Genomic DNA, 72,089 nt, shown 5'->3' with positions numbered 1-72,089 from the left:
AGCGCGCTGCACTGCTAACACTTCTCCCGGGCGCCCGCCGCTTGGCCCCATTGGATCCCCCCGGGGCGCTCAGTCCGCCAGCCAGTCACAGCTGCCGAGCTCGCTCCTGCTAGCAACGTGCTCCGCGGCGGCGGCCCCCGGTTCGCCCCCTGCACTCAGGGTGCATTGGGGCTGCTGTTGGGCTCCCCTCCTGCAGCCGATGCACCCGAGTGGTACTGCTGCGCTGCTTGGACTCTCAGCGAAGGGCAGGGTGCTGCCAGTGCCCCAGCAACTTCTACCAGTGTCCCCCCCCCCCAGCTGCTCTCAGCGCACCCCTGAACAAGTGCGGGGCCCCCTCCTGCTCTCGCGCCGCGCGCTGCAGCTTGCCTAGCCCTCCTGCCCCAGCGCTGCGCCTGCTGCTGTGGGCAAGTCCCGGAGCTACGGCGGGGCTCCCTCTCCGCTCCGAGAGCTGCCGCTCGAGTGTCCGCTCCTGCCGCTCTCGCCTTCACTCCCCATGCCGGTGGGTACGCTCCGGCGAGCTGAGCATGCTCAGTAACCAGGGGAGCCGCTGTCCTGAACCTCTGCTCCCTGAGCAAGCTGGGGACAAACTTTGGGATGTGGGCGCACGGGAGCGGGGCTTGTGCGCCTCCTCGGACAGGGCAGGTCAGTGCCGCTGCCCACTCGGGGCGGGGGCATTCCAGGCACACACTCGCCCGGTGCTGCTCAGCGACAAGGCTGAAAGCAGCTGTGCACAGGAGACCGTGTGGCTGTTTCCAGCACACGCACACAGCGCAGGTTAAACACATCCAGACGTGGCTGGGGTGGGGGGTTCACCTTATGTCCTGCCCATCTTATCAGGTTCACATGGGTAAAAGGTGGAGAAAGCCTGCGCTGGAAGGCCCTGTTGATGCAGAGCGTAGGTAGAAAACAGAAGGGGGTGAAGTCCCTGACCCTCTATGACCAATATCCCTTCTGCAAGAGTCTGTATTTCATGTCTCCCTAGGGCCAGATTCAAGGAACAGGCAGTTACCCCCGATTAGCCACAATATTTAGGGCTCGATCTGAACGAACAGAGATGTCGGGCGGATCATTTCCTACATGTTTTGGCTAATCTAGAGTGACTCTTTCCATGCATAAGGCTAGAGCCATCACGCGTAACCTGGGGGGGGGGGGGAATACTAAAGGGGTGCTTTTTTTGGAATATGTTTATTTAAAAAAAAAAACAAAAACAAAAACACCAAACTCAGTCACATAACTTCGTAAGGGTGTGGTGCTGGCGAGAAAAGCATTACAAAGGTCACCTGCAGCAGCACCCCCGCCCCCAATACGTTTCACAAGCTAGTGCTAGCACTTAATTTTTTTTTATAATAATAATTACAGAATATAGCAGGAAGGATCATTCGAGAATCAATTAGAGCTTTGTAACATACATTTAGCCAAATCTAATTTGCTTTCAGCTTGTACCAGGGACTCAAGGCACCCTGCATATTTAAAAGTAGCCCACAATAAAAAATTTTTTGCTTCTCCCTGAGGAATAAAAGGCTTGGGGGCGGGGAAGTTATCTTAGCAATTCTAGCCTTCTATACCGGATTTCCCCAAAAACTCAATGGGCAACTGGAGGACAAGTTTATAATATCCAAGCAATATAGAAACAGATTTAATTTGCTATCTGTCTGTAGAATCCATCATTCTGTCTAAGGCTCTAATCCTATCAAAAGTGTAAGCATGAGTTTAACATTCAAATCTCATTGAATTCCCCATTCACGTGTGTAAAGTTAAGCCTATATGTTTTTGCAAGATCAGAAGGCTTGACTCAAAGAGTAAGTGTTTTTTATTCAAATAGTTGTAAAAAATAAATTGGAAGAAAAATATAGTTGTTCAAGATTCAGTGTCTATTTTCAATTGAAAGCTGACAACTCCCAATCAATTTTCCAGTGAGAACAGGAAAGACAAGTCTTAATATACCTGATATTTCTGAAATAAAAGCAGAAATTTGAAGAAAAACCAAGTCATACTCCAGGAAGTCTCAGAAAATCATAAGATATAAAAAGAGGAAGCACCAGTCCATTTCTCTCTTTAGTTCATCTTTAAGAAATTGCAATTATTTTAGTACAGGATACAATTTCCCCATCATTGAAACTGACAGACATTTAATAGTAGATAGAGAAGCTATTTTTTAGCTCAGTGACCAAGGAAAAGATGCTGAGTACTGCTTGCATGAAATTTTCTCCACTTTAGTACCTCTTGCAACCCTTACAAAGATAGTGAGCCTGAAAGTAGTTCTCTGATTTGCATATTTGATTAATACACATTACCTTGTGCCTATGTGTATATTATGCATACATTTATAATATATACAATTTCACTCTCTCACCACAGAACCAGTAGCTCAGCTACAATGGTGGGCACATTAGAAGAGCCAGTAAAAATACTAACATTTTATTAGAAATGTAAGTGCCCTATGTCCCAGTGGAACTGAAGTTAAACACTTGGATTTATGGTTTAAAAATATTCTTCACTGATAATCTCCCATATTGGGAATTCCAGCAGCCACAAGAAGTGGAACCCAGACACTGCAAAAGATGGGGGTAAAAATGAGCTGTCCAGCCAAACCAGGACAGAAAGCTAGCAAAGAAAAAAGCCACACAAATGTTAATGTTAGCAGTCCCCTGCCTGGAGTCACACTCACAGGGGTAGAGAAGGAAGTCCTCATTTGCCATTCATGTGTGGAGTGTCTTTTGGGTTAAGTAAAAGCAGCAAAGAGTCCTGTGCCACCTTATAGACTAACAGACGTATAGGAGCATGAGCTTTCGTGGGTGAATACCCACTTCGTCGGATGTATTCACTCACAAAAGCTCATGCTCCTATACGTCTGTTAGTCTATAAGGTGGCACAGGACTCTTTGCTGCTTTTACAGATCCAGACTAACACAGCTACCCCTTTGATACTTGACACCATTTTGGGTTAAGGTTTGTGGTGGGTGTTTAAAGAGAGTTTTACTCATTCCATCAGTTCTGTATGATCTCCCCCACAGCCGGAGAGCATCTTAACAGGACACTCATCTGAAGCTAGGTGCCCTGCACAATATAAAGGTCATAAGCATGAAAGAGCCCATAGGAACTCTCATAGCAAAAGCTTCTGGAAAGAAGATCCTTGATGATTCTGGCTCCTTTTTCCTTCAGTGGAGATGCTCTTTCCTGTCCAGCAGCCCAACTCCCTGAGAGCTCAAATGATAGAGATCTACAGGGCTTGCTCCTCTTCCCCCCCCCCACCTCCCCCGCCCCGCTTCAGTTGACATTTAAAAGTCCACCACACATACATCTGAACAGAGGCACTATCCCACAACACACCCTGTAGCATCTATGCTCGGAGGTCTTCTGGCAGGAAAGGAGATGAACACACACACACAAGTATCTAATCCCTGACTCCTGGTAAGTTGCCCCATTTCTCTGGGAGATTCAGGCAGGAGGTTAGTACACCTGAAATTGGGAGTTACTCAGCAAAAGAACAGGAGACTTAACACCTCTGCCAAACTCATGATTGTTCCATTAATTTCAGGAAGTTATTAGTTCCTCTCCCCAGGAAGAAAATAAAAATCCCGAAATCAAAACTCAATTACTTCACAGACAAATACAATTTTAAACTGGCTATACCAATACAATTGCCTCTCGAGGCTGGCTATGCCTAGATTCATCCTTTCTAATTTAAACAAACACTCAAGTATGTGAGAACAAAACTAGAGAGGCAAAGGCACAAAATGAGATTAAACTAGCCAAAGACAAAGGATAAAAAACAACAAAAACCATTCTACAAATACATTAGAAGCAAAAGGAAGACCAGGGACAGGGTAGGCCCATTACTCAATGAGGAGGGGAAACAAACAGAAAATTTAGAAATACCAGAAGTGGTAAATGACTTTTGTTTCACCAAAACGGTTAGTAGCAATTGGACATTAGTGAATGACAGGGAAAATGAGGTAGGATCAGAGGCTAAAATAAGGGAAGAACAAGTTAAAAATGACTTAGACAAGTTAAAGGTCTTCAAGTCACCAGCCTGATGAAATACATCCTAGAATACTCAAGGAGCTGACTGAGGAGATACGGAGCCATTAGCTTAAAAAAAAAAAAAAAGTAATGGAAGATGGGAGAGATTCCACAGGACTGGAAATGGGCAAATAGAGCCATTTTATAGAAAGGGAAATAAGGACAAGCCAGAAAACTACAGACCTGTCAGCTTTTTAAACTTCAGATACCAAAATACTATGGAGCAAATAATTAAGCAATTTGCAAGCACATAGAAGATAAAAAGGTGATAAGTAACAGTCAGCATGGATTTGTCAAAAACGAACTTCTAGCAGGTCACAGAGCAGCAAGAGTAGGATGGTCACAGTTGTGGTCTATTATCAGATGCTGGAAGGCTCATGCAACATGCTCTTTGAGATAAAATAAAAATCTTTAACACTGGATAGGTTACCACCCCCACCCCACAGCAGTTTACATATATATCTCATTTCAAGGGTAGTCAGTTAAGGCTGTCACTTGCAAAGAGATTTGTTACTTTTTTTTTTTATGTTCTGTAATCCCCTTCTTAATAGTTTTTGTGCTTCTCCGTTGAAACATTGTGTCCTCTTTTAGGCCTGTTAAAAATTGTGCTCTCATACAGTTGGCAGATTGGAAGCAATGGAATTAGACTGGTTCAGAGAGAAGAGTTTATGCAGCTCTCTATTCAGAAAATAGATCTAGCCCTTTGTACTCTGTAGTGTAGCAAAGCCTACATCCATTTCAAAACAAGCACCCAGAGCACTACAGAAAAATATTTAATTAAAAAAACCCTCCCACAAAGATCAGAAAAGAGGTATAGCCACTCAATGTATACATACTAGCACCTGAGAAATCCCTAACTGTGATAGATGGGAGAATTACTAACTAATACCAATAGGGAGTTAAAAATATAGAGGTAGATACTGTGTCTGGGGTTAAGTTGTAAAAGGATTACATCAAGCAAATTCAAAAGCAAGAAAAACTACAGTAACTCCTCACTTAACATTGTAGTTAAGTGAACTAACATTGCACTGAAAAATGCAACTTTAAGTGAAACGATGTTAAAGGAATTCAATTTTCCCATAAGATTTAATGTAAGTGTGGGGGGTTAGGTTCCAAGGAAATTTTTGGGGGCAGACAAAAGGCATTATGTACTGTACTGTGGTTGGGAAATGCCCCTGGCTTACCTCACACAGGCATAGCCTGCTGCAGGCAAGGATGCTAGGAAGCACCTTCACAGCAGCAGCTTCCCTGGAAAAGAACAGGTGCCGTCTTTGCCGGGGGATGCTCCATGCCTGCCTCTTCCTGTCCCTGCTCCACTCCAGGCCCACCTCTTCCCACCCCCACTCCACCTCCTCTCCGGAGCATGCTGCATCCCCGCTCCTCCCTCTCCCTCCCACAAAGAAAGTCCTAAGGGAGGTGCTGGGAGCGGGGAGGAGGCGAACAAGAGGAACTTGTGCAATTCTCCCTTGTAAAGTTGCTGCTCTTCTACAGAATCTTACAAGCAGTGGACAGAGCAGGCAGCCAAACGACGTTATAAGGGAGCATTGCACAACTTTAAATGAGCATGTTCCCTAATTGAGCACTCACGTAACTTTGAAACATTAAGTGGGAGGACATTAAGTGAGGAGTTACTGTACATGAAAAGCAGTTGGGAGCCATAGTACATTCATCTATGGCCTCAATTCAGCATCTGCTTAAGTTAAACTATGCTTAAAGTCCATCCCCATTCAGCATATCAGTTAAGCACATGCTTAATTTTAAGATATACTTACATTCCATTGATTTCACTGACATGTTTTAGTGCTTTGAAAGGGATGGGGGGGGGAAAGCACATGCTTGAATGTACAAGCAGGAGACGATTGAGTGGTTCATGTGGTATTACCTCTCTATACAGCATGGGATAAAAAAGTACTTTAATACTGCATCCAATTCTGTTGTTCACACTTCAAAAAACAGACATTAAAACAGATAGAAGAATGATTCAAGGAAACCTGCCTTACAGTAAGATTTAAGCAGCTCTGTATTTTCAATTTATCAAAAGAGAAGGCTAAAAGATTAAGACTTGATCATAGTATTGAATTATCTACATAGGGAGGAGATTAGATAGTAGAGTGCTCTTTACCTAGTAGACAAAGAGAACACGATCCAGTAGCTGGAAACTGAGGCTAGATGCATTCAGTCTAGAGATTTAAAAAATTGCAGCTTAACAGTGAGGATAATTAACCATTGGAACAACTTACCTAGAGATGTGGTGGAATCTCCACCATCTGAAGTTTTTAAAATCAAGATTGGATGTCTTTTTAAAAAAAAGGGGGGGGGGCAGCACATTAGCTCAACCACAAGATATGGGCTTGATGCAGGAACTACCGGGTGAAATTCTTTAGCCTGTGTTATATAGAAGGTACACTAGATAATTACAGCAGTCCTCTATTGGCCTTAAAATCTACTAAGTGTTTGCTGACTTGGGCGTGTGATAAGTAGCTTTAATTAACTTTACAATACTAAAAGGAAGGGTCCCCTGGCATCTCCATTTATTCTTAATTCTGTAATGTGGGTCTCTTCCATAAAGTTGAGGATTATGGTGCAGGTGAAATCTTTAGTTTATTGTTGCTATCTGAAGAGATTTCTTTAAGTTTTATTATTCATAAAGAGCCAGATCTTACTCTAATTTAAACCAATGCCAAAACTCACTGACTTCATTGGTAAAGGATTGGGTTTATGACATAGGTGCATATGACTCTTTATAAAGAAGTGAGCCCATATGGCCACTGCTTATAAAAGCGAAGGTACAAATCCTGCAAGTTGCTGATCCTTTGATGAGCTGAGAGTGATTTCAGGATGGGATTTATGGGCATTGTGGATGGTGCCCCTCCTATGAGGTGCTGACAACACCTTACAGGACAGACTCCTACATGAGATGGAAAGCAGAATGGAGAATGACAACAGAACACTGGAAGAAACAGTTGAGACCAAGAGGAAAGGAAACGTGGCTTTTGAAAGCATGGGATTTCCCAGAAAACAGGTTGTTTTTTCTTAGCTTTTGCTTACTATAATTCTATGCAATGTATTGGCTTTTTATAATCAGGCGGTAAAGTGGGTTGTAGACCGCACAAAATGGAGATTAGTGATGAAAAGCTACAGAAAAGTAGTGAGTTGAGGCAGGATGAAGGAAGAGAATGTGTTAAATGAATTGTGTAGGTAACTTTAGTATAATGACTGCAGCTCTTGAAGTGCATACCCACACCCCAGGCTGCGCAGACACACATTTGTCACAAGGTTAGATCCTAGGATGGGGAAGGAGGGGGTAGGGGAATGTTTAGAACCAAGTTTCTCAAATCTTCACATTTTGAGAGTTACCAAATCATTTACCAGTGTACAAATGGAAGACTCCTACAGCTAAATCCCAAAGAACTCCATGAAAGTTTTGCTGCTGGCTCCAGTGCCTTAGGCACTGATTTGAAAATAAATTCTCTTACATTTTCCAATTTGTTTCTCTATCCCACTGTATATAAAATAGCAATGAACTACATAGATTAGCTGTGTAAGTCAGGCTATGTGTTATTTTACCATTTCTCATCGAGCTGAAGGTTTTATGCCACCGCCCATCACCTAGCATCCGAACACCTTCCACATAAAATCCATAGCAATAGCCAGGTCCTTAGTGTGCATGAGACTCCATGAAGTCCAATCTGCTGAGGATTGTACATGATACAAAATGAACAATTCCTGCTCTGAAGATCTTAATGTAATAGAAGTGGAGACAACAGTTAGGGTTGCCAGGTGTCCGGTTTTTGAAAAGGGACCCTGGCAGCTCTGGTCAGCACTGCTGACTGGGCTGTTAAAAGTCCAGTTGGTGGTGCAATGGGGCTGGTGGGCACTCTGCTTGGCTCCCAGGAAGCGGCCGGCATGTCCATCTGGCTCTTAGGCAGAGGGGTGGCCATGGGAGTTCCCTGTACATCCCCATCCCAAGCACCAGGTCCGCAGCTCCCATTGGCCAGGAACCAGGAGCTGGAGGGACATGACACCGCTTCCCAGGAACCACCTGAGATCAGTGCTGCCTGGAGCCTGCACCCCAAACCCCCTCCTGTGCCCCAACCCCAAACCCCAGCTCAGAACCCCCTCATGCACCCAGACTCCCTTCTGGAGCCCCACCCCAGAGCCCACAGCCCCAGCCAGAGCCTTCATCCAGCCCCCGCAACTTCCTGCCCCAGCCCAGTGAAAATGAATGAATGAATGAGTGAGGATAAGGTAGAGTGAGCAACAGACGGAAGGAGATGGAGTGAGCAGGGTGTTTTTTAAAGAGATGGACGCATCATAACATTCTGGACACACACCCCGGCAGAGTTTGATAAAGGAGAACTAATGCATATATGCTTGGTCATCCCCAAAATAGCATTAGCATATTTATTCCGAGTTATGAATAGCCACTTGAGTACTGCACAGATGCTGCCTGGGGCATTTCACTGAACAGTGCGTCTTGATGTACAAGCCCCTTGTGTAGGGAATGCCCCCACATCTCACAGGGGAAAGAGCAGGGAAGAGGTGGGGCCACTGCACAAGCCAGTAGAGCAGATGGCAGAACTAGGTCCTTAGTGGACTCTAAAACTTTTCCAAGATATTTTTAAAAAAAACAAAACCCACCCACACTATTTTAGCCAAGGACATTCAATAGTAATAGATGAAAATTGGTTCATATACAATTAATATTAAACAATATTCATCTGAAAAAAAAATGAGTTGTCTTAGTGATTGGTTAGTTCTCAAACTGAGAGATGAGAAAATGAAAACAGGTAAATAAAACTTGCTGCATATAACTTAGCCAGTCATTATCAATGCAAATATTGTGTAGCTGCATTCAGCTAAGAAGGCAATTGCAGATCAAAACATCTGGCATTTTTGAAGTTCTCCTTTGTTACACAGTTTCTCCTGATTGCAGCAATTATATATAGTAATGCTACCTAGCTCTTAATGTCCTCTTGAGTCAGAAAAACTTACATCTACTTTGTCATACTTATTAGCTGAAAATAACTGCTTGTCAGTTCAAGAATTTTACCTTAGCTTTATGGACAAATATTTATGACTAGAGGACACTATTTCAACACTGATTTTTTAGAAAAACAAAGGTTACTATATTGTGAGAGAATCAGACCAAAGAAAGTTTAATACTCATTTATTACGTGACAGAATAATACAGAAGTAAGGCATACACCCTCCTTGAATCACTTAATCTACTAGAAAGAAACAGGAGTACTTGTGGCACCTTAGAGACTAATAAATTTGTTAGTCTCCAAGGTGCCACAAGTACTCCTGTTCTTTTTGCAGATGCAGACTAACACAGCTGCTACTCTGAAATTAATCTGCTAGCTATATCTGTTCTGTCCCACCAACTTCATTATTTTTGTTAGTGTAATATCCCCATCTAGTGGTTGTCAAACGATCCTGTTTTTAATCAGTTTTAATCTATACTCAGTAATTAGCCCCATGCCACAGTTTAGCAAGGTACTTAAGCCTGTGCCTAATTTTAAGCACAAGTAGTCCCATTGAAGTCATCTGCTTAAGTATTTTGCTGTACTCGGGCCTGGGTATCTGACCTCACTTATACCTGGAAAGGCTTTTGAAATAACAATCAAAGAAACATTTTTTTATTTGAGAATTAAGGATTCTAAGTGAGGGGACAAAATCTAGTGGTTATGAAAGGACATAAATGTGGAGTTCCCAAGAAAAAGAAGAACAGGAGTACTTGTGGCACCTTAGAGACTAACAAATTTATTAGAGCATAAGCTTTCGTGGACTACAGCCCACTTCAGTATCCCCAGATGTTGTCATCCCCCTGTGTTTCCATCTACATCATTGTGGACAATTTGCTCAGCCAGTATGCATCAGAAGGAAGAGATCCTGTTTTCTATTTCATGGGAATGACTCTTTTGGCTAACAGAATGGCATTTTTGACTTCCATTGGATACGTTAGCTTATCCCATAGACTTATGGTGAAATCCTAGCAACATTAAAATCAATAAGATTTTTGCCATTGCTTTCAGTGGGCCCAGGATTTCACTCCTAATACCCAGACTTGGTGATGCTGTATGTCTGTTCAGAACTGAAGGACCTTTGAAGAGATTGCTCCAGGGATTACATATTTTATGGCAAACTTACAAAATGTTTTGTTACCTTCCAAGGGACTGTTAAATGTATTTTATACCAATAGTCTGGACTCCAGTAATGTGTATGGAGTCTTTTATCCTGGAACAAAATAGGGTGCTAAGAAACTAGGGATGTCCTTGATGTACTGAGAGAATCCTAGTCCCTTTCTTTACCTGTGAGGATATGAGCAATTCTTCACTCCATTTTCCTTTAAGGTGGTGATAAAGTTCTTACTGGAGTAAGTTGATCCATCTAGGAGTGTTTCTGTTTAGTTCCACATTTGCTGAAGAGACCGTCTAATAGTGATTCATTGGAAGATGACCAAGTAGTGCCAATTTTTTGTGCTATTTTTGATATGAAGGATTGCATGAAGGCAGTCATTTGTATTTGTTGGGAGTTAAGGACAGGTAGGCCAATTTATTTTCCTGAAATATGTCCCTATTCTTCAGTGCCCCCTTACCTATCACACCCATCTTTATATAATAGTTTATCCTTAGTTCTGAATTATGGGCTATTCTCTGCTCTTGCCAGCAGAGAACTGGAAGATGAGAGATGGGAAAGATTGAGACCTAGTAAGGGGCACTTGATATAAAAATAAAAAAACCTCAGTGTTTTCTTAACAAGCTAGGAAGATGCAGTACAGTGGGCAAGGGAAAGTATGAAGCATTCCAAAGGGAGCTGCAAGATTTGTTTAAATCTTAAACCAAACTAGCATTATTGGGGGAACCAGGGGATCATTTTACAAGAAAATGACATGCCAAATAAAAAAAATAAGGAACCAGTCCAGTCAATGGGAGTTTTGCCATTACTTTCAATCCTATTCAGACTTTGGGTCCAGTGGACTAGACCACTTAAAAAAAAAAAAAAAAGTTTACTTGTGATAGTCACAGCTACTTTAACATACAAACCAAGATTTTGTTTTATTCATGCATTTATAGAATGAGGCCTCGATCCTTAGAGAAGTAATTCCAGCAAGCAAGTGATCCAAGGGCAGATGTTCATTTTGATTATCTCTAGCCTGATTAGCCAAGATAAGAAAACCTGTTGCCATTTGTCTGCACCTTTGTTTAGCTGCTTTATCATATAATATGCTCAAGGTTTATGGAGGGAATGTGTGTTAGTCTTGAGCTTACTATTATTGCCACATAGGTAAATTTAAAATGTGAGATATTTCTAAAAGAAGGGATCTGATGTTTACAGGAGATCCATTAACCTAATCTCTTTCGGTGCCCCAGCCTGTTCCTTATGGTCCTCAATTACCAGAAGTCTTTTTCTCTCCCCCCCCCCCCCAAATCTGGGCCCAGGTACCCTGCAAGTACACCATGATTTTGTAGCTGGGTTGTGACACTCACCAGTGTTGCAAACTTATTATGAGTCTCACTATGGTTAGTATGTGTCTTAAATCCCCAGTTCCTAATGAACCATATGAATGCACTAGAATATCAGCTGCCACTTAAATTTAGATCTCAAAATTGCAGGAGAAAGCTTGAAAATAGTAACTCAGTGCTCAGAAACAAAGTAGCAGATACAATAAAAGACAAACCATAGTTATACTTAAAGAATATCTCATTATGTTTAAGCAAATCTCATGAATTGGGAGAGGGGGTATCTGACTCAGCTCTTCACTTTAGCCTCAGTACAGGATAGTGTACTAAGGACATGCACACAGCATGGTACTAGCAGCACTAAGGCTACACACTTTGAAATGTCCTGCCACACACAGACTTCAGAGAGTGGAGAACTCATTAAACTGGCTACACAGTCATGGTTAGGGGGTATGACCGGGGTGGGGGTTTCCTACTTACCATTTGACAGCACCTCCTCCTGGTGGTTCTGGGTATTAGCTCTATCTGGCTGATTGCAAGTGCAGGATGTGATCTTTGTCATTTCTTGAGTCTCTCACTCACACTGCAGCCCCTCTCTTACTCCAGGAGCTGTAGCACCCTCTTTGTAACTCAGCCCTCCAGCAGGTCACTAAGTGGTTTCCCCTTCCAGGGTAAAATCCTTCAAATTCTCTTCTGTTCAAGTGGCATCAGGCAGTCCTCATAACCACTACCCTAACACTATCACTCTTGCACTGCCCCCAAACAGTACCACCCTACAGTGGTTGGAGGGGGTATCTAAACCCATCCTCTACTCTGGGTTCAATTCAGTCCAGTGCCCTTTACCAAACTATCAAGGTCTACAGTTTCCTTAACCTTACTGTTCTTACCCCTGAACTAATTCCACTCTTCCTAGTCAGACCCTTTTCTCTTAAGTCCCAAGAAGTCCTATCCTCCCTTCCCATAAGGAGAATAACTGCTAGTCTTGGCTTTCTGTAAGCCTCTGCTTGTTCCCTCACAGGTGAGCTTGCTTCCAATTAGTGGTCTCTTCCTAGCCTGAACTCTCTCCCTGTTTGCTGCTTAATTGGCTGATTGGGCCCACCTGGCCTCATTCAACTGGTGTGGGGAGTACACTTTATCATAGGGAGTCACGTCCATAAAGCAGGATAGCAGCCTGTTGAACAAGCTGGAGTAAGACAACCATTGACCGATCTTGGCTACTAGCAAGGGAAAAGCATAGTGAGCTGTTACAGTTACTAACAGAATATTAGCCATGTTTTGTGTGGATACAGACTATGCACAGAGTTATCCATTCTGCTAATTAGTTACAAACTCACTTTGAAGTTATACTGTAAAGTGGACTCTTGCAGATGCTTCCCTCATGTTACCCCCACCATCAGGAATAGCACCTTCATGTCTCTGTGCCTAACAGAATGACTATTTTCAAAGCACATCTCAAACCCCATCTTTTCTCCAGCAACATTTTCTCTAAAATAATAAAGGGGGAGGAGGGGGGGTTAAAAGTACTTGCAGAATTCAGGATCATGAATCCCATTAACAAAAACAAGAAGGAGTCTGGTGCCACCTTAAAGACTAACAGATTTATTTGGGCATAAGCTTTCGTGAGTAAAAACCTCACTTCTTCGGATCCGAAAGCTTATGCCCAAATAAATCTGTTAGTCTTTAAGATGCCACCAGACTCCTCCTTGTTTTTGTAGATACAGACTAACACAGCTACCCCCTGATACTTAATCCCATTAACAGTTCACAATCAAAATCCAAGAAGACTTTACACTCTAAGCCCATGATTCAGGAAAGCAGCCTATTCAGCAGAGCTCTTAAACACATGCTTAAATACTATTCTGAATAGGTGCTTCTGTAAAGTTTAAGAGATTTTTTTTAAAACATTTTACTTTGTAGGGTAAATAATAATGCTTTTAAAGCTAAAGAGTCCGTTTTCTCCCTCTCTCTTTAAGACCTTCCACTGAAAAAAATGTTTTTGAACAAACCTTTGAAAAGAGCTACCAGGCTGGATATTCTATAGTGCCACATATCTCTAAATATTTCTAAACAATGTCTTCTAGGTTCTTCCATCTTGGATCCTCAGACTGAAGAACAAAAAACAAACCAAAAACTGCATCGGTATCATTTTCTAAACTTTTTTATGAAACCCATTAAAAGCTGAAAATGGTTTTCTAATTTTAGTCTTCTAAAATCTATCCAAGAGACTGTGAAGAAATGGGAGAGAATAGACCAAATATTTGATCTGATTTATTGAAGTTCAGCGAGGCCCAGGAAGACTACTTGTAAATTGTTAATAAGTATTCCTCTCTTACCTATATAAACTTGCTCCAGGTGATCCTGACAAAGCTGGACAATATTGTTTGGTTGTGGATTTTGTAAACTATGTTTGCTCGCTCATCCCTGAAATATTAGGTAAAATTTTCAAAAATGTATAAGGATTCCTTGGTTAAGAGTTCAGAGAGAGGCTGCAAAGCTTTTTACTTCAGGACTGCAATATTAGCCTGGGGAAGATAAGCGCTAACGGAGTTGTTCCTTTACCTTGTCAGCACAGCATTTGTTCAAATAGATGCCTAAGGGTATATAGTCTTCTCTAAATGTGCTGCCATCCTCCCATTAAATTAATGGGAGTTATATTTGCTCTGAGAGGGTAATGTATCCCTGGGTTACCATCTTTCTGGTGGTTTCTAACTGTATTTACAACAGTATATAGAGACGAGTGAGTGTGTTTGCACATAAGAATGAAAGTAGGAGAGAAATATGTTGGTGAGTATACTATGTAGTATATCTAAATTGGAATAATTTCAATGAGTTATATAAACTTTTGATGTACTCTACCTGCATGCTTTGAGATTAATAATAGTGTGACACCCAGGAATGCTGGGAAGAAAGTTTATTTGCTGATACAAAAAATACCCATTGACTTCAGTGGAAGCTATTGATATTCTGTGAGAGATAATCCGGGCCTTGTTATTTTAGTTAATAACATTGTTTTGGTTTCAGTGGCATCTAGACAATACAACTGAATAGGATAGATGTCAGCTATTACACCTGATTAAAAATTAAAACAGAAGAATACAAAATAAACAGAAGTCTTTTAAAGGGGAACTTGAACTATACAGGACCTTTTACTTCAAGCCAGATTCTGATACCTTTAGTCATGTTAAATAGTATGTTACTCCAAATAGAGCTCCATAGAACTCAATGTAGCTACTTATGGAGGTTCCATGTGACGTGAGGAAAGGTGATCACAGTCTAGCCCCATATATTTGCCGCAGAATGGAGAAATGCATTGTTATGGTGATTCACTGCAGGACTCTGTGAAGATGTCAGACCCTTTCCAATAGGTGAGTTGTCCCCAGACTTTTGAGGTTAGCACTCCCCTTCCCCCGGTCTGTGTCCCCACCTTGGAGCCAGGGCCAGGAGCGGGGCCGTAGCTCCAGGGGGGTTGGGGATGCAGACAGGAGTAGGGCCAAAGCTGGGGCCGCAGCTGAAGATGGGTCTGGGGCCTGGGACAGAGCTGTGGCCAGGGGTTGAGGCTGGGAGCGGGAGCAGAGCCACAGCCAGGCTGTAGTGGGGGCTGGCAGCTGGGCCAATGGCTGGGTGCGGCTCCACTCCCAGCCTCAGCCCTGGACCAGGAACGAAGCCACAGGCAGGGGCCAAGACTGGAGGTGGGGCCGGGAGTGGAGCTGCAGCTAGGCCATGGTGGGGGCTGGTAGCCAGGCCCCTGGCCAGATACGGATCCATGCTGAGGCTGGGGACGGGGGTCAGGTGCAGGGCCAGGAGCTGGGGCCAGGCTGGAGCAGAGTTGGGGGCAGGGCTGGGTGGTGCTCCTTCCCTGCCCCGATTGGGGGCTGGCCCGGCCCACCGTGCCCTCCCGAACGTTCCTCCTGTCCCCTGAGTTATGCGCATCTATACAAAAACCAAACTTTTCATAGCCTGTCAGGGCATAATCTTGGTAAAAATATACCATTCAAGAGATGTGATCTATTATTTATGTATTTCTAATCTCAAAATGCTATAGGGAACATTTATAAAAGTTGCAGATACTAGAACATCTGTTAACAGATGGGTGGACACTAAACTACCTTAGAACAAAAGTGAACATGAACCTTTTAACTCTGGAAATTAATATGTGGGAGCTTTTTAAGGCAATGTTGCTGTGACTTGTGGAGACCCATAGTTAATTCTGACTAATTAAAGTAATTTCCATAGCCCTGGGGTAAGTAAAGAACATTTTTATTGAGAATGCCAATACAACTTTCTTTAAAGCTGATGATGTAATATTTAGGTATAACTATGAGAAGGATTTAGAAAGGAGCATGCCCTACTCTTTATAATGTATTGCTGAGTCTAAGATAAAGAGACTAGCTATAAAGGGATTTCTCCAAAGATCAAGGAGGGAACTTGACTGGCTTTCTTAAATTTCTTACATTTGTTGTAAGAAGAACAGGAGTACTTGTAGCACCTTAGGGACTAACAAATTTATAAGAGCATAAGCTTTCGTGGGCTATAGTGCACTTCTTCGGATGCATATAGAACAGAACATACATTGAGGAGATATATATATACACATACAGAGAGCATGAACAGGTGGGAGTTGTCTTACCAACTCTGAGAGGCCAATTAAGTAAGAGAAAAAAACTTTTGAAGTGATAATCAAGCTAGCCCAGTACAGACAGTTTGATAAGAAGTATGAGAATACTTACAAGGGGAGATAGATTCAATGTTTGTAATGGCTCAGCCATTTGTTGTGTATCCAGAATTGCCCCTGAAGTTCTGGGAGACTGCAAAGAGAGATTGGGGTCTGCACAGTGAACAGGATCAGGATCCTGATAAATTAACCCATTTTGGTTAAAAAAAAATGAGTTCATGAGGTGTCAGGCAATGCCTTCTCCCCAAGAATTCATGCAGGGCTAGACCCTGCTTTGCCATGACATGGGTTCCAAGTGGGGAGAAAAAGGAGTCACCCACTCTTTTGCAACCTGTATAAGAGCCTGTTGGGATCAGTCCTTGCAGTCAGGGTAGCACAGGGCCTGTTCCCTTGCAACAACCTTTAGTGGGGGCGTGGCACCCTAAAGGAGGTGCAGAAAGAAGGGGAGGGATAGAGAGACAGGCAGAGAAGCATAGGAGCATAGATGGAGTATAGGGTTGGAGGGGCAACACAAAGGTTGACAAGGGAGGATGAGTAGGGAGGGACAGAGTTATGTAGAGTTTCGAAGGTTCCAAAGAGCTCTAATTCGATGCAACCATTGGGGGGGGGGGGGGGGAGCTAGTAGACTGATGCAATCAGGGGGCTGACATCATCAAATGAATGGGCAAGGAAAATGAGTTTTGAGGTTTCCTTTTGAACCACCTGAAGAGGGGCAATGTGTGCCTGTTATGGAGGCGAGTAAAGAGGCTACTCGACACGCTAAGGCAGGCTGTAATGAGAGTCTGATTGAGAGATTTGACTGTCTGGCTGCCAGGAAAGGGACAGATCCTGGGGATGCTGAGGTGGAAGAAGCAGCAGGACTTGGACACGGCCTGGATGTGTGGAGCAAGAGAGAGTGAGAAGATCGTAGGCCTGAGTGATAGGGAGACTACAGGTGTGGGTGCCAGTAATAGAGAAAGAGGGAAATGGAGAAAATTGAAGGGAGTAATTGACAGAAATTGGAGCAACGTCTGCATTATTTTTCTATCTAAACGTTGGCTTTTATTAGATAACAAACAGCAAATATGTATTGACTAGGGAGAAGCAAGACAAAATTGTGGACTCTTCAGCCTCTGTAGAGCTTACTGATGAGACACTGTTTTAAGCCCTGATCCAGCAAACACTTAAGTACATTGTATCTTTACTCACATGAGTACTCTATCAACAGGCTGCTCCTGTGAGTAATGTTATGCACTTGATTGATTTCAAAATCTGACTTTTTGCCTTTACAAAGAATTTTTATATCCCTGATTTTGAACTGACATTATTTTTCTATATCTTTTTTTAAAATTCAGTCTTTTTAACAACTTGAATTTGAAGTCTGTACGTAGTCCCCATTGCTCCTGTAAATTCAGCAGCAATAATGAGGCAAAACTGTGGTCAGTTAAGGGTTTGGCTTGTATGCTTTGGTACATTTTTCTTTATAAATTTTTTTTAAAAATTGCCTAAAATACTATAGAAGATCCCACCGTTCTCTGATCAGATTTGCTTCATAAGGAGACTTTCTGTGGTACCATTTGAAAGATTACATACCTTTCACTGGAACCACTAACAATAACAAATAATTGCTCAGCCAGACAATTTGGGTATGAAACTGGGGACCTCAGACTGACTCTTACGAATCAACTAGAGTCCATCTCTGACACAGTTTTAGGCAGTTTTTTCAGATTGAAATTAAACAGCAACATTTCACAGTTTATGCACCTCTCAGAATTCCTGACTCTTCTCAGACGAAATAATTTTTCTTTGGATTGGCCAAAAAAATCTCATACTTGGTCATGGAACGGGTTCCTGACTTTAAGAGTCTCCTTTTTAATGTTAACACAATATCAAAAATAATCTCCCCGGACCTCAAACCTTGACCAACTGGACAGATGTCCTTTACAGGGCTTTCAAAATTCGACCAATGACTATCACGCCAAGCATCATACAGTTGACAACTCCAGCTGCAGTTTTCTACAGCATAAATAAGATCTTCACTTGTGCTGGCAAACATGCAGCTCTAAGTAATCTGGCTCACTTCAAGAAAACCCCTTGAAAGAGCATGTGCTGTATCAAAATTTCCTTTCTATTCAGTTTTATTTTATTTATTCCAATTTTTTTAAATTGTCATTTATAAAAATTATATTAAAGATAGAGGAGGCCAAAACCAAAGTTCTTTAGGGAAGATCAGATTTAGGTGTGGATCATGTAGATAGAGGTCAGACTCGATGAACAGAGACTTTGTGGGGTAACTCACCTGACTGGAGCACTGTCATGGATGGATATAAACTGTTCAGGAAGGACAGGCGGGGGAGAAACGGTGGAGGAGTTGCACTGTATGTAAGAGAGCAGTATGATTGCTCAGAGCTCCAGTATGAAACTGGTGAAACGTCTGAGAGTCTTTTGGTTACGTTTAGAGGCCAGACCAGGAGGATGAGGTAGCCTCTATTTGGCACTGGTGAGGCCACATCTGGAGTATGAGGTCACATCTGGAGTATTGTGTCCAGTTTTGGGCCCCCCACTACAGAAGGATGTGGACAAATGGGAGAGAGTCCAGCAGAGGGCAAAGAAAATGATCAGGGGGCTTGGGCACGACTTACGAGGAGAGGCTGAGAGAACTGGGCTTGTTTAGTCTGCAGAAGAGAAGAGTGAGGGGGCGATTTGATAGAAGGTGGTGGAATCTCCATCCTTCGCGGTTTTTAAGACCCAGCTTGACAAAGCCCTGGCTGGGATGATTTAGTTGGGGTTGTTCCTGCTTTGAGCAGAGGGTTGGACTAGATGACCTCCTGAGGTCTCTTCCAACCCTAATCGTTTGTGGTTATAACTGAAGGTCACTTCTGGCCATAAAATCTAAAACCTGTGAATGTTCCAGACTTCATGGCTGGTTGCTATTTCTACAAAGGCCCAAATTACAATTCTGCTCTTCACATCTCCAATCCTTGGGATAGTTTGAATCTGTATTAAATAATAATAATACAACAAATCCTGGCACCAGAGACTCTCAGCTCCTTTCAGGCCAAATTCTCTTCTCTGCTTCACCAGAATATCCCCATTTAAGTCATTTACATAACGCCAGTGCAACTGAGACCAGCTTTTTCCCCATTGACTTAAGTGAGAGTTGCACATAATTAATGACACAATGTTGCCCTAATTTTCTTTTCCTGAAGAAACTTTACCTTAGCACCATAAAATTATACTTATGACTGAGGGACCAGTCATCTTATTTCAATGTTGACTGTCAGCAAGTGGAAAAGGCTAAGTCACTGTGTGTGAAATCTAGCTAGATGAAACTATGTTCATGTTGTTGTAGATCATTTTTACAGCATCCAACATGTTACATGTTTAAAGAAAAGAAATAAAAAAGTTTAGTCCCTGCCATGAAAAGCCTACAATTGAAATGTAGATGTGATGGACAGACAAAGGGATAAGGAAAGACAGAGATTACAGCAATGTGATCATGCGCTAACTTATTTTAAGAACATGGACATTTTGGTGGTTCAAGTAAAAGAATTTTGCAGAAACAAAGGACTTGCCAGACCCAATCACACCTGTGGCCCATCTAGACCAGTATCCTGTCTCCAACTGTGGCCAGCACCAGATGCTTCTGAGGAAGGTGCAAAAAACATATAGGGCTAGAGTCACAAAGAAAATTATGTGATGATGATGCTGAGCATCACTACACGTAACTTTTAGGCATCTAGAAATCACTGCAATTCACAATGCCTGTGTTTGGTGCCTAGGCTCCCTATGCAATGAATGGGAAGTGAGAGGCACTTCTGAATGGGACTTACAAAACCAGCATGCTAGGCAGCTCTTCACCTATATTAGCCTGTGGGAGATGCCAAGCCAAAGGGTGTGTGCTAAGTCATTGGAGCAGGGGGACTGGTGGCAGCTTCCCAGTTCAAATAATTTCTCCCCCTCAGGGACTGGAACTGGGGGGTCTCTCACAATTACAGGTGAGTACCCTAACTACTGAGCTAAAAGTTACGAGGCAGGGGCACAAGACCCCAGAGGACCCTGGTGCAAGAATAGGGTAGAGTCCCATGACTGCACCACTTGCCCCATTGTAGCTTTGCCACTGGCTGGTGGCAGCGGCATGTGAGTTTGTCTATAGGGGCCAATCTGGTAGGTGAGCTCCGAGCCAGCTTACCAGAGCAGGCCCCACAGGGGAGTCAGACAGATGAATGTCTATCTTCTCCTGTTAGGGACTTGTTTTGGGCATCCGGACACATGGTGTCGGGCTGCAGCGCACATGCTCAGAGGTAGAAACATAGGCGCCTAGGCAACTTTAGGTGCTGAGCGAGTTTAGTTATCTACAGCGTTTGGGGCAACTAAGCGGAGGTTTTTGTGAATTCCAATGGGGGCTGATTCTGGGATTTAGGCAGTTAGGTGCCTAAGACCTTTCGTGAATCCAGCCCATGAAGTGCAGTAGATAAGCTACATGGAACTCCACCTGCTCACCTAATATTTCACAGAATAAAACCAAAGTAATTGGGGTATGAGGTGCTCCTTAAATCTAATCACTTCAATTATTTACTGCACTATGCCTGCTTTGTCAGGACTTATTTGTATTGGTGTAAGATCACCATCTAGTGGTGTGTAGGCAACATTGTTTTTATGGGTTGAAGTTAAGCAGACAACTGTAATCCTTCCCTGGGTAGCTTTTTCCAATGGTTAATGACCATCACTGTTAAATGTTTGTGCCTAATTTCTAACTGAAATCTCTCTGGCTTCAACTTCCAGCCATTGTTTCTGATTATGCCTTTTTCTGCTAGATTAAAGGGTGCTTTAGTGCTTGCTATTTTCTCCCTGTGATGGTAATTACACACTAATCAAGTCACCTTTTGATCTTCCTTTTCATAAAATAAACAGATTGAGCTCCCTAAGCTCTCACTGTAAGGAACTTTGTCCAGCCCTAGCAGCACTTATACCCCAGCAGTTGGTGTGGTATAAAGGGACTTGAAAAACTGGTACACTTAACAGTAAAAGGCAGGGTGGGAGTAAACAATATTTATCCCTGTTACCCCTTTCCTTGTGGATAGGTTATTCCATAATGGTGTATGGCAAGTTTCTTACTCCTTCCCCTGAAGCATCTGGTACTGGCCACTGTGAGAAACCACTGGACCACTAACCTGGTTCAGTATAGCAGTTCCTATGTTCCTGACACCACATATTCATGATTAAAGCAGCTCATGAAAAATAATAATTGTACTTTTGTCTTTCTCTGTGATCTTCCACCCAAGGATCCTGCCAAGCTTCACGGGCATTATTAGGTAAGACCCACAGCACCAGTGTGAGATAAATAGATATTATTATCCTCATTTTACAAACTGGAGAACTGAGGTACAGAGAAACTAAGAAACGTCTCCAAAGTCATGTGGAAAGTTTGTGGCAGTGCTGGGACTAAACACAGGTCACCTGGAGCTGAACATAAGCTACAAGATTAGCTTTCCCCTCAAACAGTTTCAAAGATCTGGAAACCAACCTGAACAATTAAAAGAAATTAACTTTATTCATTAGTTATTTTATCTAGTAAGTATAAAACAATGGGAGTTCATGAATAAAATCATGTTTAACTCATAAGGAATTATATACAGTACCATATCTAAATCTATACAGTGTCTGTACTTTCATACAGAGTACTCAGGAAGATAACATATTATTTTTCTCAGTCCGAAAATTAAACAGAATTTTCCCGTCTAAATAACAGATTTTGTTTCCAGTTTATATTATAAAACATTTTGCTAAAAATTGAGGGTGAGATTTTCAAAGGTGCCTAAGTAATTTAGGAGCGTAGGTCTGATGGAAAGGCAATGGGATCTTTGCTCCTAATTTTTGAAAAATCCCATCCAGAGGCAACATTCAGAGGAGAACTGCATCAATACCAACAACACAGAAAATATATCTTGTTTCCACATGTTGAGCCTCAGATGATTTAGACAGCAAAAGATTCAGATGCATTTTGGTTAACTTTACTCTACAATAATATTGAAAAGTATGTCTAAAAAAAAGGACAATAAAATGTGGGGGGGAATGAATTATATTGAATATTAAGTTCTATTAACTATAGTTTTATTTATTAAAATAGTTGTAGAACCTGTTAATATCAAACAGCTGCTGGTGTATTCATTCTTTCACCCTTTCATTTATTCAGTCATGCATTCAACCAATTGTTCACTGAGACTCTTTATAGATTATGTTTTGCAATTCACCTCAAAGAGTGAGGCAGCTGAATGCATTCGATAGAAAATAGAAAAAGGCATTGCAAGGTTAACAACAATTATCCAAGGTTCAAAGCCAAAAACTATTTCTTCCAGTCCATTGTCATACTCTGGCCGGCAACCAAATGCTGGTGGAATCCAAAGCTGCATGGAAAGAAAACAACATTGCTATCAGTCATCATCATCTTCATCAAGTGATGCTTACCTGTTGTGACTGTGGTATGACATACTCATTCCTTCTATACTGCAAATGAACCAATATCATTTGGTGTCAAAGATCGCTGAGCCCAATTCTCCATTCACACGGATTTCAGCAGTTACTCCGGGTTCATTCCAGTGTAAGCAAGCAAAGAATCGGGTCCTCTGTCTTGCTTAAAGGTAACAGATTTGGCCTGCGTTCCTATTCCATATAATACATTAAAAGGTGGCTTGTAATGCAAGACTGTGTTGCACTTACAATATAATGTATATTGCTTAATTCCATAGCAAGATTGCTGGAAAATACTTCCAGTTTTTAGGGCCAGATTTTAAAGGTATTAGGGGTTGTTCCAGTCAACATTCTCAGCCTGAGGCTATGGCTACCCTGGTGCTTTACAGCACTGCAACTTTCTCACTCAGGGGTGTGAAAAAACACCCTGAGTGCAGCAAGTTACAGCGCTGTAAACCGCCAGTGTAAACAGTGCCCCAGCGCTGTAAGCTAATCCCCTTGTGGAGGTGGAGTACCTGCAGCACTGGGAGAGCTTTCTCCCAGCGCTGGCTTGCGACCACACTCCCACTTCAAAGCACTGCCGCGGGAGCGCTCCCGCGGCAGCGCTTTGAAGTGTCGAGTGTAGCCGCGGCCTAAGTGAATGAGACAAGTAAGTCTTCTTTTCAAGAGCTATTTAGGCATATAGCAGCCTAAGTCCCGCTGACTTTCAATGCAACTTGAGCTCCTAAGGGCCAGAATTTTAAAGCTGTTTGGGTGTCTAAAATGCAGATAGATGCCTAGTGGGATTTTCCAAAGTGCCCAGGCAGAGTTAGGTGCATAGGGGCTTTTGAAAATCCCACTAGAAGAGACCTGTCTGCATCTTTAAACCTAAATATCTTTAAAAATCTGGCCTCAGGCACCTATCTTCATCTTCAGATCCCTAAATAACTTTACAAATTTTGCTCTTAGGCCTTGCAATGCTGAGCAGAGCAATGCCTAAACACCTTTAAAACTGGGGCCTTAGTGACTTTTATAAAACAATTCCACAGCAAGTAAATGAACCCTTCTCAGCAAGGGATTCTTGCCTCAATGTGTGAACATAATTAATGGTTACTTTAAGGAGACCTACATTTGTTATTGAGTTGACAGATAAATAAACCCCTTAGGCCACATTACACTGGGAAGTTTTACAAAAAAAATTCCCACAGGTGGTATCACAGGGACAACTGAACTGGTCTTAGCACTAGAGTGAGCCCTAGTATAAACAAGGATCCCATGGAAGGGCCCATTTTTACCAGCATATTAAACCTGTAATTTGGGGCTTCACAGAATATGGTCCTATCATGGAAGGTGATGAGTGCTTTCAGTTGAGGAAGTTCAGTCTGTTGCAGAATCAGGCCCATAGTGTTTCTGGTTTGTGGGGAAGGGGGTTTGTTATGAACACCAGAGTTACAAACTGACTGGGCAACCACAGACAGCAACCAGTCAGGCAGCAACAGAGGGTTTTTTTAAAAAGCAAATACAGTGCAGTACCGTGTTAAATATAAGCTATTGGAAAAAAGGGAAAGTTTAAAATAAAAGATTTGACAAGATAATGAAACTGTTTCTGTACTTGTTTCATTCAACTTAAGACAGTTGAAAGCAGCCTTTTTCTTCTCCATAGTAAAGATTCAAAGCTGTATTAAATTAATGTTAAGTTGAAAACATTTGAAAGAACAGCCACAACGATTTGTTCAGTTACAGACATTTCAGAGTTACGAACAACCTCCATTTCTGAGGTGTTTATAACTCTGATGTTCTACTGAATGTACAGTAAAATTTTACGTAACTACATACAAGGGTTAGCCTAAAAATGTATTAATTGCGGCAGCAGCTGCTCATACACAAGCTAAAAAAAAGGGACTTTAATGGGTTTTGTATTGTCAGTGTCCTCAAAGCAAATCTGTTTGGCAGGCTGGGTAGTGGCACTGGCTAGTCACCCACGTACAATCTCATCTGAGACTCAGGCAGCTAGCCCAGGCTGCTGTGAGCACCACTGAGACTACACTGCTATTTTCAGCACACTAGTTCAATCAAAAAGTTAATCCATGTACCCAAGCTGGAAATTACATCTCCAGCTACAGTGCAGATGTACCCTAAAAAGGGAAACTGAGAAGTTATAATGATGTAGATATGTCATCATTCTCAGAATGGGGAGGGGGCTGGCTGGCTGACATGTAATGGCAGACAGCTAAAAAGTGACAATTTTTAAGTGCTTATATACAAATACTAGAAGTCTAAATAATAAGATGGGTAAACTAGAGTGATTCATATTAAATGAGGATCTAGATATAATAGGCATCACAGAAACTTGGTGAAATGAGAATAATCAATGGGACACAGTAATACTAGGGTACAAAATATATCAGAAGGACAGAACAAATCATGCTGGTGGGGGAATGGCACTATATGTGAAAGAAAGCATAGAAGCAAATGAAGTAAAAATCTTAAATGAACCAAATTGTACCATAGAATCTCTATGGATAGTAATTCCATACTTGAATAATAAGAATATAGCAGTAGGGATATACTACCAACCTCCTGACCAGGATGGTGATAGTGATTGTGAAATGTTCAGGGAACTTAGAGAGGCTATAAAAATAAAAAACTCAATATTCGTATTTCAACTATCCCCTATTGATTGGGTACATGTCACCTCAGGTCACAGAGATAAAGTTTCTTGACACCTTAAATGACTGCTGCGTGGAGCAGCTGGAACCCACAAGAGAAGAGGCAATTCTCGACTTAGTCCTAAATGGAGCACAGGATCTGGTTCAAGAGGTGAATATAGCTGGACCACTTAGTAATAGTGATCATAATATAATAAAATTTAGCATCCCTGTGGCAGGGAAAAAGGAAAACACCACAGCAGCCCACCATGGTAGCATTTAATTTCAGAATGGGGTACTACACTAAAATTAGGAAGTTAGTTAAACAGAAATTAAAAGGCACAGTGCCAAAAGTGAAATCCCTGCAAGCTGCATGGAAACTTTTTAAAGACACGATAATAGAGGCTCAACTTAAATGCATACCCCAAATTAAAAAACATAGGAAGAGAACCAAAAAAGTGCCACCGTGGCTAAACAACAAAGTAGAAGAAGCAGTCAGAGGCAAAAAGGCATCCTTTTAAAAATGGAAGTTAAATCCTAGTGAGGAAAATAGAAAGGCGCATAAACTCAGGCAAATGAAGGTAAAAATAGAATTAGGCAGGCCACAAAAAAATTGAAGAACAGCTAGCCAAAGATTCAAAAAGTAATAGCAAAAAAAAAAAAAATTAAGTACAGAAGAAGCAGGAAGCCTGCTAAACAACCAATGGGGCTACTGGACAATCAAGAAGCTAAAGGAGCACTCAAGTACATTACGGAGACACTAAATGAATTCATCAGTCTTCACGGCTCAGGATGTGAGGGAGATTCCCAAATCTGAGCCATTCTTTTTAGGTGACAAATCTAAGGAACTGTCCCAGATTGAGGTGTCATTAGAGGAGGTTTTGGAACAAATGGATAAATTAAACAGTAATATGTCACCAGAACCAGGTGGTATTCACCCAAGAGTTCTAAAGGAACTCAAATGTGAAATTGCAGAACTACTAACTGTGGTTTGTAACCTGTCATTTAAATCAGCTTCTGTACCAAATGACTGGAGGATTGCTAATGTGACGCCAATTTTTTAAAAGTGCTCCAGAAGTGATCCTGGCAATTACAGGCCAGTAAGTTTGATTTCAGTACCGGGCAAACTGGTTGAAACTATAGTAAAGAACAAAATTGTCAGACACATAGATTAACATAATTTGTTGGGGAAGAGTCAACATGGTTTTTGTAAAGGGAAATCATGCCTCACCAATCCAATAGAATTCTTTGAGGGGGTCAACAGGCATGTGGACAAGGGGGATCCAGTAGATATAGTGTACTTAGATTTTCAGAAAGCCTTTTACAAGGTCCCTCACCAAAGGCTCTAAGTTGTCATGGGATAAGAGGGAAGCTCCTCTCATGGATCAATGACTGGTTAAAAGATAGGAAACAAAGGGTAGGAATAAATGGTCAGTTTTCAGAATGGAGAGAGATAAATAGTCGTATCCCTCAGGGGTCTGTATTGGGCCCAGTACTATTCAACAGTGAGGTGGCAAAATTTGCAGATGATACAAAACTACTCAAGATAGTTAAGTCCAAAACAAACTGTGAAGATCTACAAAGGGACCTGTGATGGGGCATCTGCCTCACACTGGCTCATAAAGGGTTAAAAAAGCCCTCGGGTGGCTTTGGAGGAGGCAGCCAATTAGAGAGGGGCTGCGAGGAGCAGCCAATCAGGGCTGGGCTGGCCCATATAAGAAGGGCTGCAGAGCAGAGCCGCTTCAGTTGCTCCCTGGAGATCAAGGAGAAAGAATGCTAGCACCTTAGACAGAGCAGTGCCGGGCAGGATCAGGGGAGTGAGAGTGAGCTTCTGGCTGACTGGCATGCTGAGGCCCTGAGATAAGGGCGGAGATGGGGCTGCGGGGAAGTGGTCCAGGGAAGTAGACTGAGAGGTTGGAGGAGATGCAGCATGTGGCTGCCATTCTACAGGGTCCCTGGGTCAGGACCTGAAGTAGTGGGCGGTCCTGGGTCCTCCCCTCACTCCCCCCTCACCACTGAGGAAGTGGCTGGAGTGAGGGACTGCAATATTGTCCCCCCAGAAGGGGGGAGCACAGAGTGTGGCACAGCTGGAGGGCTGTGTCCTGAAGGGGGCATCACAGTCCTTGGAGGGACATGGGTCTTGGAGCAGAAGTGATGGCAGTGAGACTCCACCAGAAGAGGATACACTGTTAGCAGAGCTGATCCCCTGGCACATCCAGCTGGGGGTGCTGCAGTGGTGAGTCCCACCCCATCACAGAATCTCACAAAACTGAGTAACTGGGCAACAAAATGGCAGGTGAAATGTAAAGCATAAATGCAAAGTAATGCACATCGGAAAACATAATCCTCACTACACATACAAAATTACGGGGTCTAAATTAGCTGTTACCGCTCAAGAAAGAGATCTTGGAGTCACTCTGGATAGTTCTCTGAAAACATCCACTCAATGTGTTGCAGCAGTCAAAAAAGCAAACAAAATGTTGGAAATCATTAAGAAAGGGATAGATAATAAGAGAGAAAATATCATATTGCCTCTATATAAATCCAAGGTCCGCCCACATCTTGAATACTGTGTGCAGATGTGGTCTCAAAAAAGATATATGGGAATTGGGAAAAGTTCAGAAAAGGGCAACAAAAATTATTAGGAACAGCTTCCATATGAGAACAAATTAATAAGATTGGGGCTTTTCAGCTTGGAAAAGAGACAGCTAAGGGGAGGGACGGCTCAGTGATTTGAGCATTGGCCTACTTAACCCAGGGTTGTGAGTTCAATTCTTGAGGGGGCCACAGTCTATGACCTTTCAAGGTCCCTTCCAGTTCTAGAAGATGGGATATCTCCATTAATTTATTTAGTTATTATATGATAGAGGTCTGTAAAAATCATGACTGGTGTGGAGAAAGTAAATAAGGAAGTAGTGTTTACTCCTCATAACACAGAAACTAGGGGTCATCAAATAAAATTAATAGGCAGCAGGTTTAAAACAAACGAAAAGAAGCATTTCTTCACACTATGCATAGTCAACCTGTGGATCTCTTTGCCAGAGGATGTTGTGAAGGCCAAGACCATAACAGGGTTAAAAAAAGAACTAGATAAATTTATGAAGGATAAGTCCGTCAATGGCTATTAGCCAGGATGGGCAGGGATGGTGTCCCTAGCCTCTGTTTGCCGAACCTGGGAATGGGCAACAGGGGATGGATCACTTGATGATTTCCTGTTCTGTTCATTCCCTCTGGGGTACCTGGCATTGGCCACTGTCAGAGGACAGGATACTGTGCTGAATGGACCTTTGGTCTGACCCAGTATGGCCATTCTTATGTTATGTTCATGTCTGTCTGACAAAAACAATAAATTGACTGACAACTATTAAGTGGCCAATATGAAATGGATTGGGAGTCTTCTATTGGACCACTATCCACACTATAACTGTGACTAATTACATCCTGTCTTGTTAGCAGTTGCAACAGAAAGACCAAGGATGGAGACCGAATTATTCTTTTCTCCTCTGTAAGTAGTCCTCCAGATCATTTTGGGGACACATTGACAGAGCAGAGTTTCAGAGATCACTGCCTGTGCCATTCCTGTACTGTGGATAAACAGACTTTAGTCTGCAAGGTTAAATACCTTCTCCCATGCCTATTCCACTTCTAAGTAGACATTATTCCCCAATGGTGCAGTCAATCCACCTCCTTTCACAAGCACTAGAATTCACTTCTTATAAAGAGTAAAACTGAGTAACATTCATATTCTTCCCAGTCTTGGTGGTTTTAGGGAGCTTTTTGGTATTAATTTTGTGAATTACATTCAAAATACCTTACCGAAAGATTACACAGGAATAAAAATGCTGCAATGTTCTTCAGGATTCTCCTCTTATTGTTAACTGAGTTTCGACTGTACAGTGAGAAATTGGAGGTTGAGTGTGTGACTGGACTGCTAGCTTGACTCCTGACTTCATCAAAACCATCACCACCACTTCTTTCTCTCATGTAGATATTCCCATCAAACATGTATGGAAGCTTTCCATTGTCCATATCAGCTGCTCCAGTGTAAATTTCTTTGTATGATGGGGTAAGTGACAGAGTGCTCCCACTGGATACAGTTACTATTCGAAGAGTTTTAATATCATCATTCACCTTTTCCTCTTCACGATGTATGGCCTCAATGATAAAGAGATTCTGAATATATTTCTCAATAATAACCAGGATGGAATAGGGAAGATTGTACCATGTGTATTTCGGATGAGACTGGGCACAAATAATCGCTAGGATAGAACCCCAAGAGAGAGGCCAGGAACCTGAAGCTGTGCCAACTAATAGGTCTGCATCAAGTTTCCTGGCAGGATTTTTTGAATTATCCATTGATCTTTCTTCTAGTCTGTAAATTAGAAGGGCGACAATTCCAGCTACACACATAAGAGTCAGTACGGAGATACCATATAAGTAAAACATAGTAAGTGCTAACTCACTCTTGATTTTCGAACGTCCCATCTGAATTAAGTACACAACAACGACTGCTAGTGTACTAATCAGCACAATTAGTCCAAAAATCGTGCCCACTGTTATGCCATGAAACTTGAACAGTATTTTGTGTTGGTGGTGGTGTTCTACTTTGCGTCCGATATTCTTCCACAGGACATAGAGCATTGTGGATGCTAAAATATGATACTCTATGTTGAAGGGATAAAGGTAATCCATTCCTTGAGAAAATATCGAACAGAGAGTTGTTGTACAATTACATTCGGGTGCCTGGTCATCTAAAACAAAAAACAAAACAAAAAAAAGGAGAAAGAGATTAGAATTTGTTGTGAAATAAATGTTTTTTCTTTTAAATGAGACAACCACAACAGGGAGAATAATGATTTTAGTCAGACAGCTCATGTCGTACATTTAGTCACCTGCAAAAAAAAAAAAAAAAAAAAAAAAAAAAAAAATTAGCTGGGTGTTGGACACTAAAATCACTAGTCTGAGAGCAACTTTTGCACCTCCTCCAAAATTTGAACTATAGCCTTATTACATTTTCTAGGCAAAATCCTTATAAAAAATGAATGTTAAAAATTCACAGACATCTCTTAAAATTCAGCACAGTTTTGAGGGAACAATGTATTTAAAATATTTAAGATCCCAAATGAGTAGGGGCTTGATTCTGCTTCCATTCTGCAGATGAAACTCCTACAGAAGCCAATAGGAGTTCCATATCTGGAACAGATGCAAAATTGAGTCCTAACTGTGTAGGGGCCTAGTTCCCCTTTCAGTTATACACCAATGTAACTGCACTGACTTTATTCCTGATTTACACATGTGTAAGTGATAGGATAATTGGTCTTTATATACTTACACTTAAATATTACCAATATTTTAATTTAAAATAAAATATTTAAATATCAGTTCCCTTCCCATTTCTCTACCAAACTGTGAATTATGGCTTCTACCACCTGTTGTAGGGAAAACACAGGCTCAATCTTGTCAGGATAGTAAAGGAGAAACTAATTATCACTTTTATTTTGCATTGAATTTATCTGTAATATATAAATTTACATATATGGGACAAATTTTCAAACAGGTCACAACTATAGTGTACTTAGACTTTCTGAAAGCCTTTGACAAGATCCCTCACCAAAGGCTGTCTTCCCTGAGTGATCCTTTAGCACCTCAATTATCCAGTGGCCCCGCTGATTGTTTGGCAGTCTTCCTGCTTCTGATGTACTTAAAAAATGTTAGCTGTTAGTTTTGTGTGTTTTGCTAGTTGCTCTTCAAAGTCTCTTTTAGCCTACCTAATTATACTTTTACAATAAATCTGGCATGCAAGAATTTATGCTTCTTTCTATTTTCCTCAGTAGAATTTTATTTCAAATTTTTAAAAGATATCTTTCTATTTCTAACTACATCTTTTACTCTGTTGTTTAGCCATGGTGACATTTTTGGTCTTCTTACTGTTTTTTTTTTTTTTTTTTTTTGGGGGGGGGGGATATACATTTAGTTTGAACCTCTATTGTGGGTTTTTTTTAAATCTTCCATGCAGTTTGCAGGCATTTCACTCTTGTGACTATTCTTTTTAATTTCATCTAACTAGCCTCCTCATTTTTGTGTAGTTCCCGTTTTTGAAGTTAAATGCTACTGTGGTACCCTACAAGGTTGTTAAATTTAACATGTTCATAAATGACCTGGAAAAGGGGGTGAATAGTGAGGTGGCAAAATTTGGAGATGATACAAAATTATTCAATATAGTTAAGTCCATAGCTGTCTGTGAAGAATTACAGAGGGATCTCCTAAACTGGGTGACGGTGACAAAATGGCAGATGAAATTAAGTGCTGATAATTGAAAAATAATGCACTTTGGAAAAAATAATCCCAACTATACATACAAAATGTTGCAGTCTAAATTAGCTGTTACCACTCAAGAAAGAGATCTTGGAGTCATCATGGATAGTTCTCTGAAAACATCCATTCAATGTGCAGCAGCAAACTAACAGAATGTTAGGATCCATTATGAAAGGATAGATAATAAAAATATCAAAAAAGAAAATATCATAATGCCACTATTTAAATCCATGGTATTCCCACACCTGGAATACTGTGTGCAGTTCTGGTTGACCCATCTCAAAAAAGATGTATTAGAATTGGAAAAGGTGTAGAGAAGTGCAACAAAAATGATTAAGGGTATGGAACAGCTTCTATACCTGGAGAGATTAAAAAGCATGGTACTGTTTGTCTTAGAAAAGAGACAACTAAGGGAGGATATGATACTGATCTATTAAATCATGAATGGTATGGAGAAATTGAATAGGGAGGTGTTATTTACCTCTTCACATAACACAAGAAGTAGGAGTCACCCAATGAAATTAATAGGCAGCAGGTTTAAAACAAACCTGAAAAAGCAGTTCTTCACACAACACACAGTCAACCTGTGGAATTCATTGCCAGGAGATGTTGTGAAGGCCAAAAGTATAACTGGGTTAAAAAAAGAATCAAATAAGTTCATGGAGGACAGGTCTATCAATGGCTATTAGCCAAAATGGTCAGAGACGAAACCCCATGCTCCCTAAACCTCAGCCTGCCAGAAGCTGGGACTGGACGAGAGGAATCATTCAAATTACCTTGTTCTGTTCTTTCCCTCTCTCTGAAGCAACTGGCACTGGCCACTGTCAGAAGGCAGGATGCTGGGCTAGAGGGACCATTGGTCTGACCTAGTATGGCTGTTCTTATGTGCTAACTTGGGTCTAAAATTTCACCCACAAATATTTGTGCCTGTGGGGTTTTTGTTTTTAGTGCGAACTACACAGAGGTGCAAACAGAGTTCTCAAATCAGTATTTGATGTGGAACACATGTTAATATAGAGATTGTCTCATCGATCACCTACTTCAGTCATCCACAATTGCATGGACTATGTTTTACGATTTGCAATTGCATCTCTTCTGTGGCAACCACAGCCATTTATCACATAGTAATACAGTAGAACCTCAGACACCTGGACACCTCGGACACCTCGGGAATGGAGGTTGTCCATAACTCTGAAATGTCCGTAACTCCAAACAAGACCTTACGGACTTCAGCCACTGGGGAAGGGGGCATTGGGGCTGCAGCCATGCGGGGAAGCGGGGGCAGAGCTCTGGGTAGGGGGCGGTCCAGGCTTCCGACCATCGGGAGCATTTGAGCTCAGGCCTTTAGATCTGGAAGTAGCGCTGGGGCTCAGGGCTTCAGCCCTGTGGCTCTACTCCTGGTTTCAGCCTCATGGGCAGGGGGAGGTGGGGTGCCAGGGTTCGGGGCTTCAGCCCTGTGGCTCCGTTCCTGGCTTCTGCCATGGGGGGGCCGGGGCTTGGGGCTCCCCATGGCTCCATTCCCAGTTTCAGCAGGGTGGAGGGGACAAGCTACAGGTCGGGGCTTTAGCTATGGGGGGAATGCTGGGGCTGAAATCAGCGCTCCCCTTATAGCTAAAGCCCTGAGTCCTGGCACCCCCCATGGGGCTGAAGCCAGGAAAGGAGCCACAGGGATCAAGCCCCAAGCCCCAGACTGAAACCAGGAACGGAGCCATGGGGCTGAAGCCCCAAGCCCCAATGCTCCCCCCCAGATCTAAAGACCTGAGCCCTGGTGATCCCAAGGGTCAGAAGCCATGACCCCCACCCTTCCCAGAGCCCGGATCCACCCCCACCCTGTGGCTGCAGCCTTAACCCCCATCCTCTGGCTGAGGCCCTGAGCCCCAGGGCTAAAGTCCTAAGGCAGTAAAATATTTGCCTTTTTTTTTTGTGTCTGTGTGCGTCTCCACTGCTGCCTGATTACTTCTGGTTCCAGAGGGTGTCCGGTTGACTGGTAAGTTCAGAACTCTGGTGTTCGTATCTTTGAGGTTCTGAATGTTTTGAATGTAGTTTAGCTGTCTCTAAATGCAATTTAACAGATGGAAACTAGGAGGGAAGCCAATAACCTGCTCTCTACTGATGCTGACATGTTCTCCACAGACCACCAGTGCTCTATGCAGTACAACTGGAGAAAATCTCTGAACTACATATCTAAATACTGGATCTGCAGCAGCAATCAGGTAATGCGGCATCTGGATTCTATTTGTACCTGTACGGGATAAAACTTGTAAATTGTAGGTATAAAACTGTGGGTCCAATTTCAGAGGTAGTTTTTGAAAATGTCAACTATATTATTAATAGGGTGACCAGGTGTCCGGTTTTCAGAACACTTGGTTGAAAAGGGACCCTGGCACTCCGGTCAGCACCGGTTATAGGAGCTGGAGAGGGCAGTGCCTGCAGGCGAGAGCAGCGCACAGAGACCCCTGCGCACCTCTCCCTAGGAGTCGGACCTGCTGCTGGCTGCTTCCAGGGCGCAGCGCCATCCGTGCTGCCAGGACAGGCAGGAAGCCAGCCTTAGCATCCCCACTGCACCGCTGACTGGGAGCCGCCGCAGATAAGCCCGTGCCTCAACCCGGTACCCCAATCCCCTTCCCCAGCTCTGAGCCCCCCCCCCGTAAAACCTGGAACCCCCTCCTGCACCTCAAACCCCTCATCTCCAGCCCCCGCCCAGAGCCTTGATCCCAACCCCCAGCCCTGAGCCCCCCCCAAAACCCGGAGCTCCCTCCTGCACTTCAAACCCTGCATCCCCAGCCCCACCCCAGAGCCTGCACCCCCAGTCAGAGCCCTCACCCCTCTCGCACCCCAACCCCCAGCCCCAGCCCAGTGAAAGTGAGTGAGGGTGAGAGAGAGCTAGCCACCGAGAGAGGAGGAATGTAATGAGTGGGGGTCGGGCCTCGGGTGAAGGGGCGGGGCTTTGAGGAAGGGGCGGGGCTAGGGTGTTCGGTTTTGTGCCAACAGAAAGTTGGCAACCCTAATTATTAAGTATATTTTTTACCAGTTTTGGAATTTACCTTGAACTCTACTGGGAGTAATGGAAAATTGCAAACTATTTTCAGCTAATCTGCAATAGAGAGAGACAAAAATGTGGTTGGTTTGGAAAAACCAAAACAAGGGGTTGTTAAGATCCAGGTGCTATTGGATTCACTCGGGAAAAAATATTTACACCAAAGCTGCAAGCCTATTCACTCCTTGCGTATCTCTGGCTCTCTTCCCCGTCACCTGCAGTGAGGATTAGCATGATCCCAAACAATCCTGCAGAACAATTTTGGGAGCAGAAGAGAAGTACCCTCACCTGCAGAGTGCATTTATCTCCCATTTAAGCTGCTGACTATCCTCAACTTCCCTTGATTTCATTGGGATATGAAGGTGCTCAGCACCTCAGAGGATCATGTTCAGAATTGGTCAAAGTCTGTGACATTATCAGTGGAGAAAATTGTCCATTATGAGAAGAGACTCTTACAATACAGAAGGCAAACCAGCACTGACATACAGAATCTTTATTTCAGTAGCGCTAATTGGAGGGGGCTGGGTAAGCAGAGGAGGAGGGCAAATGCTGCTCCACCCCCTCCCCCAGGGTTTTGCACTCGCTTAAAGTTCCATAGCTGCAGAGCAGGGAGCAAGGTGCACAGCACTTTTAAGCAGTGGTCCAATACTAAATAAGTACAGCTGCTGCCAGAGTGGTCTGGAACATCGCTTCAGCTGTGCGGTCGCAATGCCACTGAAATTTGACCTCCCCCGCTCTCTCCCCACCCTGGTGCACCATAAGTCTGTTCCTGTACGGTGGAGTGCAGAGAAGTCTGCTGAGAATTCAACTCCTGGTGTCACTGGCTCATGTACTGTGTTAGTAAAAGAGAGGAGAGTCTCCCCAGCCAAGGGGGACCCTGCAGGAAGAGGACCAGAGAATGAGTGGGGACCAGAGCAGGGTCCCAGGTTGGGGTGGGACAGGGACTGGAATTTGCTTCCCCTCCTTAAGAAATATCTGCATTCGTGCCACTGGAGCAGTTCCATTGAATTCAGTGGGACTCCTCACCTGACAGGCTTTGCAGGATTGGGCCCATGTCATGAGAGCTGCTTACCACTAGCAATATGGCACCAATTAAAATCTCTTTTAACTACATGCTTTGTTCAATTACTCTCTGTGCTTTCTTACTGGATAGGTGCTTTGGGGATTTTATACAACAAAATAAATGTTTACAACGTGCCTTTTTTTAGAGTCTGTGGATATTATTGTTACTCTGGCCCTGATTCACTAAGGTGCTGAGAACCATCAGTTCCCACTGGAGGAAATAGGAGTTGCAGGTGATCAGGACCATTATTATTACGTATGGACCATTGCAGGTGATCAAGACCTTATTATGTATGGTACGATACTTACCATTGACCTGGTGGGATACCATATTTAGAATGATCATGCATTATAGCAGAACTTCCAAAAACATACCAACCCTTTAGCTTACCTATTGTTATGTTTTCAAAACCAAGTGTGATTAGTCTTTCCTTGTGTTCATTGAGTTGGTGTTTTGATTCTGTTAACACTCCGTTTGTCCACAAGAGTAAATTTGTAAACACGGAATGGATCACCCCAAACCTAGAAAATAGATTAGTTATTGATACAATCTGTACAAAGGATTTCACCCCATCTATCTGAAATGGAATCCATCACTTTTTAGTGGGTACAAAGGTTGACACTACTTTACTCCTCAATGGCAGTAAAACAAATGCTAAACAGTCTCCTTACATTCATGGTGAAACAGGTTAGATAGGTGGGTCTTTCAGGATGTTATAAAAAGGCAGTGGTTTAATCTATTAAATTGCATTGTAAGTAGGATGCTGCTCTTATTTGCCACAATCTCTTGTACAATGGCATTGTTTATATTTATATGATGGCATTATTGCCAGGAATAGCATATGTCATTCTTTGGAAATAGTCATATATTATATAGCGACTTTCTGGATGGGTTTATATGAAAGTTCACTTTCATGACAACGATTTACTAATCTAAACAGGAATAGGTTTATGTTAATAGGCTCTACTGCTCCCACTCCTGCACAGGTATGTCAAAGCATTCTGCACTCCTTCCTCACACCCACTGTAGTCATCCTTTCCTTACAGAGATTCCCCTGCCTTCTCCAGATTCCACGCCATTCATTTCCATCTACAAATCCAACAAGATTTCCTGGTTGAAAGTGTCAAAGCCACATAGGGGAGTTAGCCACACAGTTACAATTAAAATAAATGGGAATTGTGTGGTTAAACACCCTAAAAGGCCTTGAAATCTCAATCTCAGAATGCGATCCAATGTGGGGCAAGAGAAAGATGTCTGGGGTAAGCAGTGAGATAATGGGTCAAAACATAACAGTAATTGCAAACTGTGATGTTTTGACCCATTGTTGTAGAATACTGTGGTTTTTTTCCAAGAATGAGCCAGTCTTGGTCCCTCCACTTCCCACTGCTTACTGCAGACTTCCTTCTCTTGCAGCAAGTTTCAAATCTGTTTGCATTCCTTCTTCTGGCCAGCTTCTCTGATCAATTCTTCATCTTGCCTTTGTACAAAGTCCCCGATTCAGAGGTATCACGCTATAAGCAATCTACTTATAAATAGATCTTATTTCACTATCTCAAACTGCAAGCCTTATTTTGAAAATAAACTAAAAGAATAGTATTTTACATGATTAAACAAACAGAACAATATGTTTTAATGTCACACGGTATAGAGGTACTGCAGAGCATATAACAAAAGCTCTATTGTGCTGCTGCAGTGAAGCTAATAAAGGAAGTAAAGAACTAGTACATCATAATTGTTTTCAAGAGCATTCCCACAGTTGTATGAACTGCCCCCAGATCCAACTAACAGTGTTAGTTAGTGGTATTGTGTGTGGATTTTCACAGTTGTGATACATAAAATATGACTTTTTAATTCAGGACTCAGGAACCTGTCTAAAAATGAAAGCCAGGTCTGGTCAGATATTTATTATTTGTATAACAATAGCACTTGGAAGCCCCAATCAAGATCAGACCTCATTGGCTCTCTATTAAGACACAATGAGAGAAAGTCTCTGGCTCAAAGAACTTACAATTTAAATTGACAAGACAAACAAAGGTGGGAGACAAAACATAGTGAAAGTAACTTGCATAAGGTCACACAGCAGGTCAGTGGCAGAGCCAGGAATAGAAATCAGCTCTCCTGGCTCCCGGGCCATTTCTGTATCTATTGGACCACACTGCCTCCCTAGCTCAAGACAGCACACTAGGTCACCTCATACTGTCTCTCACTCTTTCTATTTCACTCCTCACAGTGACTGTGTAAGGTAGCTGAGTAGTATGCGGAACAGACTTGCTAAGAGCCACAGAGGGGGTTATCACTGCTGGCAAGATTTGGATTTATGAGTTCCTGGCTCCGACTACTGAACTTGGGTCACTGGACCACACCTGTCTCTACTCTATACGTCAGAAAGCCTTAGTAAATATAGTCATAGGACTTGGCTTATTTTCTTTTCTATATGTTTACATAATTCTCATCGGTGTTCATGAGATTTATACACAAACCTAAAGAGAATAGAACCCATAAGCGAGGTTTCTGAGTCATTTTCTTATTTTGTTTTCTATAAATATTTGGCCAGTGCCTGTAATTTGTTTAACAGTCATGTTTCAAGAATCATTATGACATTTCATAGAATCATAGAAGATTAGGGTTGGAAGAGACCTCGGGAAGTCATCTAGTCCAACCCCCTGCTCAAAGCAGGACCAACCCCAACTAAATCATCCCAACCAGGGCTTTGTCAAGCCGGGCCTTAAAAAACCTCTAAAGGATGGAGATTACACCACCTCCCTAGGTAACCCATTCCAGTGCTTCACCACCCTCCTAATGAAATAGTGTTTCCTAATATCCAACCTGGACCTCCCCCACTGCAACTTGAGACCATTGCTCCTTGTTCTGTCATCTGCCACCACTGGGAACAGCCGAGCTCCATCCTCTTTGGAACCCCCCTTCAGGTAGTTGAAGGCTGCTATCAAATCTCTCCTCACTCTGCTCTTCTGCAGACTAAATAAGCCCAGTTTCCTCAGCCTCTCCTCGTAAGTCATGTGCCCCAGCTCCCTAATCATTTTCACTGCCTTCCACTGGACTCTCTCCAATTTGTCCACATCCCTTCTGTAGTGGGAGGACCAAAACTTGGACTCAATACTCCAGGTGTGGCCTCACCAATGCCGAATAGAGGGGAATAATCACTTCCCTCGATCTGCTGGCAATGCTCCTACTAATGCAGCCCAATATGCTGTTGGCAACAAGGACACACTGCTGACTTATATCCAGCTTCTCATCCACTGCAATCCCCAGGTCCTTTTTTGCAGAACTGCTGTTTAGCCAGTCGATCCCCAGCCTGTAGCGGTGCATGGGATTCTTCCATCCTAACTGCAGGACTCTGCACTTGTCCTTGTTGAACCTCATCAGATTTCTTTTGGCCCAGTCCTCCAATTTGTCTAGGTCACTCTGGACCCTATCCCTACCCTCCAGCATACCTATCTTTCCCCCCAACTAAGTGTCATCCATGAACTTGCTGAGGGTGCAATCTATCCCATCGTCCAGATCATTAATAAAGATGTTGAACAAAACTGGCCCCAGGACCAACCCCTGGAGCACTCCGCTTGATACCAGCTGCCAACTAGACATTGAGCTGTTGATCATTACCTGTTGAGCCTGACAATCTAGCTCGCTTTCCATCCACCTTTGTCAGGCATCACCAGATAAACTTGTTGGCTTACATCTGTGGTATTTTATCATTGTACAGTACCATGCATGATGACAGTAGAATGGGCATTCTTTTTTATTCTTGCTGGAGATCTGACCTTTAGGGGTGGAGGGTCCACTGAAGTCAATGATGCCACATGAAGATCTCAGGTAAAATTTTCAAATGTACCTATGTGAGTTAGGAGCTTAAATCCTACTGAAAGTCCATAAGACTTGGTTTCTAAGTCATTTAGGCACTTTTGAACATTTTATCCCTGGCCACAGTAAGTCTTTTTGCTGATTTCTTCCCCTTTCTCACTGGTGTTGCCTATATTTTTTATTACTTTTTCAGTCATGGTTTAATTTTGTCTCTACTGGAATGCTGCCCGCCTGTGCAGCCATAGTTTTAAGAAGTATTTTCATAGATACTACATAGTTTGTGATTCCCATCTATTTAATTAAAAATAAAAAGAGCTATCACTAAGATATAGAGGATGCTGTTCTGTATTCCCACATCAAAGGCCCCGCTGGAGCCTTAAAGAAGACGAAAGCCAAAAAGGATGGGGTGGGGAAAGCAGGAGTCGACACTAAAGGTTCAGTCCTTCCTTCCTACCTGACTGTGTATCTGTAATATTTTCTGAGTGCACATAAGCCTTATGCAGGCAAAACTCCCACTAAAGTTAATAGCAGCTTTTTAGGATTGGACCCTAAAAGAAGAATGGATTTTATAAGGTAATTGTAAGGTAACTGGGCAGCTCAGGAACTTGGGGATGGGGTATAAAAAAATTTGTCTCATGATCATTGGTTCAGTTTGCCTGCAATGTGAAATCAGATGGTGATCTCCATCCTCTGTCTGTAGCACAGTTGACACTTCTGCAGGCAGAGAGGAGACTGCTACCAGCACTATTGGTGTTGTTCCTTCCAAGCCAGAGTTCAGACACACTGAGCCTGATTTACGGAGGTGCTGAGCTCCCATAACTCCATAATTCCTGGAAATTGGGCCAACTTTTAGGGAGCCGGGTAGGAAAGTTTTAATTGGTGCTGTCTGTTCTATATGTATTTTGTGAATAAAGATATGGGTATAGTCTTTGTAATCTATGACTTTACACTATCTACCTTAGGCACTTATCTGGTCTCCATTAGCGTAGTATCTGAGCAACTCTCAGTCTCTAATATATTTATCCTCATAACAGCCCTGTGAGGTAGGGAAGTGCTATTGATTCCATTATACAGATGAGGAACTGAGTTAGAGAGAGATTACATGACTAGCCCAAAGTCACTCAGGAAGTCTATGGTAGAACAGAGAATTGAATCTAGGTCTTCCAAGTTCCGGGCTAGTGAATATAGTCCTCTATTTCAAGATCATCTGAGTGTATTTAGTGTTTCCGATTAATGGGATATGTAAATCACACTGTAGATGCCAAGGTCTGCCGTCAGATGTGTGCACAAATCCCTCTGACTTCAATGGGAGCTATATGGGCATATGTCAGAGCAGAATTTGTGCCACAGTATATTTGCACATTCATATCTGGTCCAAAGAAGGCATTCCCCCATAACAATTTAAGATGTTGTCAAACATGTGTCACTGAATGCAAGCTACTGCACACAGTGACTGATGCCAATAACCCTTCAGACAGCTAAATAAATTAAACATGAGACATACAGGTGATATTTCCTTACTCTGAGAAAGACACGTGTAACTCCAAAGATGAAAAGTTACTATGCTGTAGCAGTCATGTCACATGATTTAATTAGTGGGAAAATTATGCATATTCTTTGACTATTTTTGTTAAAGTATAAACACTGTTTACATTGAAAATATAAATTAAAAAATAATGATTCACCCTCTCACTTACGCCTGTAAATGGAATTGCACCCAATTTACACAAACATAAGTAAAAGTAGAATCAGACTCCAAACATTTTCACTATCTGCATTTTTATATGATAATGCAATACATGTTAAAACAACATACATACAAACTAGAAGTAATGTTCCAGAGCTAAATCATATTCATTTTACCTTTCAAGGGTTTTGAAAGACTGGATAATATCCTTGGCATGACACCAAAGAAAATACACCTAAATGGAAATACAGATAAAATACAATCAGTTCATTTGGGTAAATGTCACTATATTTGTGAGTATTAACAATGAAGATGGTTAGACAGGAAAACACTGATGGCCAGATTCTCTGCTGGTGTAAATTGGTGCAGATCCATTGCCATCAGGCTCCATGGATCTGAAATGACCCTGGGCCCCCTGGGCCATTCACCCAGAACTTGCCTGTCACTCAGAAACCTAACATTGCTCATATACACAAGACAGCGGAACAGATTACAGTAGAAACTTGGTTAAACATGTCTCATCCAAAATAGATCCCATACTTTGAGTTTCTGTAGCTGGAAAGACTTTTATTTTTCATGTAGTGGTGAAAAATGTGAAGGAAAGCACCAGACTGACAGCACAGAAATATAAAGTTCTCTGTCCACAAGACAGGTATTCCAACTGCAACAGTAGCAGTGCTGCTATGTGCGTCTATCCTTCTCTGAGAGGTGCATTTTGATGGGTAAGAGGTTCGTACTGGTTCCCAACCCATTCATCAGTGCTTCTTGGTTGAGGCTGCCAACAAAGTTTCTAATTAATAAAGTGCTTTCATCTTGCAGCACCTGTCAATTAGCAACCATTATTATTAATTTAAAAGGTATAGGCCAGTACATTTACATTGGGCTTTACAGCATGATCAAGGGAGATGAATCCCCTACCCCAAGGAACTTAAAGTCTAAAATAGACAACAATAACACATGAGACAAATTATGAGATAACAGTTCAGATAAGAGATCATTGGTGAGGGGAACAAGGTAGGAAGAATTCCTGGAAGATGTGAGATTTTAGGAGAGCTTTGAAGGAGAGCACAGTGAGGGCTCCAAGTGGACAAGTCATGGTCCATGAATAAAGTGGCTGCATGAGCAAAGGCAAGAAGCCAAAAGAAGGAAATGGAAAGGAGAATGAGAGGAATGTAGGAAGTGAAAGTAAGAAGTGAGATCAGAGATGTAGGCAGCAGTGAGATTTATGTAGGGCCTGGTGAGGCTGAGAATGTTGAGAATGATGAGGTAAGAGACAGGTTAATGAAGGGATTCAAGGTGGAGAGGTTCTGTGAATAGCCTGCAGGGAGGAGAAGTGACTGTAGTAAGAGGAGGCCCTGAGATATAGCATCTGACAACAGTGACATACAGAAAGCAGGAGAGAAGGTTGGTAGTAATCAATCTGAGAGACAACCACAGCAGGTACAAAGATTGTAGCAGCCAAGAGAGCGCAGAAAGGTCAGTTTTGGAGGATATTAAAGAGGCAGAGCAGATCACTGGAGACTGGGTCTGAGAGGTGGGCATCGGGGGGACGAAAGAAGAATCAGATAATACTGAGGTCGTGGAAGGATAATGGAGTGAGACTTCAGGATTTAGTTCCCCATTGATGCAACCTAGTGGATTGAATGAGGAACGCAAGGTGATAGTGGAATGATACACCAGATTCCAAAGGGATGCTGGCATGGAATCTGGAGACATCAATCACAATTAGGTTCCCAGAATGCTGAAGTCTGACAATAGGGGAAGTGCTTGAAAAGGGGTCAGGCATAGAATCAGAGTTTAAGGCCAGAAGGGAACACCAGATCATCTAGTCTGACCATCTGCATATCGCAAGCAACCAACACCCACACCCTCAACCCAACAACCAAAATTAGACCACAGTATTACAGGCCACAAGAGTCCAGACTATTATTTGCCACAGGCAGAGAACAGGAGAGACCGAGGTGCACCAGTGCCCAAGGCCCCCTGCAATGGCAGGGACATGATTAAGTGAGATATACCCAGATAATCTTGGCAAGTGACTAGCATCCACATGCTGCAGAGGAAAGCAAAATACCCCCAAGGTCACTGACAATCTGACCTGGAAGAAAATTCCTTCCTGGGCCCACAAATGTCTGGTGATCATGTGATGTTGGGGACCCTGAGCATGTGAGCTCCCTGAGCTGGTGCCAGCCAGCCAAGAACCTGACTGAGAGAGTGCTCAGTGCCACCTCACAGCTCTGGCCCATTGCATCCAATGTCCCATCTCCAGCTGTGGTAAGCAAGGAGATAAAAAACAAACAAAACAACCCAGAATAATTGAGAGGCTTGAGGTGGGAAGAGGCGAATCCCTTCCTGATCCCTGCAGATGGCTGGCTGAAACCTTGAAGCATGAGATTTTAGGAACATCAGTCTTGAAGTGAGTCCCAAGGCTTGCCCCTACCATCACAAGTAACCCTGTCATACAATCACACTCATAAATTTGTCTAGCCCTCGCTTAAATCTAATTAAATTGTTTGGCCCCAAAAGTCCTACTGGGAGGCTGTTCCAGAACCACATTCCTCTGCTGGGTAAAAACATTCTTCTAATTTCTAGCCTGAATTTGTTCCTCACCAGTACATACCCATTTGTTCTTGCACCAATATTGTCCTTTAGCTTAAATAGCTCTTCACCCTCCCTGGTGTTTACCCACCAATGTATTTATAGAAAGCAGTCATAACCCCTCTCTGCCTTCTTTTTGCAAGGCTAAAAATACCAACATCTTCCAGTCTCCTCTCATAAGATAGGTCTTCCATTCCCCTGATCATCATAAGAACAGAAAAATAGTCATACTGAGTCAGACCAATCGTCCATCTAGACCAGTCATTTGTTTTCCAACAGTGGCCATATCCAGATGCTTCAGAGAGTGAACAGAGCACAGCTATTCATAGTAGTGCTTTTCTACACCTTTTCCAGTTCATATTTATCTTTCTTGAATATGGGTGACCAGAACTGTACACGGTATTTCAAGGAGATCTTACCAGTGCCTTGTACAATGGCATTAATACTTCTCTATCTTGACTAGAAATGCATCACCTGATACATCCCAGGATCATATTTGTCTTTTTTGCTGTCACATCATGTTGATGATTCATAGCCACCTTGTGATAGACCAACACAACCAGGCCTTTATCCTCCTCTGTTTCTTCCAACTGATGAGCCCCTAGCTTATGGCAAAAAAATGTTTTAGACACTAAGTGCATAACGTTGCACTTAGTACTTTGAATTTCATCCCATTTGTATTATTCCGGTCGTCAGTCATCCAGATCTTCCTGTATAATATTCCGATCCTCCTCTGTATTGACGATGCCTCAAAACTTTATATCAGCAGCAAATTTCACTAGCAGATGCCTACTTTTTGTGCCAAAATCACTAATAAAATTATTGAATTAGATTGGTCCCAAGACACATCCTTGAGGAACTCCACTAGTAACCTACCTCTAGTCCAATAATTCACCTTTCAGCACAACCCATTGTTTTCTCACTTTTATCCACCTTATAATTCACCACCTTGTACTGATCCTCATCTTGTCTAATTTCACTAATAAGTTCCCATGTGGCATCAAGTTAAATGCTTTACTGAAGTCCAAGTATATTTGATCTAATGCCCTTCCCTTATCTAAAAATGGTTCTTTCTTCTCCACAGAACCTTTGTAAAGAACATTGCATGTCTGCTCTGTCTGATAATGGTCCCAGTGAAATGGAGTTCTGACATGTCCAAAACACATTAATTAACACTAAATTAAGGCTCAAATGTCCATTCATTCTAGGTACCTCAATTTTTGATGCCAAACTTGAGATATCCAGGGCCTGATTTTCTGCAGCCCCCATTGACTTCAGCTAGAATTGTCCATGTTCAGCACCTTTGATTTAAGGAACTCAAAATTAGTGGACACTTTTGAAAATGTGGGCCTAAGTCTACACAGCATTTCATTGGCAAAACTGAGAATTCTGATCTCCAGCCACCTAACCAGAAGATCACATTCCTACCACATTTGCCCATCTATTCAGTGAAACATTTGCCAAATTTAAAAAGGGACTAAACCAAAACATTGGATCAAAAGGCTTCCAAACTTTATGAAAGTTTTGAATCAAATCCAAATTTTCTGGCACAGTTCTTATACTACGCCATGTTATCTATGCACCTTCTGAAGGTGCATTAAGTGACCCCACTAGCATCAGTTATCGATGTTATTTATTTTTCCTTTCCTCTGTACAGCTCTGCTTTGCACATGGAATTGGAATTGGAATTCTGCTTCCGAGCTGGTTGTGCAAGGGAATGGAAGCTAGTTGCGCCTCCCCCAACCACACACTGCGCCTGGCCCTCATGCAGGTGCATAATCTGGCTCACCATCCGGGATGGAGAAATTGTAAGAGGATCTTGAGTCAGGTATTCAACATTATGGAGGCTATTGTGAAATCTCATCAGTCTCTCCCTTTTGACCTATTACATAATAACAAGGGGGTGGTCTGCAAGTTTAAAATAATAGAAAAGGAAACACTTCTTTATGCAACATATAATCAAGTGTGGAATTCATTGCCACATGATGACATGGAGACAAATGGCTAGACTTAGAATACGACTGGATAATTGTACACTCCTTATTGGCTATGTTTGCTGCTATGCACAAAGTGATGTGCGTAATCAAATAACATGCTTCAGGGTGAAAACCCATCATTTACTTGTTTCAGGAAGGAATTTCCCCAGATAAACAAGCATTGCACAACTACATAAATACATTATTTAGGGGTTTTGCCTTTCTTTGAAGAATCAGTTATTCATTACTGCCAGCTGCAGGAGACCAGACTAGATGGATCGATGGACTGAACCAGTATGGCAAGTTCCTGTGCAGAAGCAACAGTGAAATGTATTTGTCTCATTTCATATAAAAAAAATTATGACGACTATGTGCCTAACTTGAACTACTAAAAGGTATGTCGTGCCAAATGTGGGACCAAATTTTTAGGAGACCTTTTTATCCATGTGAAACATTTATACATACATCTCTATGTGTGAGGAGCCAATTCCTTTTCAGATACAAACAGGCATTTTTGGATACAAATTGGGAAACTTCTTGCTCATCTGCCTGATCTGCATGCTCAAATCCCAGTTTGCATGCAGAAAGGGGTATGCATACACAAAAAATTTAGCCTTTAACAACTTATCTCGTAATGTTTTTAGAAACTATTTTAGGAAAAACAGAGCAAGAGGAACAGACAAAAGTTATGCTTGGTGAGAAAAACAGACATAATAACAAGCTAAAACTGGCTACTTTTACCTGTAAAAGCGTATGCACTGCATGTGTGACAGGAAAAATGCCTTCAGTTGCTGATAAACAGTTTGAAAATCCAATAAAGTATCCAATTTTAAAAGAGTCCAGAATTAAAGTAATCACGGCAAATAATGTAATCCCACCTAAGACAAAACAAATATTAGAAAATGTTAATATACAGTTAACCTGTCTTCAGAGAATCTGTACTAATAAATGAAAATTCATGTTTTGAAAAGGCTATCCCTACTAATCAGTAAAATAAGTAAATGGTCGTAAGATCAGTTTACTCAATGCAATAAAGCGCTGTAATTCATCAAAGCTCTTTCACAGTCTATGACTTACGTGTAACCACAATACATGAATAGCTCATGCAGTATGTAGGGACCAATCTTACAGTTCCCAGGGAGTTGAGGGCATTCAGCATCTTGTAGAAGCTGCTCAGCACCTTGCTGAATCAGAGCCTCAAGTAACTGTAGCACAGAGCCAGTTATACAGTCAAATGAATTAATGTACTATATAGCTACACAGCAAACTATACCGCTCACAGAGCTGAACAATCATGTTACAGTCTCCTGACCCAAGAGTCCTACACTGGGCAGTAATACAATCACTTGGTATGCCATCTCAATTGTTCAGAAGGTTATACTGAACCACTATAAGTCAGAGACCAAAAACTGTATGCTTTTCTTTTTACAAATGCACTCAGATTTCAGACTTCATCCTGAGATCCATTACTTTAACATACATACATACATAAACAAACAAACGTTTGTCTAAATTTTTAGATAATGTTTTTAAAGGGTTTTTTAAATGTTTCCTTTACTGGTTTTTTGTTTGTTTGTTTTGTTTTGTTTTGTTTTGTTTTGTTTTAGTATAACTCCAATCTTTCACTTCAAAGATCTAAATGGGAACTCATTTTGAAAAGCTATATGATAAGATACAGCTATGTTGCTATTGAACCTTATTGTACCAGCATAATTAAGCAACAAGACACAACGGGAGATAAAATTACTGAGCCAGACTCTGAGACCTTTATTCAAGTTTTTTCCTAAGTCCTTACTCAGACAAACTCCCATTGACTTTAACTTAACTTTAGCTGAATAAAAAGCAGGTAAAAACTGGCTAAGGACCCTCAGAACTTAGATCACTGTGTCTTTGTCCCTGTTTCTTATTGCTCAAAGAGAATTGTGATATAAAGATGGTAAATGATATCACAAGAGTTGACTTTATTCAGTATTTATATTATACATAAAGGGCCAAATTCTGCTCACCTTATTAACATGAGATGTTCCACTGAAATTATTGTTTTGGGGCAATATATATTTTGTTCCCTAAAATTAAAGTTAACAAGTCAACCAAGGAGACCCTTCATTCTTATAATAACATGTTAAATACCCTACTAAAGATGAGCTATTTATTTGAATGAAAATTTAAAAAATATAGTGTAATTGTTTCTGTTTGGGAATTATGCATATTTACAGTGTACTCACCAGTTCATTACAAATGAACAAGAAGCTCCAACGTGGGTGAGGTAGTACCTTTTATTGGACCAGAATTTGGTCCAATAAAAAGTATTACCTTACCCACCTTGTTTCTCTAATATCCTGGGACTGACACAGCTACAACAACACTGCATACAAGAAGCTCCAAATCAGGTGCAGTGGAGAAAAAAAATACATTAATCACTTTGCTACAACCATTTTTAAAATAACACGGTTTATTCAATTCATTAGCTCTTTGTCAATATACAAAAACAGATTTGGAAACAGAATGCAACCTGAAGAATTTCATTTCCATTAGTATGTTTAGTTTCATATTTTACAAATACTCACTATATAAAGAAACCAAAGACCAAAATCCCTAGGGATATACCTTACACCAGCAGAGAATTTGGCCTCAACTTTTCACTTTTATAGTTCAAAAACTAAGGGCCCACTCTGCAAACACCTGTGTGTGTGAGTAATTTTACTCAAGTGAGTATTCCCGTTGAGTTCAGTTGGACTAGTTATTATGTGAGTGACGTTACTCACATATGGAAGTGTTTTCAGGATTGGGCCCTAGGTTTAACTAAGGTACTGTATAATTTTTCATTATGTACACAAGTAAATTGTACGGTAAGGTGGTAGATTCTAGACTGCTTTAGCAGTTAGTCACTTAGGTTTCCTTCTACAAGGAATTAATATTGTTCTAAAGGGAATTAGCATTGTTAATTCCATTACAATAACTTGCAGGACTAATTTCTAAAAATACCAAGGAAACTACTACCAAAAAAATGCAATTTTAAAAATCAGTCTATTTGGATATTTTTTCTAATGGTTTCAACATGTCTTGAGGATTTATTTCTTTTTGAATATAATTATCTCATCAACAGGAAACAAGATCCTTCTGCAACAACAGTTTATATTACATTGGAGAAAAACGGATGTGGTTCTTGTTTAATAAATTCTAATATATAGACAGACTTGGTGTGTGATTGGAAATGATTTAAGACCCTAATCCTGATCCCAGTGTGAAATTTTCCATTGAGTTCAGTGGTGTAGGCTCAAACCCTAATATATAATCTTTATATATTATAAATATATGTTTACACCATTTTTTCTCACTTTAGTTAAGTACTAAAATGAGAAAAAAAATGGTAGTGAGAAAAAAATGGTGCATATATATATATTTATAATTTAAAACAGAGTGAAATGGTGAAGCAATGCAGTTGGTGAAAGGGATGCACAGTCCTAGGGTCTGATTCTGCATGCTTTTTTTCATTACTTATGAGAAGAGTTCAACTGAGTTTAAGGCATTAACTAAGGTGAAGAAAGAAAGAAAAAGAAAGAAAGAAAGTCAGGCTTAAACACACAAAAGCATAAATAATCATATCGTAGATTCCTCATTCGACCCCTCCACTACGCACATATCTTGTTTTTGCATGAATCAGCTGTTGTATATTTATTGTAACTCCTTTCCATGTAACTTTGTATTACACATAGTCATGGATTTACTTTAATGAGGGTTCTAGATTTCACATGTTTTAGACAATTATTCTAAATGGTCAGTGGAGAAACACTTACTTTCCCCCCATACAGCGTAATTAGGATTTATGTCATAATGAATATTTCTGCACACATGCTTCCTTTGGTTCTCTCTAAATATGCTGTGGGTTCAAACTTGCTCCCATTGAAGTCAATGAGAGTTGTGTCATTGACTTCAAGGAAGGCTTCTGTGACTCATATAAATTAAAAATATTTTGTATGGGCTGGTTCAAACAACAAGTAGTACAGCTAATGTCTTAGCCCAATACACCAACAACATATACAAAATGCCCAACATTCAAATTTGAGGCTAAGGGTCATAGTCCAAATTAACTAGGCTGGCCATAATTTAGGTATAACTTGTGATGTTGGAGAAAATAATAGGATAAACTTGTTCATGGGAGCAATTTGTTGGTTTCTCCCTTTTTTTCACAAGATGTCCACCTCATTTGACTGATCTTCACTGTTTTCTTGTGTAGTGCCTATGGCTCTTTTTTAACCATGGGATCACGACAGGAAAATGCCATACTGGAGTAAGGGTATGTCTACACTACGGGATTAATCCGAATTTAGATAATTCGGATTTGAGAAACAGGTTGTATAAAGTCGAAATGAGTGCGGCCACACTAGCACAGTAATTCGGTGGTGTGCGTCCAAGTACCGGGGCTAGCGTCGATTTCTGCACTGTTGCACTGTGGGTAGCAATTCCATAGCTATCCCATAGTTCCCGCAGTCTCCCGCGCCCATTGGGATTGTGGGTTAAGATCCCAGTGCCTGATGGGACAAAAAACATCGTCGCAGGTGGTTCTGGGTACAGCCTCACTTCCTCCCTCCCTCCCTCCCTGCATGAAAGCAACGGACGGCAGACAACCATTTTCGCGCCTTTTTTCCTGGGTGGGTGAACACTGCAGACTCCATACCACGGCAAGCATGGAGCCCGCTGAGGTCAAGACAGCACTCATGAATATTGCAAACACCTCGCGCGTTCTCGTGGAGTTTATGCTCAGCCAGGACCAGAAAAACGAGGCGAGGAGGCAGCGGCGGCGGCAGCGCAGCGACAAGCATGATGAGGACATGGACACGGACACGGACACAGAATTCAGTGAAACCACAGGCCCCGGTGCTTTGGAGATCATGTTGTTAATGGGGCAGATTCTATCCATGGAACGCCGATTCTGGGCAAGGGAAACAAGCACAGACTGGTGGGACCGCATAGTGTTGCAGGTCTGGGACGATTCCCAGTGGCTGCGGAACTTTCGCATGCGTAAGGGCACTTTCATGGAACTTTGTGACTTGCTGTCTCCTGCCCTGAAACGCCAGAATACCAAGATGAGAGCAGCCCTCACAGTTGAGAAGCGCGTGGCGATAGCCCTGTGGAAGCTTGCAACGCCAGACAGCTACCTGTCAGTCGGGAATCAATTTGGAGTGGGCAAATCTACGGTGGGGGCTGCTGTGATGCAAGTAGCCAAAGCAATCACTCAGGTGCTGCTACGAAAGTTAGTGACTCTGGGAAATGTGCAGGCTATAGTGGATGGTTTTGCTGCAATGGGATTCCCTAACTGTGGTGGGGCAATAGACGGAACCCATATCCCTATCTTGGCACCGGAGCACCAAGCCACCGAGTACATAAACCGCAAGGGGTACTTTTCAATGGTGCTGCAAGCACTTGTGGATCACAAGGGACGTTTCACCAACATCAACGCGGGCTGGGCGGGAAGGGTTCATGACGCTCGCGTCTTCAGGAACACTACTCTGTTTAAAGGGCTGCAGCAAGGGACTTACTTTCCGGACCAGAAAATAACCGTTGGGGATGTTGAAATGCCCATAGTTATTCTTGGGGACCCAGCCTACCCCTTAATGCCATGGCTTATGAAGCCATACACAGGCAGCCTGGACAGGAGTCAGGAGCTGTTTAACTACAGGCTAAGCAAGTGCAGAATGGTGGTAGAATGTGCATTTGGCCGTTTAAAAGGTCGCTGGCGTTCATTATTGACTCGCTCTGACCTCAGCCAAAGAAATCTCCCCATTGTTATTTCTGCTTGCTGTGTGCTCCACAATCTCTGTGAAAGTAAGGGGGAGACCTTTATGGCGGGGTGGGAGGCTGAGGCAAATCGCCTGGCTGCTGATTACGCGCAGCCAGACACCAGGGCGATTAGAAGATCACACCATGAAGCGCTGTGCATCAGAGAAGCTTTGAAAACCAGTTTCATGGCTGGCCAGGCTACCGTGTGAAATATCTGTTTGTTTCTCCTTCATGAAAACCCTCCCCCTTTACTGACTGATTTTCTGTAAGGAACCCACCCTGCCCCTTCCCCCAGCTTTCTTTCAAACCAAATAAAGTCACTATCATTTAAAAATCATTTATTCTTTATTAATAGATTAGAAAAAGAGGGAGGGAACCCGGGTGGTATTTGGGAGGAGGATTGCTGGGAAGGAAAAAGCCACAAAGAAAAGGTTAAAAAAATGACAGCCTTTTGCTTGGGCTGTCTACTGGGGTGGAATGGGAAGGTGTACGGAGCCTCCCCCCCCGCGTTCTTACACGTCTGGGTGAGGAGGATACGGAACATGGGGAGGGGGGAGGGTGGAACAGGGGCTGAAGCGGCAGTCTGTTTTCCAGCAGCCGTTCCTGAACCTCCACCAGACGCCGGAGCAGCCCCAGCGTTGCATCCTTCATCCTCTGGTCTTCCTGCCGCCATCTCTCATCTCGATCGTCTCTCCTCTCCTCACGTTGGTCCCTCCTCTCCTCACGTTGGTCCCTCCTCTCCTCACGTTCACTGACTTCTTTCCTATACTTTGAAACTGTTTCCTTCCACTCATTCAGATGAGCTCTGTCACTCCTGCTGGATTGCATAATTTCAGAAAACATGTCCTCCCGCGTCTTCTTCTTACGACGCCTTATCTGTGATAACCTTCGGGATGGAGGAGGGAGGCTTGAGGAATTTGCAGCTGCTGTAGGGAGGGGAAAAAAGAGAGAATTGTTTTAAAAGCTACATTTTGCAGAACAATGCTTATACTCTTTCACGGTGACCAACACTGTTCACATTACATAGCACATGTGATTTCTGTGCAAGGTCGCATTTTGCCTCTTAATGCTGAGTGCTTGTGGCTTTGCTGCTAGAGATCACAGGTCTGGGCAACAGAATTCGGCTTGCATGCGGCCATGGTAAGCCATTGTTTTACAGCTTCTGCACCCTCCTTTCCCACATACCAAGCATAGCCTGTAGAGTGCTGCAGAAGCCTGGCCAATCTCAGCCAGTTGGGGGGGGGGCAGTGTGGGGGGGCTTGTCTGGGCCCCTTCAGGCAAGTAGAGTGCTGCGGTTTTTCTGTTAACATTCAGCAGCACCAGAAAACAAACTAACCCCCCCCCCCGCCATGAATTCTCTGGGATGATCACGGTACCCCTCCCCCCACCGCATGGCTGGTATCAGGGAAGATCCCTGCAGGCACCAAACTACCCCCCCCCCGCCGCCGACCCCCCCCCTCGCCATGAATTCTCTGGGATGATCACGGTACCCTCCCCCCACCGCGTGGCTGGTAACAGGGAAGATCCCTGCTAGCCAAACGCGGAAAACTTCAGGGCCAATTTCCCATCTGCGCTTGGCTAACTGCAGGGAAGGATTTATTTTCCGCCACAGGCAAACAGCCCAGTAGGAACGGCCACCTCTGTCCCCTTAATTAAGTTCCCGTATTTCAACCAGGTTACCAGGAGTGATATCACTCTCCTGAGGATTACACAACAAGATAAAGAACGGATGTTGCTTGAATGCCAGCAGACACCGGGACCATACGCTGCCAGGCTTTGTCAGGCAATGATACCAGATTACTTGCTGCAAGCATGGCGTGGTCAAGTGTCCTACCATGGAGGAGGGAATAAGGATGCACTGCCCAGAAACCTTCTGGCAAGGCTTTCGGAGTACCTCCAGGAGAGCTTCATGGAGATGTCCCTGGAGGATTTCCGCTCCATCTCCAGACACGTTAACAGACTTTTCCAGTAGCTACAGACTTTTCCAGTAGCTGAACTGACCGCGAATGCAAAGTCAGGCAAAGTAATCATTAAAAACCGTTTGCTTTTAAAACAAGTTTTATATTTTAAAAGGTAAACTCACCTGAGGTCCCTTCCATGGGGTCAGAGTCTTGGGTACTGGCTTGGGAGGCTTGGGAGGGTACTTCAGTCAGGGTGATAAAAAGATCCTGGCTGTTGGGGAGAATGGAGTGCTGTGTGCTCTCTGCAAGCTCATCCTCCTCCTCCTCCTCCTCCTCTACCCCATCGGCAGAATCCTCAGGCGTCGAGACTATCCCCAACCCAGAATCCACGAACAAAGGTGGGGTAGTGGTGGCAGCCCCCCCTAGAATTGCATGCAGCTCGGCGTAGTAGCGGCATGTCCGCGGCTCTGACCCGGAGCGACCGTTTGCCTCCTTTGTTTTTTGATAGGCTTGTCTGAGCTCCTTGACCTTCACGCGGCACTGCTCAGAGTCCCTATTGTGGCCTCTCTCCATCATGCCCTTGGAAATTTTTTCAAAAGTTTTTGCATTTCGTCTTTTAGAACGAAGTTCTGCAAGCACTGAATCCTCTCCCCATACAGCGATCAGATCCAGTACCTCCCTCACGGTCCATGCTGGTGCTCTTTTTCGATTATCAGCCTGCATGGTTACCTGTGCTGATGAGGTATCTGTGGTCACCTGTGCTCTCCAAGCTGGGCAAACAGGAAATGAAGTTCAAATGTTCGCGGGGCTTTTCCTGTCTACCTGGCCAGTGCATCCGAGTTTAGATTGCTGTCCAGAGCGGTCACAATGATGCACTGTGGGATAGCTCCCGGAGGCCAATACCATCGAATTGCGGCCACACTAACCCTAATTCGAATTGCTAAAATCGATTTTGGCGCTACTCCGCTCGTTGGGGTGGAGTACAGAAATAGATTTAAAGGGCCCTTTACATCGAATTAAATGGCGTCGTTGTGTGGACGGTTACAGGGTTAATTCGAATTAAAGCTGATAAATCCGAATTAAAGTCGTAGTGTAGACCAGGCCTAAGTCAGGAAAAGGACTTCATTTATGCATCTTTCTTCAAAGCTTTGAGGAAATGATTACTTGGGGCATGCTCATATAATCCTAAGGAAGCAAAACAGACACTGAAGTCAATAGAAACATTGTCTACATTAAGACTTCAGGAGATGTGCTTTGTATACCATACAAATTGGGAAAGAACACTTCTCTAAAGTTCAAACAGCCAATTTCTAGTCACAAAAGGATCTGATTAGAAATGGATATAAAAAGACACATAACTATATAAAAAGATGTTTTTGTTCAGTAATTCTCATCCAACATTTATGCTGGTAAAATGCAAGCCATAAGTGGTAACATAGTTACAGCTTTTCACCATGGTATTCACTGACTAAAGAAAATACATAAAATAGGTCATGTATTGGGTATCAAAATGCCGGACAATTAAATCCAACTAAGTAATCTAGATAAATATTAAAATTTTCTAGTCTAACCAGTTAATTCATGCACATTTTCTTTATGCAATGAGAACAAAGAGGCACATTCTAAAAAACTAGCTAATAGAGCTGGCCAAAAAAATGAGGAAAACGTGTGAAAATTATCATGAAAATGGTAAGAGTAATTAATGGGGAGAGTGATTAACCAGTATAACAATTTACCAAAGGCTCTGATGGATTTTCCATCACTGACCGTTTTAAAATCAAGATTGGATATTTTTCTAAAAGATCTGCTCTAGGAATTATTTGGGGGAAGTTCTATGGCCTGTGTTATACAGGAGATCAGACTAGATGGTCACAGTGATCCCTTCTGGTCTTGGAGTCAATAAATCAATGACAAAACATTTCTTTTTTTCAAACTTGTAAACAGTTCTACTAGCTAATCATTTTTATTACACAATGATTGATACTTTTTAAGAGATCAGTATGGAGTTCTAACTCTGGAAAAGGAAGGTAATGTTAGTCTTGCCAGAGTAAGTACTGCAGGATTGGACATTTGTTAATAAATCCAGGCATGTTTTCTTCTAACATTGGTTAAAGGAAATGTCTAGAATTGTCCAAGCCATAACTAAGCATAGGAAAATGTGGTCTGAATATCAGAAAAAAATTTCCAACAGTGAAATTTATTAGACTGTGAAATGGTCATCCAATGGAAATTGTGGAAGACTGTAAAGAGCAATCCTGCATTGGTGGAGGAAATGGATAAGCTCTTTTGCATATTTTATTTCTGAGATTCTATGATTCATTATATCCTCCATGGCAAGTGAAAAAATGTGCCAAAAAGATAAAGGACCAGATTTTGCCACCCTTACTCATGTTGAGTAGTATCTTATTCCTCAAGTAATGGAACTACTGACGGAGTAAAGTGCTACTTAACATGAGTAAAGGTAGCAGAACTTGGCCCAAAATAAAGCCAAATTCAACCCTGGCATAATTCAAATGACACCCAAGAAGAATTTGACCCATCTCTCCTACTAAAGTAAAACTGTTTAACTATCAAGTTATGGCTAAGAATGGCATATTATTATGGGAAATAGTAAATAATAAGCAGTAACTATTCATGTGATGCCATGTTAATAGTATAAATTTTTAGCAAAGTGATTATGCAGAAAACAGATGTATAAATTTCGGTTTTAATAAAACAATACAAATTGCAAGTTCTGTTAATACTGACAATAAGAGACTAAAGAAGGCACAACAGCAGGGCTGAGAAAGAATGAAGTTTAATAGCAACTACTTATTGTTTTGATTGATCACATTTCAGACTTCCTAGTGTTTTTCATCTAAGTGATAGTCACTAGCTGCTGCACAGAGAATTTTCTCTATTTGCGTCAAAGCCATGAGATATTGTTTTTTAAAATTTCTCTGGCCCCAGTGGTTTATGCAACCTCTGTATTGCATTTACCTCACCCGTGTTTCCAGCCTACCATTTACAGTGCTACAGGCAGAAAAAAAGACTGTTGATAAAAACAGCCTTGCCAGCTGGAATTCCAAACTACAGCTCAATGGTTACTGCAAAGGACCTTGCTTTTTTCCTACAACCTGAAACACTACATTCTTTTAAGTTAATGTGACCTTGTCACACTAGTCAATACACAATTAAATAAAACTATTGAGGACCTATATCCATATGCACATGACGGTGCAAATAATTGCTGCTGCAAAAGACTTGCAAAACTTCCCAGAAATTCCCTTTTTTGCCTACAGGTGCTACCTGAATGGTACACATAGTTCATATCCTAAACTGCAAGCTCCTTGGGGAAGGGTCCTTGTCTTCTTGTCTGTCTGAAAAGCACCATAAATGCTTAGGGTGCCTTAAGAACATAAGAATGGCCATGTTGGGTCAGACCAATGGTCCATCTAACCCAGTATCCTCTCTTCCAACAATGCCTGGTGCCAGCTACTTCAGATGAAATGAACAAAACAGGGCAATTATTGAGTGCTCTATCCCCAGCTTCTGGCAGTCAGAGGCTTAGGTACACACAGAGCACGGGGTTGCAACCCTGACCATCTTGGCTAATAGCCCCTGATGACGTATTCTTCATGAACTTATCTAATTCTTTTTTGGACCACAATATAGTTTTGGCCTTCATAACATCCCCTGGCAATGAGTTTCACATGTTGACTGTGTGCTGTGTGAAGTACTTCCTCATGTTTGTTTTAAACCTACTGCCTATTAATTTAATTGGGTGACTCCTGGTTATTGTGTTATGTGAAGGGATAAATAACACTTCCTTATTCACTTTCTCCAAACCATTCATGATTTTATAGAACTCAGACATAACCTCCTCTTAGTCATCTCCTTTTCAAGCTGAACAGTCCCAGTCTTTTTAATATCTCCTCATAAGGAAGGTTTTCCATACCCCCAATCATTTTGTTGCCCTTCTTTGTACTTCTTCCAATTCTAATGTATCTTTTTTGAAATGGGGCAACCAGAACTGCCTGCAGTATTCAAGGTATGGATGTATCGTGGATTTATATAGTGGCATTATAATATTTACTCACTCTCTTACCTATCCCTTTCCTACAGATAATACAGGTAATAAATAATAATAGCTTATTTGTATAGACAGACTTTGACACCTGTGATGCATTCTGCAATAAAATAAATAATATTGCATTGCTTGAAAAGAGTGCACTTCCCAAGTCCCAAATTCCTCTAGACAAATAGACTCTCACCTACATAACTGCCTGATCTAACCTAACTATCCTATTTTCAATGTGCCTGCCCTCCTGGTATCTAGCTTTTAAAAAAGTAGAGTGGGGGGTGGGGGTTTCAATCTTTAGTATGTTCACCTGTATGATTGGTATCCATATAATCTAGATCTAAATCTATTTCTATATGTAGATATAACTATGTAGTGGATTTTTTTTGTTTGGTTGGTTTTTATTGTTTTTGTACAGAAAATAAGAAAATGATCATTATGAAGAACAGAAGAATAACATAACAAAAAGGAACTTCAAATATACTGGTGTCAAGCCTCTCTCTGGCTCTGGTAGAAAAGGTAGAAATTAGGGGATTTCAGAGGAATCCTCTGGGAGTGAAATTTCTCTTTTCACAGTAACCTGACTGACAAGTTGCAGGTTGCATGGAATGAATCCACTAGAAGTTTCCATTCTCCTTGAGTATAGGGACCTTCACTACTATATGGCCAAGGGTAGGGCAAGTACACAGACCATGGATTTGGCCCTATGACGCGCTGAGCCCCCTGGAGGTTGCTGGGTTTTTTGGCTATCCTCGCAGGGGAAACCAAAGCCCGGCCTTGGCTTTGCCAGTAAATGGAAGTGGGACCCGCGACTTACACTTTAACCAGCGGGCTCCTGCGTGGGTGTCTTTCTCTTGGATCAGCCTCCTCTGGGTGTAGCTCCTGCAGATGTACCACAGCATCCAGAGCAGCTGGATGAGCATGATGGTGATGAGATAGGAGAGCAGATCCTGCTTCCTGATGCCCACCGCATGCACGGCCCAGGCGAACATGAGCAGCAGCCCGGCTAGGAACAAGTTGATGCCGTACTGGCTGCTCAGGATCTCGGCGTTTTTCTGCGGGTAGCTGCCTCCCACCAAGCGGCTGCCTCCGGGCTGCCCTGGGGGGCCCTGCACCGACTTCTCCATCTCCCACTCCTCCGGCTGCTGCTGGTCCGGGCATCCCCCGCGGCTCTTCTCCCCAGAGCTGGAGGTGGTGTCTGCGTTATCTTCCACCATCGCGGCCACCCGCCGAGAGCCCTGAGACCTGCTGGGAGTGGCCGAGGTCCCCAGCGGGACTCGGGGGGGGGGAAGAAACGGGGGTGACAGACAAGCCCCCGCAGCAGGGACCCCCCTACTCGCGGTGTAACAGTGAGGAGGCGGAGCGGGACAGCGGGCAGGGTCACTTCGCCGCACCTGTTAGCGCTCCCAGAGAGCGCTCAGCTCCGCGGCCAGCCTGCTGCGCGCTTCCCTTCCTCTCTCCGCCTGCCCCTTCTCCTGCCCGGGTCTCCTCCCTTCTCCCTGGACAGGTCTCAATGGCCTCGGACAAAGTTCCGCTCTCCTTCCCCGCGGGTTTGGGGCGGCTGCCTGCTCAAGCAGCGGCACTCCTCGCTCCCTCGCTCGCCCCGTTTTCGCTCCCCCGCCTTCGCAGCTCAGGGAATCCGAGCCCGAGTTTTATACACCTGCCGGCCGGCGTGGCGGGGGCAGGTCCCGCTGTCACTGCCCGCGGGTTGGCGCGGGAGGGGATTGGATGTCAGCCGCACACCGCTCTGGCGGGGGAGTGACCCCTGGGCAGTTCACACGCGTCAGCCGGCCCCCGGGCCCCGTGCTCTCCTTCTGTCCGGGCCCCCGGTGCGAGAGGAGCGAGCGGAGGGGGGGTGTCTAGGTATCCGGTGCGGGATTGGGGCGGGGCTTGTGGGGTGGGGTGCGCCTGTTGGAGGAGTGTGTGTGAGGAGGTGGGCATGGCGGGTCTGTGTGCATCCCAGCAGGAGTGAGACGTGTGACGGACAGAGACGGGGGAGATTTTGGAGTGCATGCAAGGCAGCTAGAGAAGTCTGCTGCATGTAGAGCAGCTGAAGCTGGGAGTCAGGGTGTGCGGTGCGCCTGTTACGGCGGAGGGGTGAGCAGTGTGTAGGGGCTGGAAGAGAGGGACAGGGTGTTTGGCGGTGGGGAACTGGGTAATGTAGCCGTAGCGGTGGGACGGTAGGGGCGAAGGACGCAAGCGGTGGCTGGAGTGGTTTCCTTTTAGGGGTGTGTAATGGAGAGGTGCAGTGGGATTTGAGTGAGGGCGGGTTGTCAGAGTGTACGGGCTAGGGCTGTGCGATGGAGCTGTAGGAGTATGGTGTATGGAGCGTGCTGGTGGGAGTGGGAGGTGTTGGTCTACTTAACTGTGAGGGGATGGGTAAGAGAGGTGAAGGGGTTCCCCGTGTAAGGGCTTGAAGAAGGGGTGGTTTGTCAATGCTGAAAGCGGGCGAGAGCGGATTGTTTCTTGGTGTTTGGGTGGGAGGTCTGTATGGAGGTGTAGGACTGAGGTGGGTGATTTGTCGGTGCCTAGAGTAGGGGTGCCTGACATGAAGTGAAGAGGTGTGATGTGCTTTGGGAAAAGGAAGAGAGAGAATAATCAGTGCAGAAAAATCCATTAGTTAATTTATCTTTCCCAGGGGAGCTTTGTGGACTCTACAAATAATGACAAAGAGCTAAGCCACGTGGTATTAAGAGAGCGAGATAGAATGTCAGTGTTTCCTAGACAGATTCCTGAAAGGCATATGGAGTCTGGGATCCGGAGGGGAGAACTAATAACAGGTAATTCAGTTCCATCTCACTCAGGTGGAAATGTGGTAATTGCCATGATCTGGGACTTTCATTCCCTCTCATCTTATTTTTGGCAGGTAGTACTTCAGCTGGCTATAAAATGCCTTTCTTTTCAAGCAGCATCTCTGTTACCCAAGGGAGTGCAATCTAGTAGGCATAGCAAAGAGCTAAGAGTCACGACTTCTAGGCATTGCTGTGTGACATAGGCAAGTCACATATAGCCTGATCCTATGATGTGCCGAGCAGCTGGGAAGTGCTGAGACTCCCTCAGTTCCCATTAAAGACAGGACAACCAAGGGCACTCAGCATCCTGCAGAACTGGTCACTGAACCCTCTGTGCCTTAATAACAGGAGTGTTGTGATGCCTGACTAATTAACATTTGTAAAGTACTCTGAGATCCTTCAGTGAAATGGTTACATATGTGGTATTATAATGTTTGCTTAGCAGAGAATGCCAAACTCTAGGTGTCAAAACAGGTTTAGTTATAACCTCCTATTTTTGCTTATACAAGACAAACAAACAAATAAATAAAATATAGATTTTCAAACCCCCTCTATTTGGGCTGAATCCTTGCTAAATAATTTCCTTTTAAAAACAGAAAATTGATGCCGTTTTTTCCAGCTAGGGTGGACTGGAAAAGACAGGGGCGTTTATTCTGAAAAATTAATGGCACACTTCCATCACTCTATACCTACTCTCACCACCACGACCCAGCAGCATACTGTAACTCACCCACACTCTTTGTGACATACAAACACACATTTTATTTGCTTAGCATGGAAGATATAGGGACATAATTTGCATGAGTGAGCCTATAAATGTCTCATTGAATCACATGCTGTAAAATCCTCCAAATCTACCACCTTAACAGCCAGAGCCAGAATGTGGATATCAGATTTTTTTAGTTTCATCAAAATTACTGCTGCATTCTGCAACACCCTTACCTTTTTTCAGGAACTTTAAATATATATATATATTTTAGCTGCCAAAATATAGCCCTCACAGAATCAAATACATTGCTGTCTTGTTAACTCAACCTTGGAGAAAATTGTTTGCAGCTAAGCAATAGCAAGTCAAATCTTCAGGCTTGGTGCCTAACATTTTAAATGCTTAGTTACTGATTTGGGCACTTAAATGCAAGAGAGGTGCTTAATAAAGTTCTAACTTGTCCATGGTATAATTAAGGACAAGGGCTATGTCATTAACTGGCCCAGTCCCCTCTCTGGATGGACATCAGTTCTTGCTTCTAAGCCAACTGGGTCCACCACGCAGACCTTGATCATTGTTCCTAGCTCTGGGTCTGTAAGACATACTCCATGCTCAGACTACTTGATTAAAATCCTTCCATGGGATGTGCAACTCCACTATCCCGCTGCCTGCACACTCTGGAACCAGTGCCTTAGACCTCCTGAGCCCCCATAGTCACTTGCGCACACTCAGAGCTCCACCTAGTCTCTAGTCACTCTGGGGTTAAAGGTTAACCACTTTGAGAACATGGCAAAAGGCAAGGAACAAGCTCAGCCGAGGTTAACACCTGTCACTTTACTCTTTAAAAAGTTACAGATCTTTATAAAATAACAGAAGTTCAGCGATGCCCCCTTCCTTAGTCTGATCTCACCCCTTCTCAGGTCTTGCCATCATTTCAGACCAGGCAGAGGCCCCATGCCTTCTTTCTCCAGCCAGTTCCTTTTCCATGTGGCCGTGGATGACCCCACTCCATTGAGAAGCCATCCTCCTTAAATACAGTATCTATTCTCTTTTGCCATGTACCCATGCTAAGATATTCCAGCCCCTTCCCCAGTCAGGCTTCTGTGCAGAGTTTTCATTATTTCATGGGATTGGGACAGCAGTCAAGAGACAAAATTGATGGCCCTAGATTGCTCCGTGATGGCTTCTCACTCATAGGCATTCAACTAGATGTCAAGTCTTTTTCCTATGCTGGTCACCTATCTGGAATGCAGCATAAGATTGACCTTACCAAGGTCAAACTGGTTTTTCAATACAGAATACAAAATGGTAGTCAACACACAAAATAGAAGACAGTGTACAAAATGGAAGTAATAATTTGTTCAGAGATATTCCACACTGTCACAGTCCCCATTCTGGTATGTGTTACAGAAACCTGCTTAGCCATTTTTGGCCTGTTTGATTCCAACTGGGTATTTGGTCCAGTATGAACCAAAGAGGAATCACCAGAGAGATGAGGTGACTATGCATTTTGCAACCATTCTGAAGTACAGGGAGTCTTCTACCACAAGACTTCCAGAATTCACGGTGTTCATCTAGCATTTGAGTCCCTCTGTGGTGTTAAATCAGGATTAGATTTGGTCTACTGATTCCCACACGGCACTGCAAAGTCCCTGCCTGAGCTGATGAAGTGTCCACACTGCAGTGGCATTGGAAAGAACAAGGCTGATAGTGCTTGGTGACTCCAACATCTGAGTAGATGGTGAATCCTTAGAATCAGCTCCAGATTTCATGGCCACCATAATAACCAGGTGGCTATTGCCTTGATGACTTAGCTAGACCAACCATAATTTCATTTTAAGGCCAGGGTGAACATACACTGATACGGCAAAAGACTTCAGAGATGGTATGTTTCTTCTTATAGGTCACTCTATCCAGAGTTTGCTAGGGTTTTATAATAATCTTCTATCTTCAATTCTTGATAGGAGGCACCCTATGCACTTTCTTAATTAACTTTGCTCTCACAAAGCCTTTTTAGTTTGACAAAGCTGGTGGAAGTAAACACATAGCTGTAGCCTGTCATATCCATCTGTTGTCTGACATAGACAGTAATCTCTTTGGGGTAAGAACTATCTTTCTGTTGTGTTTGCACAGCACCTAGCACGATTCATAGATAGATTCATAGATTATAGGACTGGAAGGGACCTCAAGAGGTCATCGAGTCCAGTCCCCTGCCCGCATGGCAGGACCAAATACTGTCTAGACCATCCCTGATAGACATTTATCTAACCTACTCTTAAATATCTCCAGAGACGGAGATTCCACAACCTCCCTAGGCAATTTGTTCCAGTGTTTAACCACCCTGACAGTTAGGAACTTTTTCCTAATGTCCAACCTAGACCTCCCTTGCTGCAGTTTAAACCCATTGTTTCTGGTTCTATCCTTAGAGGCTAAGGTGAACAAGTTCTCTCCCTCCTCCTTATGACACCCTTTTAGATACCTGAAAACTGCTATCATGTCCTCTCTCAGTCTTCTCTTTTCCAAACTAAACAAACCCAGTTCTTTCAGCCTTCCTTCATAGGTCATGTTCTCAAGACCTTTAATCATTCTTGTTGCTCTTCTTTGGACCCTTTCCAATTTCTCCACATCTTTTTTAAAATGCGGCGCCCAGAACTGGACACAATACTCCAGCTGAGGCCTAACCAGAGCAGAGTAGAGCGGAAGAATGACTTCTTGTGTCTTGCTCACAACACACCTGTTAATGCATCCCAGAATCATGTTTGCTTTTTTTGCAACAGCATCACACTGTTGACTCATATTTAGCTTGTGGTCCACTATAACCCCTAGATCCCTTTCTGCCATACTCCTTCCTAGACAGTCTTTTCCCATTCTGTATGTGTGAAATTGATTTTTCCTTCCTAAGTGGAGCACTTTGCATTTGTCTTTGTTAAACTTCATCCTGTTTAACTCAGACCATTTCTCCAATTTGTCCAGATCATTTTGAATTATGACCCTGTCCTCCAAAGTAGTTGCAATCCCTCCCAGTTTGGTATCATCCGCAAACTTAATAAGCGTACTTTCTATGCCAATATCTAAGTCGTTGATGAAGATATTGAACAGAGCCGGTCCCAAAACAGACCCCTGCGGTACCCCACTCGTTACGCCTTTCTAGCAGGATTGGGAACCATTAATAACAACTCTCTGAGTACGATTATCCAGCCAGTTATGCACCCACCTTATAGTAGCCCCATCTAAATTGTATTTGCCTAGTTTATCGATAAGAATATCATGCGAGACCGTATCAAATGCCTTACTAAAGTCTAGGTATACCACATCCACCACTTCACCCTTATCCACAAGGCTCGTTATCCTATCAAAGAAAGCTATCAGATTGGTTTGACATGATTTGTTCTTTACAAATCCATGCTGGCTGTTCCCTATCACCTTACCACCTTCCAAGTGTTTGCAGATGATTTCCTTAATTACTTGCTCCATTATCTTCCCTGGCACAGAAGTTAAACTAACTGGTCTGTAGTTACCTGGATTGTTTTTATTTCCCTTTTTATAGATGGGCACTATATTTGCCCTTTTCCAGTCTTCTGGAATCTCTCCCGTCTCCCATGACTTTCCAAAGATAATAGCTAGAGGCTCAGATACCTCCTCTATTAGCTCCTTGAGTATTCTAGGATGCATTTAATCAGGCCCGGGTGACTTGCAGGCATCTAACTTTTCTAAGTGATTTTTAACTTGTTCTTTTTTTATTTTATCCGCTAAACCTACCCCCTTCCCATTAGTATTCACTATGTTAGGCATTCCTTCAGACTTCTCGGTGAAGACCGAAACAAAGAAGTCATTAAGCATCTCTGCCATTTCCAAGTTTCCTGTTACTGTTTCTCCCTCTTCACTAAGCAGTGGGCCTACCCTGTCTTTGGTCTTCCTCTTGCTTCTAATGTATTGATAAAAAGTCTTCTTGTTTCCTTTTATTCCCGTAGCTAGTTTGAGCTCATTTTGTGCCTTTGCCTTTCTAATCTTGCCCCTGCATTCCTGTGTTGTTTGCCTATATTCATCCTTTGTAATCTGTCCTAGTTTCCATTTTTTATATGACTCCTTTTTATTTTTTAGATCATGCAAGATCTCGTGGTTAAGCCAAGGTGGTCTTTTGCCACATTTTCTATCTTTCCTAACCAGCGGAATAGCTTGCTTTTGGGCCCTTAATAGTGTCCCTTTGAAAAACCGCCAACTCTCCTCAGTTGTTTTTCCCCTCAGTCTTGATTCCCATGGGACCTTACCTATCAGCTCTCTGAGCTTCCCAAAATCTGCCTTCCTGAAATCCATTGTCTCTATTTTGCTGTTCTCCCTTCTACCCTTCCTTAGAATTGCAAACTCTATGATTTCATGATCACTTTCACCCAGGCTGCCTTCTACTTTCACATTCTCAACGAGTTCCTCCCTATTTGTTAAAATCAAGTCTAGAACAGCTTCCCCCCTAGTAGCTTTTTCAACCTTCTGAAATAAAAAGTTGTCTCCAATGCAGTCCAAGAATTTGTTGGATAGTCTGTGCCCCGCTGTGTTATTTTCCCAACATATATCCGGATAGTTGAAGTCCCCCATCACCACCAAATCTTGGGCTTTGGATGATTTTGTTAGTTGCTTGAAAAAAGCCTCATCCACCTCTTCCACCTGGTTAGGTGGCCTGTAGTAGACTCCTAGCATGACATCTCCCTTGTTTTTTGCCCCTTTAAGCCTAACCCAGAGACTCTCAACACTTCCGTCTCCTATGTCCATCTCTACCTCAGTCCAAGTGTGTACATTTTTAATATATAAGGCAACACCTCCTCCCTTTTTCCCCTGTCTATCCTTCCTGAGCAAGCTGTACCCATCCACACCAACATTCCAATCATGTGTATTATCCCACCAAGTTTCAGTGATGCCAACAATGTCATAGTTGTATTTATTTATTAGCACTTCCAGTTCTTCCTGCTTATTCCCCATACTTCTCGCATTTGTATATAGGCATCTAAGATACTGGTTTGATCTTTCCTCCCAGTTTTGTCCTGACTCTCCTTTCTCTCTGCCAATATAGCCCACACTCCCTCTCGTTTCCGACCCATCTCCCCGGTCTCCATGTTCCCCACTTACCTGTGGGCTTTGCTGAGTCCTGAGTCCTAGTCCTGCATAAACACATGCATGTTGACCATTGAAGGGATGGGCTTCCACTTGTATCTACATTTGTAGCAGACCTCTCCTATGTCACTGTGCAACTTGCTGTCAGGTATATCTGGACCAACAATTCGTAGCAGATAACATTCAGCAAATATGTAAGTGCTGTGTGTTATTAAACACTTCCAGACTCCTGTGTATAGGCAACAGTAGACCATGAAACATTCAGATAGTTACACCACCATTTGCCTTTGAAAACTTCTCATATAGTGGCTTCTTACAAGAACTGATTTAATAGGATGAGAAGCTTCTTCAATACAGCAACGTGTATATCATTTTGTCTTTATATTTTCTATTGATGCTGTACTACCTACAGACTTCAGCATCTTGTCGGTTTTACAACGTTGGTATTTTTTGCATCACCTCAAGCTTTTTCCTTCATCTCGTGACAACTCTCTTCTATATAGGACCCAACAGCCTAAGGGACATCTTTGTTATTAATGATTATACTTGATAAACCTTCCTAGAGCATGAGACCACAGTCTATCATGCTGACTAATATTGTGTCATTTCCACGTACTTGTTTGTATCCATATCTTGTCTTATATTTAGCCCTGAACTACATTACACAGTTAGGTCAACTAAAGGCAGTTTGGTTGACCTAACTCTGTAAGTGTCTACACTACAATTTTGCTCCCAGTGACATAACTTACCCACTACACTGAAGTAATAACTCCACCTCCCCGAGAGGTTGAAGTAGTTAGGTCAATGCAATGTCAATGTAGATATTGTATTGCTTACATCAACTGTTGCTGGCTTTCAGAAGCCATCCCATAATGCCCCACAATGACAGTTCAATCCGTGCAAGTGCTTCTGGTGAGGATGCGCACCACCAATACAAGGAGCAAAGTGAAGACATGCTCAAGTGATGTAATTACTGTGAAAGCTGTTTGCCAATGTAAGTTAGGTTGACTTAATTTTGTAATGTCCTTAGATTGTAAACTGTTTGGGACAGGACAGTCTTTCTGTTGTCTGTACAGTGCCTAGCACAATGGGGTCCTAGTTCATGTCTAGGACTCCTAGGTGCTACAGTAATACAAATAATGCTATGGGTTCCTTCTGCCTGGATGTTATAGTCATCTGTGTTTCTCTTCATTTTGCAACAATTGTGCCACCGCTGGAGTCACTTTTACCAGGAGCTTTTATTTTGCAAAATAGTACCAAAATATTCATTGGAGCAGGTTCCTGAAGGAGATGCACATCAAAGTCAATGTAGGAAAACTGTGGGTGTGAACCATGCAATTTTTTTCAGTCAACAATAGCTGCCATTGGGTGTGCAAACGACTGTGGCAACACTGGAACTGGCAGTATGGTAAAGATTGTACATAGCCTGCCATCCTTGTACTGCCTCATGTGTGTTGGCATTCTTCAATATACTAAGATCCCGGACAGCTGCCATGCAGTGCTCATGTGGCCATACTGTTTTGTAATTGGGTGGCTTAAGTCACAGATGCACAAGCTCTGATCTATGTCCTAGCCTGTAACCAGTCCCTTGGGAGAGACCCCTTTAATGTTCTCTGGCCCAAGAACTCACAGGAGCAGTTCCATGGCTTCCAAGACTCTGAAACTAGGCTTTCAGGCATGAGTAATCTCAGTCTCTCTTCATGGCTCCCTGCAGTGAATCCAGCCAAGTCAGACTCATGCGGGAGAGACATGTACTTCAGGGTACAATACTCTCAGTATTTGAAGTGACACCAGGCAGCTTTTTCAAAACAAGGTAACAATTTATTAGTGGCCTAGAGATTCTGAAAGTCCTTAGGTCAGCAGAGAGAGGCAAAGGTTAAGAGAGAGTTCAGTCTGGCCATCATCAGGATGCCCTTGAGCCATGCTGCTGTCAAAGCCATCTTGGCTCGCTCTCTGTCTCTGACTCTTTGTCCTTAGTCTGAGGTGAGTGCTGCTGAGTGTCTTCCAACAGCCAACTCTTAACCCAACATTGACCCATGTTCAGTTCACATGTTCCACCTGCTGGAGATTCCCATGGATAAGTGTCAATAGTTCAGTCCTTGGGGGCTCCCATTATCTTGGTGGATCCTCCACATTGATATGGGTCAGTTTCAGCCAGTCCTTTAACAACCCATTAATTCCACCTCAGATAGTTATGTGACACAATCCCTCATGTCTCCTGGTCTGCCCCAAGACAGTTTAACTCTTTTGCACCCACTGGGTAGCATTGCAAAGTACAGAGGGAAACTGAGGCACACATAGACATATTACAGAAATTTCCCACATTATCAGAGGTTACCAGGTGGATCATTGCATCATTACTTGATAAAGGGTCAATATTTGAGGAATTCAAAATCAATATTTACATGTGAAATGAATACAAATAAAAGATTTAATATAAATATATGGAGATATACTTATCTCATAGAACTGGAAGGGACCTTGAAAGATCATTGAGTCCAGTCCCCTGCCTTCACTAGCAGGACCAATTTTTGTCCCAGATCCCTAAATGGCCTCCTCAAGGATTGAACTCACAACCCTGGGTTTAAGAAGCCAATGTGCAAACCACTGAGCTATTCCTCCTCCTCTCCCTGCTACCTCCCTAATTAAGTAACACCTGTATTTGAAAAATACTTGCAGTCATTACTCAATAAATACAGTTAGAAATGTTTCTTCTTGGTGCTGACAATGAGGTGGTAAGAAAAGATTGAGCAGATGGCACTATGCCTTGTATTGCTCCAGCAAAAGAAGAACACTTCTGGGATTAATATATCCATGTTAATTCATTGATGAATGCTTAAAAAATAACAATTATCCTTGGGCCCTTGTTTTGCAATAGTCTCTCCTGAAATCATTCTTTACCTTTTCACTTAACACTACAGCCTTCTGTGATCAGCTTCTTCCCTTCCTTTTGACACATGCTACACAGATACAGGCCTGGTCTACACTATGAGTTTAATTCTAATTTAGCAGCTTAAATCGAATTAACCCTGCACCCGTCCACACAATGAAGGCATTTATTTCGAAATAAAGGGTCTTAAAATCGATTTCTGTACTCCTCCCCGATGAGTGGAGTAGCACCAAAATCGATATTGTCATTTCGAATTAGGGTTAGTGTGGCCGCAATTCGATGGTATTGGCCTCCGGGAGCTATCCCATAGTGCACCATTGTGGCCGCTCTGGACAGCAATCTGAACTTGGATGCACTGGCCAGGTAGACAGGAAAAGCCCCGCGAACATTTGAATTTCATTTCCTGTTTGCCCAGCACAGGAGCGCATAGGTGACCACAGAGAGCTCATCAGCACAGATAACCATGCAGGCTGATAATCAAAAAAGAGCACCAGCATGGACCGTACGGGAGTTACTGGATCTGATCGCTATATGGGGAGAGGATTCAGTGCTAGCAGAACCTTGTTCGAAAAGATGAAATGCCAAAACTTTTGAAAAAATCTCCAAGGGCATGATGGAGAGAGGCCACAATAGGGACTCAGAGCAGTGCTGCGTGAAAGTCAAGGAGCTCAGACAAGCCTATCAGAAAACAAAGGAGGCAAATGGTCGCTCCGGGTCAGAGCCGCAGACATGCCGCTTCTACGCTGAGCTGCATGCAATTCTAGGGGGGGCCGCCAACACTACCCCACCTCTGACCATGGATTCCAAGGTGGGGGTAATCTCATCAGCTACACCTGAGGATTCTGCGGACAGGGAAGAGGAGGAGGAGGAGGACCAGCTTGCGGAGAGCACACAGCACTCCGTTCTCCCCCAGCAGCCAGGATCTTTTTCTCAGTCTGACTGAAGTACCCTCCCAAGCCAGTACCCAAGACTCTGACCCCATGGAAGGGACCTCAGGTGAGTTTACCTCTTAAAATATAAAACATGGTTTAAAAGCAAGCGTTTTTTAATGATTAATTTGCCCTGAGGACTTGGGATGTATTCGCGGCCAGTACAGCTACTGGAAAAGTCTGTTAACGTGTCTGGGGATGGAGCGGAAATCCTCCAGGGACATCTCCATGAAGCTCTACTGGAGGTACTCCAAAAGCCTTCGCAGAAGGTTTCTGGGCAATGCAGCGTTATTCCATCCTCCATGGTAGGACACTTGACCACGCCATGCTAGTAGCAAGTAATCTGGTATCATTGCATGACAAAGCCTGGCAGCATATGGTCCCGGTGTTTGCTGGCATTCAAGCAACATCCGTTCTTTATCTCGCTGTGTAATCCTCAGGAGAGCGATATTGCTCATGGTAACCTGGTTGAAATACGGGAATTTAATTAAGGGGACAGAGGTGGCCGTTCCTACTGGGCTTTTTGCCTGTGGCTGAAAAGAAATCCTTCCCTGCAGTTAGCCAAGCGCACGGGGGGGGAGGTGTATTGGCGCTGAGGTTTTCACCTTTGGCTAGCAGGGATCTTCCCTGATACCAGCCACGCGGTGGGAGAAGGGGTACAGCGATCATCCTAGATAATTCATGGCGGGAGGGAAGGGCAGGGGGTTAGTTTGGTTTCTGCAGGGATCTTCCCTGATACCAGCCACACAGTGGGGGGAGGGATAAAGCGATCGTCCCAGAGAATTGGATGGGGGGGTTAGTTTGTTTTCTGCTGCTGAAGGTTAACTGGAAAACGGCAGCAGTCAATGGGCTTTGCTTGGTGTGTGGGAAAGGAGGGCGCAGAAGCCGAAAGACAATGGCTTACCATGGCCACATGCAAGCTGAATTCTGTTGCCCGGACCTGCGTCTGTGATCTCTAACACCAAAGCCACAGGCACTCAATATTAAGATAGAAAATACAACCTTGTACTGAAATCACATGTGCTATGTAATGTGAATAGTGTTGTTCACCATGAAAGAGTAAAAGCATTGTTCTGTAAAATGTATCATTTTAAAAACTTCTCTCCTTTTTTTCATCCCTCCAGCAGCTGCAAATTTTTCAAGCCTCCCTCCTCCGTCCCAAAGGCTATCTCAGATAAGGCAGCGGAGAAAGAGGACGTGAGACGACATGTTCTCGGAAATAATGGAATGCACCCGCAATGAAAGAGCTCATTTGAATGAGTGGAAGGACACGGTATCTAAGTACAGGAAAGATGCCAGTGAACGTGAGGTCATGAGGGACGCTTGAGATGAGAGGAGGCAGGCTGCAATGCTAGGGATGCTGCATGATCAAACGGACATGCTCCCGGCGTCTGGTGGAGCTTCAGGAACGGCAGCAGGATAACAGACTGCCGCTGCAGCCACTGTATAACCTCCCTCCCCCCACCATGTTCCATAGTCTTCTCACCCAGACGTGTAAGAACGCGGGGGGGGGGGAGGCTCCGTGCACCCTCCCACTCCACCCCAGTGGACAGCCCAACCAAAAGGCTGTCATTATATTGAATTTTTTCAGTGGCCTTTTACTTCCCTCCTAGCCTCCTCCCAAACCTCACCCAGGTTACCTTGTTGGTTATCTCCCTATGTTTATAATCAATTAATAAAGAATATATGATTTTTACATGATAGTGACTTTATTTCCTTTAAAAGCAAGCTGTGATTTAATGGGGGAGGGTGGTTTGCTTACAGGGAATGAGTCAATCAAGGGGGCGGGTTTTCAACAAACAGAACTTTCACACCGTAGCCTGGCCAGTCATGAAACTGGTTTTCAAAGCTTCTCTGATGCGCAGCGCTTCCTGATGTGATCTTCTAATCACCCTGGTGTCTGGCTGTGCGTAATCAGCAGCCAGGCAATTTGCCTCAGCTTCCCACCCCCCATAAAGGTCTCCCCCTTACTCTCACAGAGATTGTGGAGCACACAGCAAGCAGCAATAACAATGGGGATATTGGTTTGGCTGAGGTCTGACCGAGTCAGTATCGATCGCCAGCAACCTTTTAAACGTCCAAATGCACATTCTACCACCATTCTGCACTCGCTCAGCCTGTAGTTGAACAGCTCCTGACTCCTGTCCAGGCTGCCTGTGTATGGCTTCATCAGCCATGGCATTAAGGGGTAGGCT

The 72,089-nt window shown here is 43.0% G+C and overlaps 1 protein-coding gene across 1 annotated transcript; it reads right to left on the bottom strand.

Annotated features, from left to right (window-relative positions):
• Positions 1-21,734: 21,734 nt before the first annotated feature.
• LOC128838471 (proton channel OTOP1-like) lies at positions 21,735-58,691 on the bottom strand. The gene is made up of 6 exons (XM_054030674.1): positions 58,292-58,691; positions 46,474-46,610; positions 41,335-41,393; positions 36,043-36,173; positions 29,054-29,988; positions 21,735-22,546 (listed from the first exon to the last, which is right to left on the bottom strand). The coding sequence occupies exons 1-6, from the start codon at positions 58,689-58,691 to the stop codon at positions 22,376-22,378; spliced, it is 1,833 nt and encodes a 610-aa protein (XP_053886649.1). The 3' UTR covers positions 21,735-22,375.
• Between the last annotated feature and the right edge of the window lie 13,398 nt (positions 58,692-72,089).

Source organism: Malaclemys terrapin, chromosome 5 (genome assembly GCF_027887155.1).
Source record: "Malaclemys terrapin pileata isolate rMalTer1 chromosome 5, rMalTer1.hap1, whole genome shotgun sequence".
NCBI lineage: Eukaryota > Metazoa > Chordata > Testudines > Emydidae > Malaclemys > Malaclemys terrapin.
The sequence above is the reverse complement of the archived record's forward strand: the minus strand, read 5'-3'. Positions and strand labels throughout refer to the sequence as shown.

Bases quoted from the DNA above. Each gene is read 5' to 3' on its own strand.
- LOC128838471 (XM_054030674.1), bottom strand. From the start codon at position 58,691: ATGGTGGAAGATAACGCAGACACCACCTCCAGCTCTGGGGAGAAGAGC. The intron at 41,394-46,473 runs GTAAAAGTAGCC...ATTTCCATTTAG, and splicing joins CAGTGCATACGCTTTTACAG to GTGTATTTTCTTTGGTGTCA. The intron at 29,989-36,042 runs GTAAGCTAAAGG...TTTTTGTTTTAG, and splicing joins TTTTGAAAACATAACAATAG to ATGACCAGGCACCCGAATGT.